Genomic DNA, 72,089 nt, shown 5'->3' on the forward strand with positions numbered 1-72,089 from the left:
GTCTGCATGCGCTTTGGAGCTGCATGTAGGCAGTCTACAGAAGTGGATGCAGATGTAATGGCTACACAAACACAGCTGAATGTCAAAATTTTACATGCGTGCAAGAGCAGGCGCATGGATCTGAATGTACATTGTCTAAGTTTGGATCTGTGCACGCGCTCTGGTCATGCATCAACTTCTATAGACTGCCTGCGTGAAGCTCCAAGGTGGATGCAGATGCAGCCGCTTAGTATGCAGAATCGGAGTCAGCACCTGTCTGAATGAACCGTTTGGCTTACAGACATTTTAGGTATTGGATTTATTCTGTAAAGCGTTGTTTTTTTTATGTGATATACTGAACATAACACAGGGTCGATGATTCAACATTGTAAAAAAAAATAAAAAATCTGTAGCACATACTTTTTAAATTCAGTTCCATCTAGGGTAGAAAGGGATAAAACACCTATTACATTTATGTTATTTTTATTACAGTGTATGTGGCTGTTGGAGGTATCCTGACTCATTTTCTGCTTACTGACAATGTTGTTTCAAGGTCACAAAGTGAGGGAAACATCCCCACAAGGGGGGGGGGGGGGGAATCTAACCCTTCCGTATCCTATCCAAAACCTAAAAATCACTAGTTTCCCAATAAGTATATCTGAAGCCAAAATCTTTTTTTTTTTTTTTTTTTCTTGAATGTGTGAAAGGATTAAAACCCCTGCCAGGTTTTAATTGCTATCTGTGACCCCCTCCGGGTAGGTTTGTCTTCTCTATTTGTTCTGGTGACCACTGTTGTTTGGACAGAAAGTGATGGGAAAGTTTTGAGTTGTCACTGGAACAGGAATAGAGGGATATATTCCAATAGGTACACTTGTTTTGGTGACAACTGTCTAAAGATGGACTGAAATTTGACTCATCTGATTAAAAATGTGCAATGCGATCACATACTTGTGCACAAACTGTACGGCATAGGAAGAATTTTCATGGCAAGGAATATAAAACCTCCACATTGAAGAATTGACCACTAGTGCCCTCTACTGATTTACAAATTTCTTATTTACCTAAACTACTAAAAGAGAATTATTATACACATTTGCAGGCTTAGATCAATTTTTCCCAACCTTTGTTTTCAGTGAAGGCACCTTTTAAAATTCTGCACAACCTTGAGGCACACCATTCTAAAAAGTAAACACTAAGCTAATAGTTTTACATATCGCATCAGCATCCACACACCCAACGTTAGAGGTCATTTATTCTTACAAAGCCAATACACTTTTTCACACTGGTGCTGACTAGTATTCCAGTGCTTCTCTTCTCCCTCACTCAGCTAGAGTGACCCCAGTGTTAAGGGGGCAGGGGAGATGCAAACAACGATGCTGTGCTGGCACTCAACATCTCCCCCATCAACCAATGAGGTAATTGGTTGTTAGGATGTTGGCGGCTGGCCCACATGATGCCCAAGTTTGTAATGTTGCCCAATGAAATCCTGTGGCTTTTTGTAACAAAAAGGCAGACTTGATTCCCTACAGGCTTCAACACAATTTTTGTTCAATTTTTAGGTATTTTGCAAAGGTACTTTAGGGTTGCCATGGCACCCTGGTTGAAAAAGACTGGCTTAGATGTATAAATAAAGTATGCACTGTACTATTATAAATACTATGTGTATATATACAGTATCTCACAAAAGTGAGTACACCCCTTCACATTTTTGTAAATATTTTATTCTATCTTTTCATGTGACAACACTGAAGAAATGACACTTTGCTACAATGTAAAGTAGTGAGTGTACAGCTTGTATAACAGTGTACATTTGCTGTCCCCTCAAAATAACTCAACACACAGCCAATAATGACTAAACTTCTAGCAACAAAAGTGAGTACACCCCTAAGTCAAAATGTCCAAATTGGGCCCAATTAGACATTTTTCCTCCGCTGTGTCATGTGACTCGTTATTTTTACAAGGTCTCAGGTGTGAATGGGCAGCAGGTGTGTTAAAGTTGGTGTTATTGCTCCCACTCTCCCATACTGGTCAATGGAAGTTCAACATGGCACCTCATGGCAAAGAACTCTCTGAGGATCTGAAAAAAAGAGTTGTTGCTCTAATCAGCACGGTGGCCAAGACCATACAGCAGTTTAACAGGACAGGTTCCACTCAGAACCAGCCTCGCCATGGTCAAAGTTGAGTGAACGTGCTCAGCGTCATATCCAGAGGTTATCTTTGGGAAATAAACATATGAGTGCTGCCAGCATTGCTGCAGAGGTTGAAGAGGTGGGGGGTCAGCCTGTCAGTGCTCAGATCATACGCCGCACATTTCATAAAATTGGTCTGCATAGCTGTCGTCCCAAAAGGAAGCCTCTTCTAAAGAAGATGCACAAGAAAGCCCGCAAACAGTTTGCTGAAGACAAGCAGACTAAGGACATGGATTACTGGAACCATGTCCTGTGTTCAGTTGAGACCAAGATAAACCTATTAGGTTTAGATGGTGTCAAGCATGTGTGGCGAAAACCAGGTGAGGAGTACAAAGACAAGTGTGTCTTGCCTACAGTCAAGCATGGTAGTGAGAATGTCATGGTCTGGGGCTGCATGAGTGCTGCTGGCACTGGGGAGCTACAGTTCATTGAAGGAACCATGAATGCCAATATGTACTGTGACATACTGAAGCAGAGAATGATCCCCTCCCTTTCGGAGACTTGGCTGCAGGGCAGTATTTCAACATGATAATGACCCCAAACACACCTCCAAGATGATCACTGCCTTGCTTAAACAGCTGAGGATAAAGGTGATGGACTGGCCAAGCATGTCTACAGACATAAACCCTATGAGCATCATTGTGTCATCCTCAAGCGGAAGGTGGAGGAGCGCAAGGTTTCTAACATCCACCAGCTCTGTGATGTCATCATGGAGGAGTGGAAGAGGACTCCAATGGCAACCTGTGAAGCTCTGGTGAACTCCATGCTCAAGAGGGTTAAGGCAGTGCTGGAAAAAAATGGTGGCCACACAAAATATTGACACTTTGGGGCAGACTTGGACATTTCCACTTAGGCGTGTTCTCACCTTTACCAGCGGTTTAGACATTATAGGCTGTGTGTTGAGTTATTTTGAGGGGACAGAAAATTAACACTGTTATACAAGCTGTACACTTACTACTTTACATTGTAGCAAAGTGTCATTTCTTCAGTGTTGAACGCACGATGAACTGGAATACTACCTCTATTGCCTCCTTGCCTAGAAGTATTAGCATGTGAGCAATGCACACGTGCACGAATATGAGCATAAGCCAGCAGTGGTCTTCTGGTGCTGGGAATCTGGTTTACCTTACAGCAGATGAAGATATGTAAAATACAAGGCAAATTAATTCCTGTTTATGGAGCCTGACTAGATTACAGAAAAAAAAGTTAGGAGGGTTCAAATGGGTTTTAAGTTTAATACTGTTTCAGTAGCAGTCAGCTGTGCACACTCCTAGCAACAAAGACAATTCATAGAGAAAGAAAAGGAGCTGTAGAAGAAGTGCGATAACATAGCGTTTAGACTGCAAATTCAGAACAAGCATTGTTAACATGCTAAAAGGGGCACTATATTGCATTTTTTCTTAAAAAAATAAATAAAAAACGTACTAAAACTTTTACAATATATTTTGCCAAAAGATAAAAAAAAGTCGACATTTTTAGATTTTTTAAACTTTAATACACAAATTTAACACTGTCAAAAGAAATACAACAGGCATTAATGATGGGAAAATTTTACATAAAATAAAAATCCCATAATTATATAGTACTGACATATTACATATGTGTAAATGGAACAATTCATGCCAATCCACGCCACCAAAGAAACTAGCACCTACCACACACTATACAGCCCCTTTCGTGACACCTTATTTTACTCAAACAGCATTGTTTGAGTTGAGAAGATATGGGAGTTCCTGAAGGAAAGTCATACAATCACTTTCTCAGAAACACTGGGGGAGATTTACTGAACCTGGAGCATGCAAAATTTGGCGCAGTTCTGCATTGAAGCCAATCAGCTTCCAGATTTTATTGTCAAAGCTTAATTGAACAAGATGAAGTTAGAAGCTGACTGGCTACCATGCACAACAGATTCTGATTGCTCCAGTTTGAGTAAATCTCCCCCACTGTCTTTAGTCTAAAGGCCCGTACACATGAGTGGAAATTCGGCCGGGAATTTTCGCCCGACGACCGATCTGCCGATTTTTGGCTTGTTAGTATGATGCTTCCGACAACCGACTCCGACTTTTCAGACGAAAAAATCCTGGTGTGCTGGCTATAAAATGTTTGTCGACCGTCAAAACACGTCCAATTTTCGTCTCATTAGTACAGATTTCGATGGGGAAAAATCTTATGAGCAAGACTAGGCATGCTCAGAGATGAAAAAACACATAGAAAGCAATCCAACACATGACATCACTTCTGAAGTAGAATTCAGTCGTACGGGAAAATTTGTGTGCAGTCTAGAGCACATTCCAACCAACAGACACCACTCTGGACAAAAGACGGACAACCGGTCGGCGGAAATTCGTTGCGTGTGTACGAGGCTTAAGCAATATTTAATTAAAGAGAAACTAGATGCCAAAATCAATCAGTGAATTGCTGATGCTGTTTAGGAAAAGATGTCTTCAGTTTTCCTTTCGGTTACATATAAAGTTCTATGTGGTCAGATTCAGCAGGTGTCATACACTGTTTCTGGGACAACTCAGTTTTTTTTTTGTTAAATGATTTTGCATCAGACAATCTCCCTCTTATACCCCAATGTGTGTTTCTGGCCTCCAGTGGACTTGAGCTGGGCATACACTAGTAGATTTTTGTATGAATGTTCGCCTGAAAAATTTTGTCTGTACATTCAGTAATGCAATTAGAGACCTGACAAATGTAATTCAAAAATACTTCAAAATTGTGTTTTTAACATTTGATTTAGGAATAAATGGAATTTATCAAACAAAAAACACATTTCCTTTTTGAAATTCTTCCCTCAAGAAAAAATGTATATCCTGCTTCTTCAAATTATTTTGACACTATGGTCAAAAATCAACGTCTGTTTAACCCAGTTAACCATTAATAAATTGAATGAACATTCCAAAAATGAAAACTTTCTAATTGAATTCTACTGTTGTATGGCCAGCTTAAGTAAGAGAATCTGGAACGATGAAATGATGAATACTGCACTTCCCATAGGATGCAGTCAAAATGTATCTACAATAAAATCCAGCACAGATGTTACAGGCAAGTAGCAGGAGACGAAAGGATCACGTGTTTCACACGACTATGCGTGCTTTATCAAAACCATATAAGTACAACCACTAGAGCAATGAATATATACAAGATTCACACCTAATGATCATCCAATTGCCAGTGATTGTCTACAGGTGTATTAACTCAGTTATTGAATTCCCCCTTTCCTCTATTCATAGTCTTTTTAAAACTGAAAAATCGAAGACATCTGAAAAGAAGAAAGAGTAACATAAAAAGCTACAGCAAAATCTCAATAGGAGCTTCCACACCACAAGTATTTATGGCAAATATTAACATTCAATATAAAAATAATAATAATCAAATTTAAATACATAAAGGCATAAGACTTTACCCATGGAATACATATACAAGTAAATAAATTCATATCATAAATCACATCATATAACGCTATCCAAACAGCAAAATGCACAAATATATGTAGCAAGGTTTCCAGGCCTGTGGCCTGATGTGGGTCTGCCATTGTTACGGGTTACGTCTCCAGCCCATGTGAGCTGCGGCCCTGAGTGTGAGAACTGAGACATTGACAACTCCGGCATCTTTGGTTGTTTTATTGTAGTTAAGGGAGAAGGGAATGAGTGGGATACTCCTTTGGCTCAACTATATACAATTCTGGGACTGTTGTAGAAAAATGCCCTTTGGCGCTGTCTTGACGCCAGCCGATGCTAGCCAACGCTGACTGACACTTGAAACCACTGTAACTTTGAAAGCTGTGCTGGAACTCCCACTTAAGTCCAGAAGATCCAGGACTGTAGCATATGGGACTTCTGATACTGCTTGCACTCAAAAGTCACTGACTACCCCCGCCTGCCTTGCTCTGGCTTGAGGTAACTTGATGTGAATTCCAATATGGCTGCAACTCTCAACTGATGCACTTACACTGTGCATCAACTCTTCAGGGCCCAAACTACAGGCTCCCCTTTCGTGCTTCAGGGTCCTCAACCTAGGTACCCCCTCTATCACTTCAGGGTCCTCTAACTAGGTACCCCCTTTACTGCTAACTGACACTTGGATCCTAGAACGTTCTCCGGAGTGGTCCTCACTACCTCTAGGTAGACCCCCAGGGGCAATCCTCAGTACTCACGACCTGTGTAGGCTTTCCTGGGACTGGACCCCCCTCTCGCTCTCCGTTGGTTCTCGGCACACCAGATCCCGTTCAGCTCAACTCAGCACTCTCTGGATTCTCAGGCAGCACCCGAGACATCCACCTCCTCTGACAGGAGGAGAGACAGCCATCCTCTCCCTCCTGGGACTCTGCTTCCCGCCAAAGACAATGAGTCATGCTGACCCCTTTAAACTTATACCCACTCCCAGAATCCATTGCGGCAGAATCTGCCTTCTGGGGTAGTTACAAGCCTGAATGTATCCCTGATTGGGTTTCCTCCACTGCCCTATGAGAAGCCTCTCACAGAGCCAGTGAGGAGACTCCCCCTTCAGCAGACACACCTGGAAACCATGACACCCTACTAAAAAGAAATCATGGCCCTGCTGTTAGGCAGACAAAGCCCACTATACATTTACCTAGCACCTACCTGTAGGGTGCTACATATAGAAATATAGAGATGTAAATAATAGGGATGTAAGTTTATGATTAGGTTACAGTTCTGGTGTTTCTAGTGTCATTAGGTTCTATTCATGGATAATATAGATGGTATTTTTTTTTTACATCCCTATCATTTTTTACATCCCAATTATTTACATCTCTATATTTCTATATTTGTGCATTTTGCTGTTTGGATAGGGTTATGTCATGTGATTTATGATATGATATTATTTACTTGTATATGTATTCCATGGATAGAAGTCTTATGCATTTATATATTTAAATGTGATTATTATTATTTTTATATTGGATATCAATATTTGGGATAAATACTTGTGGTATAGAAGCTCCTATTGAGATTTTGCTGTAGCTTTTTATCTTACTCTTTCTTCTTTTCAGATGTCTTTGGTTTTTTCATTTTAAAAAGACTATGGATAGAGGAAGAGGGGAATTCAATCACTGAGTTTATACATCTGTAATTAATCACTGACAATTGGATGATCATTAGGTGTGAATCTTGTATATATTCATTGCTCTAGTGTATTTATATGGTTTTGACAAAGCACGCATAGTCGCGTGAAATGCGTGATCCTTTCATCCCCTGCTACTTGCCTGTAACATCTGTGCTGCATTTTATTGTCAATAAATTTTGATTGCATCCTATGGGAAGTGCGGCCATTTCTCATTTCATCGTTCCAGATTTTCTGCACCAGTGACAGGGCGTTCACTCCATTCTAGGAGCCTGTTCATTTTTGGCCCAGTGGAGCAGTGATACTGAAGTTTAAGAGAATGGTGCTGGAAACACCCTGTTCTGCATTTTCAAAAGGTCAACCAGGTGAAGAGGATAAATTCTCGGATAAAAATTAGAAACATTCAGCAATAGAACATTCAGGAATAGGCTGCGTATTTAAGGTCCTTTTAAAGGAATGTAAATAATAGACATTTCTGTTTTTATATTTAAGTCCAATGTATTTTTAGTGTTAGTGTAATTTTCTTGAACACTAACTGCCAGTGTAGCATTGTACAGGGACTCCCAAACCTTGTGGTTTCCATTAGAACTTCAAAGAATGATTTTCATTTAAACATTTAAGTCCTGCAACTGTTTCCTAGCAGACAATTTCTCACTTGCAGCATTGGCAGTTCTCCAACTGGGGCACTAATATATTCTTCCTCCCGAAGCAAGCGAAGAAACAGCCTCCCTGTATCTTCTGGCCAACGGAAAATGTGGGTGTTTCTAAGCCAGTTAGGTACATGTTCCTGAAAAGGCAAGTACGAGAATGCAGACATTAAACACAATCAAAATTCTTAAGAATCAGACTGCATGGAACAAAGCCGATTGAAAAGGCCTTGCCCAACTATGGCTACACATGGCCCTATAATGAATCACTGGAAGGCTAAAAAAAAAGGGTTGGCTGATGATCTTATACATCCTCACTAATGGGAAACATACGAATTTCCAAACTTCCCACTTCAATCAGGCAGAAAAAATGAAGTTAGCCCACACACAGAGCAGCAGCATTGGCCCAGAGACACATGGAAATTTGTATTCTTAGCATACTTGAGAATCAGTACAGGAGATGACTAACTAACTACAGGAGATATACAGTAATTGGTTAAGAATTAGCTCACTTATAATATAGCTAAGGCAGCCCATAGATCAGTTTTCTTTACCTTCACCACAGGTAGAAGGTAAGAAAATCACTTGACTCCCCTATTAACACAGTCAGTGTTAATGGGGGAATGCCCCCTGCAGAGCTTTTGTGTTTAGCTCATGGGGTGGGTGCGGGAAGCCTTCCTGTCTGGCAGAGCACAATTATTACTGCCTGTAGCTATAGTCACTAGCAGCAATCGTATGTAAAAAATCTGACATGCTGGTTCTACCCAAGTCGATTGATGTATTAACTTGGGTACAATCAGTCTGCCCATACATGGGTCCAATCTTGGCCAGTCCCTGCTGAACCGGATGAATTTTGATCCATGTATGGCTGGCTTAAGACAACCTTAAGTTTAGTCTGTTTATATATTTGTTTTTTACAGCATGAGGCACAAGTGGGCACGATTGTGTACAGTGTGTATGTGTCATCTAGATTTCTCACATACACATGGTGTGTGGCGTAAACAATTTGGCACATTTTTTAAAATAAAATACTGTTTTAACCTTTTTACCATTTTTTTTTTCTAAATCAAATGCTGTTTTAACCTTTTTATCATTTTTGTTTTCATTTCAGTGTTGCCTATATTGTCCATCCTCTTTCATGTGCTTTGAGCCTGGGGGACGGGGTACATATCCCTTTTAGAGTGGTCTCTGCCCTGTTTCTAGCCAGTCTGGGCTGGACTTCCTCTCTATGGCTAGGGTATATAAGATGGTGCATAATAAGAACTGCCCATTAAGATCTACATTAGGTGGTGAGAAATAAACAATGTGAATCTCTTCAAAGAGCCCCAGTTTGGGCATGGTTCAGAAATGTCAGTGTGATGGACTATGAAAGTAACCTATGCAAATTCTTAGTCAGAGGAATTCATAAAGAGTGCCTAGGACACTCTTTCGAATTATGACGTGGCTCCTTTTGTCAAATGTCGGTACTGTTGACAACTCATCTACCTGTTGTAAACAGGTAAATCAATCTGGGGCATTTACCACGTGTGGCATTTTATAAATTATTTTAAAGGTAAAACCTGTTTGGCTGCTATTATCAACAACTCTTTTGTCCCCCCCCCCCCTTTTTTTTTTCTACATGTATTAAAAAAAAACAATTATAGGAGAAACCTTGAGGCTGCCATTGCTGACTTTGCCTTCTGAAAATGCTCATTCGCTATTTGTTTTCACCATCAAGAACAGGAATGCATAAAAAGATTTCTGACTCTTGCCTGATCTTCTCAATTTCAAAACACTTGTGGGTTATTGACTCGAATGGTATTGAAACCAAAGGCTAACTGCAACAGATATATTGGGTGGGAATTAAATGTTAGGTCCTTTACTCATTTAAGCCTTTATGGTACCTATAGACATGAGATGACTGTCACCCAATCAAACTGATAATGGTTGTTTTAAAAAACAATCTTATGTGTATGGGCCACACCAAACTTTTCCAGAAACCCTCAGCTGACAGATCTCTGAGAAACAGTTTACTGTGATGGATTTTTCCTAGGGACGGCTATTGTTCTCTACAGCGTAGAGGGCACTATCATGTATGTTTATATAACCGTCATTTTTTGGAACAATTGTGCAATTGTGCAATTTCATATATCTGGTACCTTTAGTATGAAGGAACAAAACTGGGTACATCACAGAAGATCCTGACTTGCTTGTGGGGTATTGTTGGCACAGACACTAAAATCTAGTTATGCACGCACAATTTAGTTACGCACACACAGTTCTTTAATTGTGCAAAACTGTCCTATTTGTTGCCTGCCATGTACAACTTACCTTTGTTGCATTTGGAAAAAGAACAGGGATGAACCTAAAATTCATACTTCCTTGTTTAATGAATTCCATCTGCATCTGGAATAACATAAGTAAAATTCTGTTTTGGTGTACATTTTATATAACTTTATTACCAAACACATGCAACAAAATTAAATTACAACCAAAAAATCAGCTTGCTCATACGCAGCTGTCAAAGCTCCATGGCACACACTGTAATCAACTACATTCATCCAGACAGACATCAACTCTTTTGTGGCCAGAGCCCATTTTTCACATACATGTTACATACATGTTAAAACACAACTTTTGAATGAAATACACTTAAAACCCCTAAACATTACATATTTTCTGAAAGCAGAGGACCCATAGAATAAAAATATTGTTGTTGCATTTTTTTTTTTTTTTTTGTTGCTCAATATTAGAATAACTGTTTATCAAATCTGTTTACAGTAAAAATTACATTCAAATTTATTTTAGGGCACACAAATACTGTACAATAAAATCCCCACATTTTCAAATCTGTTTACAGTAAAAATTATAGTTAATATTAGTTTAGGGCACACCAATACAATAAAATCCCCACATTTTTTGCTTAATAAAAAATATGATGCCCCTAATTTTCCATAGGTAACGCTTTAAAACCCTATTAAAGCTATACTCGATCAGTTGTTTTCTTAGTCGCATCAGCTGAGACCTGGCAGCTCTGAACCCAGAAGTACTCAGAGCTGAGGGCTTGTGGGTTCATTGATCACATAGAGAAATAGAGGTTTCTTGGTTTTCCTCCGCTCTTCATCCTGACATCAGCGAATAATGTCCTGGGCTCACAGAGGGAAAAGATGAGCATAGAACACATGTTGAAAAGGGATTGTCGGGGGGACCACACAGTTTCTGGGCTACAGAAGTGACTGGGCGGCTTTAAAGGTACCTAAAACTCTTTTATTTGAAAGCCGAAAGATGGCTCTGTAAAAGCTGAAAGGGATTGTAAAGGCAGAAGTTTTTTTTTATTTTAATGCATTCTATGCATTAAGATATAAAAAAACCTTCTGTGTGCAGCAGCCTCCCTAATACCTGAGCCTGTCTTTATCCAGCCACGTTGCAGTAGTGTCATTGGCTGAGACGGAAGCGTGGCGCAATTGGCTTTGGCTGCTGTCAATCAAAATCATTCAGCAAATCAGGAGTGAGAGGGGGCGGGTCTGAATGGACACAGGGAGCTGTGACTTGGCTTTATATATAATCTGATAAGATGGCTGTGGGTAAGGTCACGCGGGAGGGAAGGAGCCACGCATGACGTTACCCGCGGCCATTTTATCGGATTATATCTGTATACACAGATCGCTCGTTTGTGCATTTGTGACAAGTGCCAGAATTGTAAGTGGTTTTACATTTATTCAATAAATGATTATTTAACAGGGAGCATTAGATTCTTTCTATTTGCTTAGATAGATGACTTCTGCCCAGCCTCCGCCACGCGGCAGCGGACCCTGGTGGTCTTTTTGGCAGACATCCAGCGCTGACATTCTGGTCTTCCCTTACATGACAAGTCTGTTTTTATTCTACTCAATGTGAGTTGTCCCTTGTAATTTTATTTACCAATCAACTGTTTATGCTGTCTGCACTTAGAGGCGTTTTTTCTTCTTTTTCTGCCTGACTACATAGAGCCTGCTTCTGCTCCTGCGATAAGCTTGCCCTAGTGCTTGGACCCCCCATCCATAGGATCTCCTTATAGACTGATGGAATACACCACCATTTATTATGGACTATTGATTGTTATGGACCTTTGATTTTACCAGAGACTGGTAATAGGTAAGGTCCAAGTTACCCTGTGGCGTGTATTTCCTTTGCTCTAGTATCAAAAGTTTTTAAACATGGCTTCTTTGTATGGGGGCATTCTGTAAACTGTTGGAATACAGCTCTCCCAGAAATTGAATTTCCTGGTTGTCAGTGCTGTTACAAGAATTTTTCCTCTTGATACAGCACTTGGACGGATCATGTGTCTATAGCAGGAGGACCCTCCTACTCAGCACTGAGGAAGTAGGCAGTGACTATAGGATGTGAGCTGAATCCATGTGGGAGTTTTATTATAAATAGCAGCAGGTATGATTGTTCAATTAGGTTCACCAAAATTCTTAAAATGTATATAACTGATCAGAGTTAGATTGTTTACTTTTTTTTTTTTTTTGCATTTTTGGTTTTCTTTAGCAAAATTGGTGTTACATTACAAGTAACAGAAGAACAGGTAGGTTGTACTCACCATTCTGTGGATGTACCGTGTGTGTAGACCATGGTCATCTCTCTCCTGACCATAATACTCTTCTACATCTTTCTTGTACTGTGGGCTTATCGCGATGATTATCATGACACCTATCTATCCAGGCCAGAAACATAAAACAGATGCTTTCTGTCAAATTTAAGGCACTAAATCAAGTTGCAATTATTTTTGGCATTAGGGAATTATGGCACATGTAAATCTTGGCACACGTAGCTGCCCGATATTTTTTTTACATTACTTACATCACTGAGATAACGTTCCATCCACCTAATGATGTCCATTCCCCGAAGTGATCCTTCAAATATGTCAATCTAAAAAAACAAAGAAAAAACAAGCATGTGTAAGAATTTTGTAGTGCATTTGATGTTATGAAACCCAGGGCCAGATTAACGTAGGGGCTATTGGAGCTGCAGCTCCAGGCCCCTACCTTTATATAGGCCCCGGGTTGGCCATATTCACTGTTACCGCTCTTCTGTCACTTGTAAACACAGAAGTCTGGCTTCTATGCTCGCTTCCCCAGGCAGCTCCCTCAGAACCTCCCCACACAGCACGAAGGCCGGACAAGGAGGGACAGTTGCCGATGCATGGATGTGTTTATGGGCTTCAGAGACAGCATCCCATGTTGAATTAGGCATGCATGGCTGCACCCTTCCTCCTCTGGGTGCATGCCAAGGCACGGCCCTTAAGGCCCTTCAAAATCCTCAGGACCAAGCCCATGATGCTCTTAATCCGGCCCTGATGAAACCCCTGTAGGTTTGTGATTTAATTTTAATATTTACAATATTTTACATGATTGTGCCAGTAACTGTGAAATAAGCACTATTTTGTAGTGGGTTATGTTGATGTCACAATATAAACATTGAAGGCACCAAATGTGATGTATTCATGTCCAGCCAGTCCATTTATGACCTTCCTTGACTAAAATTGCATTGGATATAAGAAGATTTATACTTCAGTGCCAATCAACATTAGGTTGGCAGTGAACAAATGAAATAGCTGGAATGGAGTAGCGCCATTTTTGCATCCATCAGTGAATAAAGTTATCTTACAAACAGTTCTATTGCCATTAGTATCATTTCAATATCTAAACCAAGTAATACATAGTAAATGACATTCTAACAGGAAAAACGACAGCAGATCGCCCATTGTCATGGGCACTATGGCTTACGCATATACACTGCTCAAAAAAATTAAAGGAACGTTTTGAAAACACATCAGATTTCAATGGGGAAAAATATCTTGCTGGATATCTATACTGATCTGAACTGGGTATTGTGTTAGGAAGGAAAGGATGCCACACCATTTGATGCAAATGAAAATCTTTAACCTACAAAGGGCTGAATTTAAATACACCCCGAAAATGAAAGTGAAAAAATGATGCAGCAGGCTAGTCTGTTTGGCAGAAATTTCATTCTAGTAACTCAAAATGGTACTTAGTAAATTTGTATGGCCCCCACATGCTTGTATGCACGCCTGCAACATTGGGGCATGCTCCTAATGAGACAAGAGGTGGTGCCCTGGGGTATTCCCTCCCAGATCTGGACCAGGGCATCACTGAGCTTCTGAACAGACTGAGGTGCAACCTGGGGGCATCAGATGGACCGAAACATAATGTCCCAGAGGAGTTCTATTGGATTTAGGTCAGGCGAGTGTGGGGGCCATTTAATGGTATCAATTCCTTCATTCTCCAGGAACTGGTTGCATACTCTTGCCACATGAGGCTGGGCATTAATGTGCACCAGGAGGAACCCAAAACCCACTGCACCAATGGGGGAACCCAGGACTCACTGCAACCAGGGTCTGACAATGGGTTCAAGGATTTCATCCCGATACCTAATGGCAGTCAGGGTGCCATTGTCCAGCCTGATGACATCTGTGCGTCCCTCCATGGATATGCCTCCCCAGACCATCACTGACCCACCACCAAACCAGTCAGGCTAAACGATGTTACTGGCAGCATAACATTCTCCATGGCTTCTCCAGAGCCTTTCACATTTGTTACATGTTCTCAGGGTGAACCTGCTCTCATCTGTGAAAAGCACAGGGCGTCAGTGGCAGACCTGCCAATTCTGGCGTTCAATGATAAATGCCAATCAAGGTCCACGGTGCCGGGGAGTGCGCACAGGGCCCACTAGTGGATGTCGGGCCCTTAGGCTACCCTCAAGAAGTCTGTTTCTAAATGTTTGGTCAGAGACATTCACACCAGTGGCCTGCTGGAGGTCATTTTGTAGGGTTCTGGCAATGCTCCTCCTGTTCCTTCTTGCACAAAGGAAAAGATACCTGTCCTTCTGATGGGTTAAGGACCTTCTATGGCCCTGTCCAGCTCTCCTAGAGTAACTGTCTGTCTCCTGGAATCTCCTTCATGCTCTTGAGACTGTGCTAGGAGACACAGAAAACTTTCTGGCAATATAAAGTATTGATGTGCCTTCCTGGAGGAGTTGGACTGCCTGTGCAACCTCTATAGGGTCCAGGTATTGCCTCATGCTACCAGTAGCGACACTGACCCTAGCCAAATGCAAAACTAGTGAAAAACGGGGTTGTTTTTCAAGGTGATTTCTCAACAAAATAAAGCATGGAGACATTGATGGATGGGGGAGTGTGCTTGGAATATTAAAAAGGAATTAAATAGTGTTTTTGGTTTGTGGTGCTCAGATGCAGAGAAGATCCACTTTAATATTCTTGATTGCATCTCAGCACTCAATGCTGAAGTTATAAAACAGCTCAGAATTTCTTGTATGTTTGTGATATAATGTGCAGGTGAACAATCTCTTTCTTCTTCTGCCCTGGCTACATGTTTCTCTTTCATATTTGGCCCTTCAATGTTTATGACCAAATCAGACATCAATACAGCTGCCCTAGGGTCCACCACGTTTAATCATTGTGCTAGTGAGCACCACCTCCTATTATTCACGTCAGATGGCTGTGCCAATGTTGGTGTTTTTCTTATATTCAATATTACAAGAAAAGTCTGCAATAGACCCACCCATATGTGAGACTAAAGGCAAGTAAGCAGCCACTGACTGTCCCTGTGAGTTGTTAAACAACTTTTACGCTGCACTCACACCTGAGCACACCTGTTGCATTTTTTTGCTGTGGTTTCTGGTGCGTTTGTCACAAAACATAGAGCAGCCCATTAACTGTAATGTAAGCCTTTGAGCTGCAGAAGAATTTGCTGGCAACCATGTTTACCTACTGGTGCTGTCTACCCTCTTAAACTTTGTATTTTTTCCCTTTGTGTATGTGCATGGCTTGATTTTGGTCCAGAGCTGTTTTCACCTTCAGCTGTGTCTATGCCATATTGCCACTATATGTCCACAGTAGCACATAAGAGTTGAACAAATCTGCAAGACTGATTAAGGACCGGCCAGAGAAGGATCACTTTGATGCAGCTGGCTAGCTTGAATATGTATTGCAATATATGGTAACTAAAAATCCCCATTTTACAAGCAATAGTTTGCTATAGGTAGAGGTTAACAATTTGGTAACACCTGCTTAGTATTTATTGTGTTGTACATATGAAGCTATTTAGGACCTGAACATTCATACCTCCATTTCTACTGCATGTTGAAGGTTGGTGACTATAAAGGGCAGGGATGCCTTAGGTTGCTATATTACTGGCTACAAGTGTATACTTACTGTGCTCTCATACTATGCTGATACCAACCTGCATGTCTTTTAGCAAAGGAAAGTGCTAAAAGACATGCAGGGATTCTCCCAACAAATGGGAGTCCCTCTGTCAAAACACCAGCACTAACTCATCTGTTAAATGTGCCCTTCTGTAAGTGGCTGTGTGTATTCTCACAGAAGCATGCTGGACAGGTGAGTTGTCTCAGCACTGCTGGTTTCCGGTCTGAAAGCTGATTATTGTGCAGGGGTATTCCTCTTATGGACTGGCTGCAGGAGAACGTCGTCACCTTGTGATCTGTTCAGCCATGCCTATTCTGGCTGAACATTTACAACATACAAATTCATTTTATAACATCCGTATTATAATGTAGCACCCCCTAGCATTGCTAGAGTAGGATGTTCTTGTGTTAGTGTGGGTAAATTTTCAGGCTTGGCTGGCAGCCAAGCCTGTGTGTTTTTCTGGGTCGGGTGAGTGACTCAGGTAGGCTGGATCACTGAGCAGCAGCTTCTCTGGCTACTCCTCCCTGCTTGCTGGAAACTTGGAGAATGTTCCAGAAGCAGTTAGGAGGAGTCTAGGAGGGGCTAGCTGGAGTATTCTGAGGGCCCTGACCAATCCCATAGAGAAAGGTTGGCAGGGGACAGGCCCCCTCAAATACTAAAGGTTAGCCCAGCTGGAGCAGTGGGAGTTTGGGTGGAAAATGGAGATAGAGTTTTAGGCTGTCGGGGACCTTTGAGTGTAACCCCCTAGTCTGGGGGGAAGTGCCCTCTCTTTATAGGAGGCACAGGAGCAAGGAGAGGACAGCAGGAGAACACTGCTGGGGAAATCTCCAGGAAGGAAGATAGCCACATGGGCTGGTATATGTTGCAGTCAGAAGACTGAGAGGCATGCCTGAAGGGACTGGATGCAAGCAGTCTGGGTTGGATGCAGATTCAGTCTGGGAGGACTGTGGAGAAGAACCCAGGAGGGCTAGTGTAAGGGGCAGCTGCAGCCAGGCAGACTGGCAGAGCCTGTAGAGTTGGTACTGGGAGCAGTAGCCACAGAAAAGGACAGCTAGCACCAAAGACCTTTGTTTTTACTGCACTACTAAAGAGGCCCACGGTCCCTGCCTGCAAAGGGCATTCACAAGGATCTAACTGAGTGTGTGTTGGATCAAACAAACAATGCTAATTGGTCCTGGGAGGTGTAGTTCTACAATCAAGTCTGTTCTGGAGGTAGAAGAAGAGAAGTGTGTATAAGCCAGATGTATATAGGTTGTGTACCTGAAAAGTTTGTTGCTGATCAAATGAACATCCCATACTCCATACAAGGTTGATTCCCCTAAATAAAAAAACAAACAAAGCTGCAAGGACTGCTCCTTGTCTCAGAAGTGATTGAGAAATGTATGTGCCTGGCTGTGCAGGGTGGGAGATAACCAACATTCACCAGCGGCCGCTACGGGGGTAGCGCCACAATAGTAATACAAACAATAGTTATTTTTGTCAATCCAATATAAGCTTGCTTTCCGTTCATGTGAGTTCTGCCTGTCTGCTAGCCATCTCTTTTCGCAACTTCCTGAATTCCCTGCATGCTTTGCAGCCACTCCTCTGCTGTTAACTTTTTGTTTCTAAGGACTACATATCCCACGGTACCTTGTTGCCTGTAAGCAGTGATTCCTCTGCTGCCTCTGTTTCTTGAAACTCCTCCTCTCATTACCTTTTTAGTTCCAAAGGCAGGCTCTGTAAAAATCTGCGATACAGCAGTGCCTACTCACAGGGCATAGTAAATATGTCACATAATTTAAAGTAAGTAAATGTGTGGGGATCTTCACAAAGTATGTTTATAAACTTCAAGATTAGGAGTAGACTACAAATAATTGTAATTTAATGTAGAAATGATCATATGATTTTAGATTTTGACCACAGATATAATCTAATGCTGGTTTAAAGTGGTTCTAAAGGCTCAAGATTGTTTACCTCCATGCATTCTATGCATGAAGGTTAAAAAAAAACCTTTGTGTAGCAGCCCTTCCCCCTAATTGAGCCCCATCGCAATCCAGCAATGTGCCCAAGAGCCTCAGACTTTCCCTCCTCGTTGACTGAGACAGCTGTCAATCACAGCCAATGAGGAGAGAGAGGTGCCAAGCTGCGGCTCTGTATGTGAATGGAGATGAAGAGCAGCGGCTTGAGAGCAAGCCTGCTTGAGTGCCCCAATTGCAAGCTGCTTGCTCTGGGGGTTCTCAGCAGGAGGGAGGGGCCAGGGATGCCATCAGGGGACCCAGGAGGAGGAGGATCAAGGCTGCTCTGTGCAAAATCACTGCACAGAGCAGGTAAGTATAACATGTTTGTTATTTAAAAAAAAAAAAAAGCCTTTAACCACTTCAGCTCCGGAAGGTTTTACCCCTTTTAATGGCCATTTTTTGCGATTTGGCACTGTGATGCTGTGCCCAAATACAATTGATGTACTTTTTAACCCACAAATAGAGCTTTCTTTTAGTGGTATTTGATCACTTCTGCGGTTTTTAGATTTTGCGCTATAAACAAAAAAAAAAAATGCCAATTTTGAAAAAAAACACAATATTTTTTACTTTCTGCTAAAAAAACATTCCCTATAAAAAAATTAAAAAATCTAATTTGTTTTATCAGTTTAGGCCAATGTATTCTGCTACATATTTTTGGTAAACAAAATCACAAAAAGGGTATAATAATTGGTTTGCGCATAAGTTATAGCATTTCCAAACTATGGGATAGATTTTTGGACTTTTTTTTTTTTATTAGTAATGGTGGTGATCAGCCATTTTTAGCGGGACTGCGACATTGCGGTGGACAAATCTGACACTGACACTTTTCGGGGACCAGTGACACCAATACAGTGATCAGTGCTAAATAATATGCACTGTTACTGTATAAATGACACTGGCAGGGAAGAGGTTAATACTGGGGGTAATCAAGGGGTTAAATGTGAGCCTAATTGTGTTTACTAACTGTGGGGGGGCTCTGTGACAGGCACACAGAGCTCGGTGTTTCAGCTTAGCTGAGACACACAATCTCACTGTGCCGGTCTGACAGAAGAGCCGCCTGCTTTGTTTACATAGGCAGGCGGCTCTCCTGTCAGTTTCCCCAAAGATCGCGAGAGGCCGCCGCTGATCGAGCCCGCTCCTCCCACGGTCTGGCTCCCACTGTGTCTAATCACGTAGATCTAAGTATTCCTAAACCCACAATAAAAAAATCAGTCTGTATATGCAGTAAAACATGCTCGTTATACTGTAACTGTAGAACCTAAGGGGTCAATCCTGCGCATTGTGTAAAAAGGCTGTTTGATCCTGTCTTCTCTGATCCTCCCCTTCTTTTACTGTCCCAAATTCATCTACTGATAGAACAGAACCTCGGAGGCACTCTACACATGCTCAGTTTGGTGTGTATGAATGAAGAGTTTTTTTTTTTTTTTGGGAAGGTGCATGTGATCAGCAAAGGGCCAATCAGCACTGTCCAAACAGAAGGTCAGGGGTCACGCAACCTCATAGGAAAGTCAGAGGAGAATGAAAACTCTTCCTACAAGCTTTAATCAGTGCTCGGCCAGAAACTGATAGAAGTCACAAGACTTCTATATACTGTTGATGAGAAAAGCAGTTAGCAGTTTTTATTTACTAAAATAATTGCATTTCCATGTACTGTGGGGGACCAGATATATTGAATGCAGGGTACTGGGTTTAGTAACACTTTATATCACTTTAAGCCTGGGTGCACTGGATTCCTGTAAGTGCAATTTGAACATTTTTGTTATTTTATTTAATAGTATGATCTGCCCTATGTGTTGCACTCGTGTTTTGCTTTGACTAAGCCCCCGTTCACACTAAGGCGACCTGTGAGGCGGCCTGGTCGCCTCACAGGTCGCCGTAGGTCGCCTCCCATAGGGAAGCTGCGGACCCGTTCTAATAGGAGCGACACAAGTCGCTCCGACTTAGAAAAAGGGTCCGGAGCTTCTTTGGGGCGACCAGGAGGCGACCGCCATAGACTTCAATGTTATGAAGTCCGTGGCGGCCGCTCCGAGGTCACGGTGCGAAGTAGCGTCGCTTGCATGTGAACGGGGCCTAATTGTGTAACATCATAATATATTACATTGTTTCACACTGTTTAAAACTTTTCACAGATATATCATAGATGTTATTTGACAATAAAGTGCTTCTTACTGTCGCCTTGAATCCATTAGCACAGAGAAGATTTGCTAGCTGTATAACTTGGGGTGCAGCATCCAAAGAATATGTTATGAAAACTCGCCCTGCAAGATAGGTGAAATAGTAGGTCAACAATAATGCAATCAGTACAGAGGAAACCAAAATGTAAAACCAGACAAGGAGGCGGAGAATCAGCAAGAATCACTATCATGGTAGGAAAAGTAGAAAGTCTCCTTTGTATGTACAGGTAGGTATGTACACAATCACTTAGTGAGCAGTATACAGCACTTTAAGTGTATTTCCACAAATTGGGATAACACCTACTACTGTCATTTTTTTTACGTAATTTTTACATGTCCCCATTCACATATCATAACTTAAAAAAAAAAATTGCAATTTTTTTAGATGCTCTTTTTTTGGACTCTCAAGCAAGAACGACAATTCCACCAGTTTGTCTTTGTTTATGAGGGGGCTGGGCAGCTGTGTTTGCCATAATTAACTATTATTATTTATCAATTGTAACTAAATTTGAACAAAGTCTGTCTTAACAAAATGTTAAAGTTATTTTTTTTTTGTTTAAAAATAAAAAACCTGTTAATGCTTACCTGCTCTGTGCAGTGGTTTTACGCAGCGCAGCCCAGGTCCTCCTCACCGGCGCTTCTAGCCCCTCCCTTCTGCAGAGTGCCCCCACAGCAGCTTGCTATGGGGGCACCCGAGCCGAGCCACTCCTCTGTTTGTCCATTTAGACATGGAGCCAAGGCTCGGCCCTGCCCCCTATCTCTACCCATTGGTTTACTGACTTACAGAAACGGGGCCAATGATGCCCGCTTCTGTCTCAGCCAATGAGGAGGGAGAGTCCCCAGTCTTTGTGGCTCTAGTGCAACATCACTGGATTGAGATGGGGCTCAGGTAAGTATTAGGGGGGCTGCTGCACACAGAAGGTTTTTTTTTTCTTAATGCATAGAATGCATTAAAGTGAATGTAAACCCTCTCCTATACCCAGTGAAGTGAATAGCCTTAGATGATATTTACATTTTACGTTTTACATGTATATCTTTCCCTTTCTACACTCTTTAGAAAGTGCACATCGCGTTAAAAATCTTTCTTACTGTTTCAGCCACACATAGGGGTAGGTGTGGAGTCTGAACATACTCTGTGTGAGAGCTGATTGGAGGAAAGGCACACCCCCCCCCTCCACATAAGCAGAGGAATTAAGTAACTTGCAGAGCTGCAGTGTGAATAGACCAGCTCTCTGCTTATCTACCTCTAAGTTCCCTCCCCATCACAAATTTTCAGCTGCTTTTATCTCGTGTGTATCGGAGAGCTTGTCAGAAGTTATCATGCTGATAACAGAGGAACGGAGCAGCAGAAAGACACAGCACTTAGGGCTTTGGCAAGAGTGATGAAAACACTACAGATATATGTGTATAGGTCCGATTTCATGAATGCGGTTTACAACCATTTTACGATTTAAAAAAAACTTCTGCCTTCAAAACCACTTTAAAGGTGTAGAGCAGGGGTAGTGAATTAAAATTCAAGGAAGTCCATCACTAAAATTTTTTTCTGGCCATGGTCCAATCAAGAAGTCTGTGCCATGAAAGATTGTAGGCATCTTCTTTCCTTTTTTTGGTGCAAGCGGTACTCTCTGGAGCTTTTCTTACTGTTTTTTCCACACGCTCTGGTAATACTCTGTAAATGTCCCCAATAGTGTTCTCCCTTACATCAGGTGCCCCTACCAGAGTAATTCATTACACTGGGTGCCCCCATCAATAAATCAGTTGCCACCATCAGAGTACCCCCTTATATCAGAAGTCCCCATCAGAGTGCCCCCTTACATCAGGTATTCCCATCAGAGTGCCCACTTACATCAGGTTTCTTCATCAGAAGGCCCCCTCACATATGGTGTCTTTCATCAGTGTGCCCCTTAAATCATTTGTCCCCTTCAGAGTGCCCCCTTACATAAAGTGCCATCATCAGAGTGCCACTTTACATCAGGTGTGCCCATCAGAGTGTTGCTTTACATCAGGTATCCCCATCAAAGTGCCCCTTTACATCAGTTGCCCCCATGAGAATGCCCCCTTACAATAGGTGTCTCCGTCAGAGTTCCCCGTTACATCAGGTGTCCCCATCACAGTGCCACCTTACATCAGGTGTTCCCATCAGAGTGCCTCCTTACATCAGGAGTCCCCATCACATCAGATTTCCCCATCAGAGTGCCCCCTTAACATAATATGTGCCTATCCGCATGCCCTCACTATTATATGTGCCCATCAGTGTGCCCCTTAACATTAAATAGGGGCACTCTTATGGGTACATTTATGTTAAGGGCCATGCTGATGGGCACATTTTGTTGTGCCCATTAGAGTGTCCCTTAACATAAAATGTGACCATTAGAGTGCCCCTTAACAAAATTTGGCCATCAGTGTGCCCCTTAACATAAAATTTGCCCATCAGACTGCCTTGGCTCTTAAATAAAATTTGCCAATTAGCGTGACCCTTAACATAAAATAAGAGGCATGCTTATGGGCATATTTTATGTTAAGGGGCACACTGATGGGCACAACATAATGTGCCAATCAGCGTGCCCCTTAACAAAATATTGCCATCAGTGTGCCCCTTACAAAATTTGTCCATCAGCAATCCCCTTAACAAAAAATGTGCCCAACATACCTTGAGGGCAGGAGTCTGCACATGTGGCAAGCTGCAGGGTGCGGAAGCTGCAAGGTGTCATATCTCACAAGAAGGGAGAGGCGAGCAGCAGAGGGGCGGGACATGCATGTGACATCAGCCCCCAACTCGCGGCCCGGCTGGGAGTAAGAGAAGGGAGCGAGAGCTGTGGTCAGCGGCAGGGGGTGGGGCGCACAAGTAACGCAACGGTGTCCCAGCAACAAATGACTGCTAAGCTGCGACAACACACTGGTGGCCTGTTGGTCTGGACAGGAGCGTCGCTTGGTCTATGTTTGGTCCGCAGGCCGTCATTTAATGACAGCTGGTGTAGATGCTAGACTTCTTCTATTGTATGATATTGAGGACAGACTTAGGACAGACTCACTTTACATTGTTATAAAACCTTGCAGTTAGCCATGACAACTCCTGAGAAACTTCTAAAAGGTAATAAGTATTTAAAAAAACAAAAAAAATAGGCATGCTGTGTAAATGGGAACACATAATAAATATGTAGTGGGGTTTTCCTAAATGTAACTGCAAAAGTGAAAATACAATTTAAGAATAAGTCACTGGAACCATGGGACAGTAACTTTAGGTTGATGGCAAGTTACAGCAATGCAATGGTTTGTTTAAAACAGTATTAATCCCAAAACCAAAAATGTAATATCTAGCTGCTCACCAATCATTAGATGTGGTGGCTGCTTTAGTTTTCTTTTTTTGTTAGATTTTTTTCCCTCTTGTTTTCTTCAGGTGGTCTGGCCAATACCACACCTCCCGGAATTAGGGTGCCCCTATTCTGGATGAAGGAGCACAGGGGGCACCTTTGGACAGCAGCATTGTCAGTCTGGGGGAAGGGGAGTGTTAGATGTATTAGCAGATTTATATACTCTAACAAATTGAAGCCATACTCCAGATAACAGAAAATATTTTCCCTGCCTTGATAAAGAAGCCACGCAGCCTTGAAACAACAAATTCTTACTAGAACAATAAATGACCTCTTTTCTAGTTGAATAATTTTGCCATATCCCAGCCCATTCCCATACCATTTCTAGGGCACTGTTGGTGCAAAAGCACCTTCTTTTTTTAATAAATAGGATTATGTAAAAATGTTTGTTACATACAGTAACTAAAGCAGTAAGTATAAAGATAAAGCACTTACTTTGATCTAATGATAAGTTACTTGTTTTAAATCCTGTTCCCGGTTCTGGAGGTGGACCAAAAGGTGGCATGCCCACTTGAGGTCTTTGGTTAAAGGCACGCCTATCAATACCCTGAACGTTGTTTGGAGTTGGTATTGCAAATTCTTGATTTTGACCACTAAAAAAAAAAATGTTATAAAGTTCACTGTATCAGAAAGTTTAAGGCAAATATAAATAAAATCTGGTAAAGTAAATCAAGAGTCGTTGCAAACAGCAATTGCGGGGGTAGAAAAGCAGGTAACATGGTCACTGCAAATTCTGTTTTGTACATAATGATGCACTTAGAAATGTCTTTACATACATTCTTGAAGTGGTTGTAAACCTCAGACATGAAATATGAACAAAGCCTTTCCCTCTATAGTATGTGTGTGTCTCATTTAACCACTTGCAGACTGCCAACCATACATTTACTGAGGCAGGGTGGCTGCTCTGTTCCAGATCACATACCTAGTACGTGATCTGACACTTCTGGGTTTGGGACACGTGCTGCTGGCGATCACACACACAGCAGGAGCCCAGCGCCTGTTACTGTGGACTCGATGTCCACCGGCACCCACTGATTAACCACTTACCCCCTGGTCAGGAAGGGGGTAAAATCTTCCGGGGCTTATTTTGCGATTCGGCACTGCGTGACTTTAACGGACAATTGCGCGGTCGTGCGACGCTGTACCTAAACAAATTTGACGTCCTTTTTTTCCCACAAACAGAGCTTTCTTTTGGTGGTATTTGATCACCTGTGCGATTTTTTGATCATGCGCTATAAACAAAAAAAGAGCGTCAATTTTGCAAAAATAACGATATTTTTCACATTTTTTTATATGAAATTCCCCAAAAAAATGTAAAAATCGAAATTTTTTAACATTTTCGGCCAATTTGTTTTATGCTACATATGTTTGGTAAAAAAAAAATCGCAAAAAGCGTATTTTGATTGGTTTGCGCGTTTACTAACAAAGGGAAAGATTTTTGTCATTTTAGTTGTTTTTTTTTTATTGTTCAATAGTTTTTATTGAATTGTTTTTTTTTTTTAGTGCGTAATGGCGGCGATCTGCGATTTTGTTTGCGGGACTGCGACATTGCGGCGGACAGATCGGACCCTTGACTGACATTTTTGACACTTTTGGGGTTACCAGTGACATTTCTACAGTAATCAGTGCTATACATATGCACTGTTACTGTAAAATTACACTGGCAGTGAAGGGGTTAACTTTTTTGAGAGGGAGTGGCTGTGTGTGTCCCTAGGGGCGTGATTCTAACTGTGATTGGCTGTGGCTTGGGCTGTAGGAACAATGATCAACGGTCCTACATAGTAGAACCGTGTGATCATTGTTTCTACACAGGGGAGAATGACAGGCGGCTTGTTTACACTAGCCGCCTGACTTTCTCCCTCTGCAGTGGCGATCGCAGAGTGACCGGCGGACATCGGGTCCGCCAGTCACATGCGCGGGGTGGGTCCGTGACCACGCGGGAGCGGGAGCGTGCCTCCGGGTGCGCGCGCTCGCTCCCTAGACCCTCACAGGCTAGCGACGTAGATCTACGTCACTTTGCCTGTGAGGGACTGACTGCCGACGTAAATCGTCGTTAGGCAGTCGGCAAGTGGTTAAACAGGACACAGGCAGAACAACAAGCTGCCAATGTAAACAAGGCAGATTGTCGTTCTGTCACCGGGGAAGGCTTTGATCCTGTGTTTCTGCAAAGCAGGGACACAAATCTTCGCTTTCCCCTAGTCAAAGCACCTCCCCCACAACAAGCACTAGCTAGGCGCACTGTTAACCCTTTCATCACCCCTGATGTTAACCCCTTCCTAGCCAGTTTAATTAGTACAATTACAGTGCATATTTTTTTAGCACTGATCACTGTATCAGTGTCACTGGTCACCATAAGCATGAAAAGTGTCAGTTAGGTGTCCAATGTGTCCACCGCGATCTTGCAGTCCCACTATAAGTCGCTGATCGCGGCCATTACTAGTAAAAAATAAAAATAACAAAAAATATCCCATAGTTTGTACACACTATAATTTTAGCACAAACCAATAAATATACACTTTTTGGGATTTTTTTTAAACCAAAAATATGTTGCAAAATACATATTAGTCTAAACTGATGAAGAAATTAGATTTTTTACATTTTTTTATTGGGTGTGTTTTATAGCAGAAAGTAAAAAATATTGTTTTTTTTTTTGTTTAAAGCGCAAAAAATAAAAACCAAAGAGGAGATCAAATACCACCAAAAGAAAGCTCTGTTTGTGGGAAAAAATGCAAATATTTTGCTTGGTACAGTGTTGCACAACCACGTAATTTATAATAATTTATAGTAAAAAAAATGGCCTGATCATGAACGGGGTAAAATCTCTTGGAGTTTAAGTGGTTAAGAGCATTAAATGTTGTTTGAGCCTCTGCTATCAGCATGACTCACTTCTGACAAGTTTTCCTGACACCAAGAGAAAAAAAAGTGACAGGGGAGAAACCTCCAGGTGATTGACACCCTCAGCTCTGTTTCTGAGAGCTGTGTGAGTGTGATGCAGCTCTGTAGTATAATTTCAGTTCTCTGCCCCCTTCTTTCTAAAATCTTAGACAAGCCATCCAAGTTCTTGATTTTGAACAGATGTAGAGAAGAGAAGACTGCAGATAAACAGGTACAGCTTATACAGAATGCTGCGTTTTATCTCTGTCTATGTCTGAGGCCAGTCATTTAACTGGGCATATGTAAGGATAGTTACAACCACTTAAAGTTGATCTGCATCCTGGCCAATAAAGTTACATATTTTTTTGCCAATCATGCTGTAAAAATGGCTTACAACTTCCCCGTCTGGGATGGGGGGAGGGGGGCAGAAGGAGGATGGTACTGGGGTTTTGGGGGGGGGGGGGTATGGTAGATTCGGCTGCTTCTCCTGATCTTTAATAACAGGAATGACTGCAGCATCACTTCTGTCAGAAGAAGGGGCCAAGAGCTGCTGGAGAGAGAATTCTGCTCTCTCCTCCCTCCAATAGCAGCCTGCAATGGGCAAAAGAGAACCGGAAATGAGACTGAGAACACGCCTCAGTCTCAGTGCTGTGCTCCTAGGGAGTGAGGGCAGACTACCCCTCTTCTTTTCTCTCCATGTCATGTGACATATCACATGACCTGGATGGGAAGAAGGAGAGGCTGCCTCCATTCCAAGTGGGCGCCAAAGCTTAGACTGAGGTGTGAGCTGTGAGTACATAAAGGGTGGGAGAAACAACCTCTCCTCCTCAGAATCCACAAAAGCCCCTTAGCTTTGTTTAAACGTGCAGTTGCGCATCCATCTGCGGCAGATTGCTTTTCAGAAGGCATTTGACAGGCAATGAGGAGGTGTTATGTCACCTCCTCACTGCCTGCTTTAACCCCTAAAACCCTGCACCACAACCACGTGCAATGCAACGCACACAGTTACAACGCAGGCCTATTTACTTGAATAAGTCGAATTTAGTGGGTGGTACTGCCTACCAAATGTCACCAAATGCAACAGGGGGATCATTTTTGCCACACATGTGTATCCCCCGTACAGCTGCCTTTGTACCTTAGAGGGTGGCAAAAATGCAGTATGACAATGTGTTTTTACCAACCCCCACCTGCAGCTGCAACAATAATTTAAAGGCATGTCGCATTTGGTGGGTGGTACCACCCCTGAACACGACCCATTCAAATAAATCTGGAAACGCTGGAACATTTCTTCCCCACTACACTGACGCAGCGCCATTTTTCCTCTTAGCAACACCACTGAGACAAGGGTAATTTCTCGAACCAATGACCACATTAATGCAGGGGCATTTTTCTTTTCTTTCAGTGACACCATCAATGCAGAGACATTTCTTTTGAGTAATAATTTGTTAAATTATAAAATAATAATAATAGTACAAATGGTTACTAGCTATGTTATACATACCACCAGTTTGGTTGCAGCTGTGGTTGGCACACAAGAGGGTTTTGCACAGGAAAGCGGATACATGGTCCACACTGCTGCAGTCGCCCATCTGAAACAGTAACGTGATAAAATGACATACTTGTGCTTTTACCAAACACAACAGTGAGAATAGAAAGCCATTCATGATAATAACAAGGAGAGAAGGAGCTGCTGGCTACATGCTATGCATTTCTTCCCATTTACACTTTGATATATTAGATTCAATCAAGAAGACTGCAATTTCACTGGGAGAGTCTGGATTTTTCAGTTGTCACTGTACCTCTAGGACCTATTCACACTTTTGTGTTTTAAAAATACTAGCAAATATCACGGGGCCCCGCACAGACTACCTGGCAGCCCCCCCCCCCCTGAATTTATCAAGACAATATTTTTACAAAAAATACACTAAAATCGTTATCAGCGGACACAAACATAACAGAGAACCTGTGCGAATTAGCCTTTTTTTAATTGTGTTTTGTACATTAAAAAAAAAATATACCCTTTTTTTTTTTTTAAATGTTAAAAATGTTTACAATATTTTTATTTTACAATTTTTATTAAATTTTTACAGGACAGGGAAGCTAGCAGCGCTGTGGTGGTGGGGGCACAGTGAAAAGGGGGCACACGGGAAGGGAGGGGGGGGCAGCAGGCAGCACAGCAGGCAGAACAGGGAGGGGGTTCGGCATCAGAGAAGCAATTACAGGAATGATGCCCTGCGTCTGTGTCTCTCCCTGCAGCAGGTGAAAGTTGGCAGGAGTGGAAGAAACTAGCTTTCATCTGCTGCAGAGAGCTGCACAGGGCTGTAATTGCCCCTCTCAATGACGGCACTATTCCCCGTGCTGTCCAGGCCCCCCCCCCTTGTGCCCAGGCTACCTACAGGAGGACTGGTGGTCTCCCCCTATCAGCGGTCCTGGCAATACTGCCCCTTTTGTATCATCCACGAGGAAACGTCTTTTCACGTTTTCTGGGAGTGCTCATTTGCACAGAGCCTGTTGAGGGCCTTGGAACCTGAACTTAGAGACTTTGTTCCACAGACTGCCATCACACATTTTGCTGTGCTGAATGGACTTTTTCATGGTACTTTTACACAGGAGGACATTGACAACGCCTGGCGGGTGTTGTGTGGCTTTAAGGACGCTTTATGGTGCGCCAGAAAGCGCCTTATCCACCAGCGGGAGAGGATGTCCATTGAGGACTGTCGCAGACTGGTTCACAGTCTGCTCAGAGACTATAACCTGATGCATCTCATGGAGGAAGAGGAGGTCTGAAGATTTCCCCTTCCCCCACTCTCCCTTGTGTGTCTTTGTCCATTCAATAAAGCTTCGGGCCTGTGATTTCATTCCCCTCCCCTTACCCCTCTCTCCCACCCCCCCATCACACCTGTTGCTTTTTTGAAATGTTATAGTATTGATACAGTTTGAGTAATGCACGTATATACAATGTTTTTAGTTTCATGCTTCAGGGGTATTGCGGCGTCATGCATGATGTGATGGCACGGGGTAGCATTACTCCGCACAACACATCAGGCATCATACCGCAGAATGTATGTATTTGATTGAATGTATTTATTTGTATGACCGGAAATGTATTGTAATGTAGTGTATTTATGCGCTGCGTCGCAGTACAGGGGAGAATGTACCCCGACAAAGTATTGTTTTTTGTATATCTTTTATGCAAATAAAGATTACATTTTCAACCAAAAATACTGCCCAATCAGACAATTGTAGTGCCAGTTGGCAGCTCCTTCAAGCCAACCTGCCGAACATTTCATTCCGGTGGTTGCACTGCTCATTGCTTCCTTTCCTGCTTAGATGGGTAGCACAAGGAGAAAAGAAAGCCAAGGAGGATATTTATTGGCTACCGCTGCAGTCAGGGACTGAACCCCTCCCTAGCAAACAATTGGGACTCCACCCACCAAACTTGGATTTGGAGAGTGGCCAGGATTCATGGAGAGTGTCAGTGTTTGCCCAGAAGTGCTTCTGTAATCCCAGGAGTGTGCTGTGCCTGGATGTGGTAATAACAAAATGTGATACTGTGTGCTGCTAGTCACTGGGCTAGTTTTACAGTGTTGCTCTGAAGAGACCAAGAGGTGTAGGCTGGACAGGTAGGCCAAAAGTCTAGTGGGATACCTTGCATCTAATCCCACTTAGGAGTTGGGCCTATCTTCGATGTACGCTATCTTGAGTGTGGGAGCAATCATCGCCATAGTGAATTTCATCTAGGCGGATTTCACCAAAGTGCCGTTATGATGGGAGGCCTATTGGTCATCTTGTTGTGTTATTCAGCAATTACTCCTAACATTGTGCTTTAAGAAAGAGTTCTGCAAAAGGGCACCTTGAACACTCAAGCCGGCCATACTTGGATCAAAATTCAGCCAGTTCAGCAAGGACCAGCCGAATTTCCATCCATGTATGGGCAGGCTGGTTGTACAGAAGTCAATCTACTGATCAACTTCTGTAGAGACAGCCTGATGAAAAATTTCTGCATGATCAGCACTGCTGGCTCTAGCAGGAGGGATTCCCCTATCCACTTCGAATCTCTCTGTAGATTACAAATCTCTCCACTATGAGTGAGAGGTAGCCTTATATTCATTCAAAAACTGTAGATGATGGTGAAACATAAGGGAAAAAGAGAGGCAGCATGGTAGCTGAACATTATCTTGCTGCTAAAATGAGCTTTTACAGGGCTCTGAAGGTGGACCCCCTTCCTCCTACTTCCCTTTCTTCCACATGGTGGTTCTTGGGTTCTCCTGTTTCTGCGAAGTGCCCAGGACCACAGTAAGCTACTTAGACTTGGAAAGCAGAAGGATATTTGGGAACATCTATTCCATGACCCTCCCTGAGACCAATGAACATGGAAATAATGTGTATTATGTCATTTCTGGGTTTAGAGTTGTCATTATCTATCTACTGTAGCTGGGATAGCAATGATTCAAGCATGATCTGGTTACCTCTAACCCATAATTTGTACTAAAAAATGTAATATTTTATTGTGTTTGTTTGCACTAAAATTCATATTACTGTATTTTTAATCCTAAAAATATGCGTTTGATAAATAGCTGTGCAAATAATATGCAACATAAAAAAATGCAACTGCCACTGTTTTATTTTCAAGGGTCTCTGCTTTCATAACATATATAATTGTTTTGGGGGGTTTAAAGTTATTTAAATTGCCCTGCTAGATAAGTATTAACCTTTAAAAAGCTGTTCTTATCTTTTTGGTATCAACATGGGTGCCTAGAAAATCCTACACTGTAATGTACCAGCATTAACTTCTGTTTCATGAATATGTCCAGTGATAGAATATGCAGGCCCTACTGATGGCGTTCTTAATTGTCTGTAGTAAATCAAATTGCCTAATGTAAATTTTAACCATTAAAAAAAAAAAGGAAAAAAAACTCCACGGCCTCTTCCATAAACTCTACACATCCTTCACCTAAAACCTGCGTTTACATCCTCTTTTATAACCATCTGAGTACGTATTAGATTTAGGTACATGAAGAAGAAGCAGTCTGCAGCAGTATGGTTACCAGTAAGCCTTTCTGCTACATTTACTGTCTAATACCCTAAAAAGTGAACAAACTGTCACTGAAGACAGTGGCTCTCTGATTGCTATGGCGAATCTCACTAGCTACTAGAGATCCTTATACAGAAGGAAGTCACAACTGTACATACTCTAGCTTAAGCTCCCAATGGGTCCGTTTTGGGCGCAAAACCATGACAACGGTTTTTGATGGAACATAATATAAGTGAACAAGCCTAATTCATAATTATTTTTAGTGATGATGAAAAATACTAGAAGCAGAAATAAGTTCCATTAATTTTAGCTGTCTTTGGTTGACCATGGTGAATGAATTATAGAAGGCATTGGAGGGGGAATATACTTAAGTTTTCCTCAACACAGCAATAAGACTTACCTTGGTGCATTTGCCTTAACAAAGAATGATTCATTTGCTCTTCAGGAGTGAGAAATGACCTAAGCGTTCGTGGTCCATCTATGGATTCTGTGTCCGATATTTCTGGAATGCTGGTTGCATAGCCAGTGTCATCGCTATTAAGGTATGGAAGCTGGCGCTGGGGAATATCACTGGGAGATGGACTTGACCCCCCTTCAGCCTCTCTGAAGCTGAGCGCTGAAATGTGTCTGGAGTGTTGTGGACCCATACCGTGATACATAGACTCATCATCCTCCTCTGGTATACTCCTGATCATCTTAAATCTGTGTGCAAAAAAATAGGAAGACAGTGTAGTTAGGTAGTGTATAACCAAGACTCAGGCCAGATTGAAATGCATTGTGGTCTTAAAGCAGATCTATTTTTAATTCTTAAAGTGGAGTTCCACCCATTTTAGTAACTTTAGATGTATGTAATCCCCTTTAAAATGACTTTTACCAATGGAAACTTTTTTTTTTTTTGCTAGTAAATACCTTATTTTCTTGTTTATTCATCCTCTCCTCACTTCCAGGTCCGATCGGCGATTACGTCATTTGGCAATTCGCAGGGGGTGCTGGGATGTATTCCATGGCATGAAATCTTGCATTATCACACAGGAGCTGAGCTGTACTGTATGTATTGAGGCCGTGCTTTGCCCCGCCTCCGCCCCGCCTCCTCTCAGTGAGCTGTACTGTATGTAGTGTATTGAGGCCGTGCTCCGCCCCGCCTCCTCTCAGTGAGTGAGGACTGAAAGCATTATATCCTCACTGAGCTTACTGAGAGGAAGCGGGGCAGAGTACGGCCTCAATACAATACATACAGTACAGCTCACTGAGAGGAGGCGGGGCGCAGGCTGGGCTCAATACATACAGTACAGCTCAGCTCCTCTGTGATAATGCGAGATTTCATGCCATGAAATACATCCCAGCACCCCCTGCAAATCATCGAAGGACGTAATCGCCGATTGGACCTGGAAGTGAGGAGAGGGTGAATAAACATGAAAATAAGGTATTAACTAGCAAAAAAAAAAAAAGTTTCCATTGGTAAAAGTCATTTTAAAGGGGATTACATACATCTAAAGTTACTAAAATGGGTGGAACTCCACTTTAGTAAGGTAATGCTACATGAGTCATCTGTCCTTACACAAGATTGTCATGACTGGAAATGCTAGGAGGTTGTTTTTAAAGAGCTTTCTCAACAAAATAAAGCATGGAGGCATGGATAGATGGCTGAGTTTGCTTTGAACTTAAAAAATGATTTAAATAGCATTTTCAGTTTGTGGTGCTCAGATACAGTTATGTTCCGCTTAAACACCGTAAACTGATTTTAATGGTGCCCTGCCCATGTGCACCTTTCGCTTTTTCAAACATATCATAGAAGCTGCAATTGTTCTGTTTTTATTTTAATAGTGGACCCATTGTTGTGACCTACGTACCTTTATGGACAGGATGTTCTGATAAATCTCATGAATCACATGTTTCTGCTGGAGTTGGCTTGGCATGCTAACAGAAACAGGTAAGTTGTGGTATTATCTGTGTGTAGGATACACCTTTTGGAATTGTGTGCAATTGAGTGGCAAGTTTTCAGATCAGCAGGATCAAGGTGGGTTGGTCTTTTTAGATCCAGCAGTTTTCTCGATGTATGTTTTGGACCAACTATATTTACACAGCTAATATACTATTCTTGTTTTCGGTAACTTACTTAAATGAGTGCACACATTTATTATATGTATAATTGCTTGAACACCAATAGAACTAGTGATGAGTGAATCTGTCCAAGTTGGGCAGTTCAGAAAATCCTGCTAGATGTTTGGAAGATTCAAATCTTGTGGTATCCTTGCACTGAAGTCTATGGGTGGGTGAATCTTAAAAGAAAACTGGTCATTTGTAGATAATGTAAAAAAAAGGCACAGGAAACCATGTACTGCCATGGGGGATCCATGTCAATGTAAAAAAAACTTAGTGGCGAGAGGGTCTTGTTACTCTGAGGGTGATATGGAAAATAAACATATCCTGTCAATGACAGGTTTGGGGAATGTCTTAAAGATGTATTTGGTGTTATGGAAACGTATTATTTTTTCATCTGCTTACAGAAAGCATCAGCTCCTCGATCCATTATTACTTGAATCCTATCCATAAAAAAAAGCCTTTTTTAGATAGTTTTGGAAGTCAAATGTGTATTCATCAAGTGGTATGAAGCCTACTTTGGCAAAAGTAGCATCCTCAACAAACCTAAATGTGGGCCCACAAAATGGTGCTGCTAAAGCCCTCAAGTATAGCTTGGTAAAAATGACTAGTACAAGGGAATGTTCAAGATGGCCAAAGAAGCAGATGCATAACATAGGAGCTCTTTTGCCTACTTGTAATTAGTCCTGATGCTCACACCTCTGCAATTAACCCTTAGTCCAAAAGGCTATTCCTGAACCCTCTGGACAACTGGGGGTATGGCAAGAGGTAAGTGCTTTCTCAGCAACAGCCATTTGAGAACCCCTGACCGACCCAACACAGTGGCAGGAGAAGACACACTCTCTACTTTTATATGGTGAAGCAAACAGACCCACTGGAACATGACATTGAAGCTCACCCAGACCTGCAAAGCATGATTCACTGTTGTGTCTTGTCAGTCCACCCTCACAGCCAAAATCAACCACCTTCAATTGGATATCAGACTTATTCATAAAGGTGTTGACAAGATTAAGGTAGGCTTACCATCGTGGAAAGCAGCATCAGCAGCATGGAATATACAATGACGCATATTCACACCAAAACACTTCTCCAGACCAAAGTAAAAATCCTTGAATAGATAGTTGATGACTTCAAGAATCAGAGAAACAACCTCCTTATACTGGGTCTCCCAGTAGGTATGGAGGACCATGACCTTGCTGCATGTGTAAATTTTGCTACTTGGTCTACTTGCTGATGCCACCTTCTCCAACTTCTTTGCATTAGAGAGGACACACTACACACCTCATACCCACCGAGTTCAATATTTACTTCCAAAGTGACGTCTGGTGATGTAAAAACTCAATTCAAACAGCAATTATGTGTCAGCTGCCTCCCATTGAATATTCTCCAGAATTGACCTTACCTGCATTAGCTTGTCTGTTCTCGCTTACGCAGAGTTGTATAAAGTACTCGAAACCCATACTTGAGTAAAAGTACAAGAGCTCGATCAAAAAGTGACTTGAGTAGAAGTACTAAAGTATTCAACATTTTTTGTACTTAAGTATTGCAAGTAGTTTTTTTTTTAAATTTTGCTACTTAAGTACTGAAAGTAAAAGTACCAGTAGTTTTGGAAAAAAAATTGCTACTCAAGTACTGAAAGTAAAAGTACAAGTACTGTGTTATGTAGTTATTAAAGAAAGAAGTCAAAAGTTTGAACATCATATTGTTTTTTATTATTTCAAATGCAGCTTTTATTTATACATACAGCAGCTTTTATTTTCATATGCGCTGATAAATAAATATATATATATATATATACACAGTACTAAGTCTGCCACTTGTTCTTTTATAAAAGCTTTCCTTTCATCCAGATTAAGCTGATCCCCTGAGTGTTTGGGGAGATTGATCAATGAGGATTTATCCCAGGGAGAACATTGACTGAGGCTCTCTCTCTAGCCCACTCGTAACACTTATACCCAAGTTATTGCATCCCTAGATATGGAAAAGGCATTTATTCAATGGAATGGTAGCACTTTTTGGCAACATTAATAAACTTGGATTTGTTCACAAGTGTATCTCCTGAGTCAAACTCCTTTACTCTGGCCCAACCACCAAAGGGAACACAAACAATGTCTTCTTGTCCCCCTTTTACCTTTCAGTGGGGTACAAGACAAGCAGCCCCCTCTCTGCCTTGGCTATAGAATTCCTAGTGGCCTTGATACAAAACTCTGCTAAATTTAAAGGTCTAAAGATGGGCTCCCTAAAATAAAAATATCATTATACACGGAAAATACTTTTCTCTAGCTCAACAATACCCATTTAGTTCTCCTGGCTGCTCTGGAGACCTTTGATGTATTTGTAAGTATTTCAGGAATCAGGATTATTTGGAATAGGTCCACCTTATTTCCATTGGACTCCAGCACCAAAGAATTGGCCTTGCATACCTCCCTTTAATGGGTGCAACACTTCTGTGCACCTCATTTACAATAGATCTTGCCAACTACCATGAACTTAAAATATAACTAAAATCAAAACTTTTTTTTTTCAGTTTTGGATAGAGGGGAGAGGGATTAGAACACCTGTTAGTTTTTATTGCTGTCTGTGTCCCCGTTAGGGAGAATAACCCTCTCTAGTAGTCATGTGTACCATTATCATTGAAAGTGAAAGTAACCTCTCTGACCTGACCACCATGACTTCTATGGAATTTTTGTGTCGCAAACACGACAAATTGCGGGGCTATATTTCAATGATTTACAATATGTTGACGGACTCTCCTCTGAAACTCCCATACATGGAGCGTTGGGAGGCAGACGTCCAGGAAACCATTGATTTGGCAGACTGGCATGCCATGGCTCAGGAGGCCTCCAGATCCCTAATTAACACCTCAATCATAGAAGCTAATTATAAGGTACTGCTGCGTTGGTACATGGTGCCGACCAGGATAGCATCCTTTGTGCCCGGGGCGTCTCCTCAGTGTTTCCGAGGCTGTGGCCAGGTTGGTTCTATGTTCCACATTTGGTGGCAATGCCCCAAAGTGAGACGTTTCTGGATCAGAGTGTATAACTCTATATACTCTCTTACACAGATAAACCTGACTAAGTCACCGCAGCAGGCCCTACTGGGCAGAAAGGTGGACACGGCAACCAGGGCGCAAAGGAAACTTATAACATTTATTTTTACAGCGGCCAAAATTACGATTGCTAGATCTTGGAGGTCTCCTGTCCTGCGGTTTGAGCAACTTAGACACAAACTATCCTGGATAATGCTGAATGAGAGGCTGTCGGCTCAACTGGATGATAAGATGCACATATTCGACAAAGTGTGGGAACCCTGGCTCAATTATCTTACTGGGAACGAATAAGTAGTCCGCTTGGGTCTGGAGGTGGGGGTCCGGTGGGTGGGGTTGGGTCCATTTCTTCCTCTTTCTCTCGCCTTTTCTTTCCATTTCTTCTTTCTTCTCCATTTCCTTTATCCGCTATATTTGTCTCTCAGCAGCCTTTTTCTTTTATTTTATTTTTTTGCTGAGGATTTCTCGGTGGTCATCGGCTGTGGTTTAATCTTCTAGGTTGGTTTCAGCCCAGCTATCTAGCAGTAGCCTATATGTTTATCAATTAGCGAAGGCTGATATTGTTTGTTGGAGTTCTGACGCATTGCGGGGGGACGTCTCTATATCTCCACGTGTGTGGGAGTCCTTGAGCCCTCACTTCGCAAGGTCTCCCTCCTGGGAAATAAGTTTCCTACTGTATTTTTATGCTTGTCTATCCCGGACTGTACTACCTGACCACTGGGACTGTTATACGGTTTCGTACCGTTTTTCAATTATTGCTGTTTTGTTATAACACACGTTTGTATGCTGAAAACTTTCAATAAAAATCATTGAAAAGAAAGTGAAAGTAAAAGAAAATCCCAAATTTTATGCTGTCCTCATTAAAGAAATAGAGGGGGGATCTTCCAATGGGGACACTAGTTCTGTTGACCTAGGGGTCCCCAAGAAATTCCCTTAATTAGCAGGGATTTCCTCTCACTTCCTGTTTTGGCTATGGGACAGGAAGTGAAGGTAGATCTCCCTATTGGGACAAAGAGGGCAAAAATAAATCTTACAGAGGTTATAACCCTCCCTTACCCTAACAAAAATGTTTTGCCTATAGTTCTACTTTAACCTTTTCCCAATAATTGTTTAAGATATGATTAAATGCACTCTATGGGCCTTAATTCCAATATCTGAAATTGGCAGAATAAAATTTATTAAAATAATAATCCCGCTGAAATTCACCTATATATTCTTAAACCCCCCCCTATTTGGGTACCCAAATCAACTTTCACCAGACTCAGTGTAATTATATCCTCTTTCATCTGGGCAAAAAAAACCTTCCTTGTGCTCACCACTTTACAACTTCCAAAGTCCAGGCTAACCCTAGTCCATAAAACCTCACAACCCCATTCCAGTCTCCCCACTTCTATGACCAGCTCCCCTAGGGCTAGTTGTCAGTCACTAAAGCAGCTCTCCTCCCCAACTCCCAATTCCCCTTACCCCCTTCTGGGACAATCCTACCCTCCCCCATGTTAACACAATGCCAGACCCTCAGATATAGATTAGAACAGAGATAGCTACATTACAACACCTCCTCCCTGTGGCACTCTCCTCTACATTGATATATCCAAAATTGTTATCAAAGTATTTTTAGTTAAAGTACAAAACAAGAGAGCTCTTGCGAAAATCATTAAACAATGTACAAAAGTGGGTAACAATTAGAAGGTGTAGGTTGCATAAATCGTTTATGTTGGGCCATATGTTTGCAAAAAGAATATTTCAAACTACACTAAATAATATGATAAACCCAAATACCCATAAAGAATAGAACCTGTTAGTCTCTCATTGCCTATACACCCTAGCTAGTAAGCAAAAAGCATACTGGGCCTAGAGAGTCCATTTCATCTGGGTATATCCAAGTTTGGGCACGGAGTCCTCCAAGTTAGCTCATGTCTATCATAGTGGAAAATAGAGACCAAACGGGTCCAGTCAAATCAACGCCTCCCTCTCCACCCCTAAAAAAGGTTTTCTATTCCTGCGCCTCTCCCAGAAAATCTATACCTTTATGCCATGGGTAGGAACACAGGGGCTAAACGTTGAACAATCGTCCTGTCCTCTCTCCGGGTAAGAAAAATAAATTTTGAAAGGATCATCAGGTCTTCCCGAAACATATGTGAGCCAGGGCCCCTAAGGCTGCTTGAATAGTTCAATTTTATCATGTAAAAGTGCAGAAAGATTCTTGGGAATCATAATCCAAGATAACTTGGCTTAGAGTAAACCAAACAAAATCTCCATGACCTTGCTATAGTTATGCAAGCTGCTATAAAAAAAATGCTATTAACCATCTCCTATGCTAGGGAGTTTCCCTTACTGGATAGCCCAGTAAAGAATGCTGGGGAGACTTGAGATTCCTCCCAGTCAAGAAATATAAAATATTATAGACGCACATGCAGAATCTGCGCACTGTTGATCGGGACCACCAGATATGATTAAACATGGCCTCTTGGCCACAGCCTCTAAAGCAAAGAGAGGAAGCTAAAGGTGTACTAATGGGTAATTGCGTGGCCTAAAATAAAACCAATATACCACCAAAATAAATAAAAACTGCAAAATACTTTCAGTATAGGTTATTGAACTCTTACCAGAATGCAAAACCACCCGAGGTGGAAAAAAATATAGTTTGTTTAGAAAATTATTATTTTTTTCTTTTTTTAGATAATGAGAAGGCAAACAAGGATGCACATCCCAGCCTGCAATTTTCAGGTGATCCATGAACATCATCAGATAACATAGGAGGAAAAAGTTGTACCTTGAACTTTACCATTCAATAAAATTGCCCTTTTAGCCATAGCATAGAAACAACAACATAACAAATTAACAGTCATCAGAAAGATCAGTCTCTACCATAGACTTTCCAATGTATCCCGAATGAGTTTGATAACCAGCCTCAATAAAAAAAAGAAAATATGAAGAAAAGATAGAAAAAAAAAAGAAAGAAAAAGAAAAACTGGGAAATGGTCTGATGTTGTCTATTACATCTACTTCCATCCCTAAATCAAGCAAAAAAGAGAAAAATGGCCCAGATGGGACTTTAAATGAAGTGGATGCATGAGTCGCTGATGCATAAAAGTAGATTTTAATGAGTAAAAAACATGTAAGCAAAAACATGCATTGACCAACAGATCTTTTTTTCTTTTGAAAAAGAAAAATAAGAACAGAGTTATAGGCCTGGACTAGAAAAGAGCAGACACTCGTTCCACCTCATATAAAGAACCATCAAGGTTAAAAAGAAACATGCATATATTTGGCCCAAGGTTCCACGGTCAATTCAAATTTAGTACCGTATGCACACAAACAATGTTTTCATGCAACATAATCCAAGTACATTTTTTCTTTGCCTGTGCGAGAGAAACGGAGAGGGCTGCTTCGAGGCTTAAGCAATAGTCATTTTGGCCCTCAATAAGATAAAGAAAACCAAACGTTCTTCACCAGGGCATTGAGCAAAGCTATATGGTTCTTCTGGATGTGACTCCTTGCCATAATGGTGAAATTGGGCATGGTAGAAGAGCACGTTTGGGTTCAGTACACCCACTGCGAGGCGGAGATGCAGAGGGGCTCTTAAGCAATGATTCCCAATTGTAGCACAAGACGTTCCCTCTTTGCAAAGGAGGAAAAGGCATACGTTCTATTCTGAAACTAAGAGGATGCCAAAACGCTGCTGCTCCTGGACATGTTGGCAGTGGGGTTTTCTTCTGCCTCTAAACTATTCTAAACGCCTCTGTGTATATGTATACATAGGCTAGTATGCAGGCGCGTATAGAAACAAAAAAGAAAAAAACAGACACCCCTAGGAGCGGTGTAAAAACATCCAGTGTGCATGAGGCCTTATAATAAGGGTGCCATCTTATCCAAAAGCCCCCTCTCAAGGGTGAACCTTCACAAAAATACACTAGAATCATGAATCTTGAAGCCAACAAATTTGCCTTGAGCCCATGGTAGCGGCAAACCCAAACCTCATCCTTGATGTGCAATCATTGCCATAATATTCCCCCATGACTTGATACATACAGTATAATATAATACGTAATCTAAAATGGATGGATTTGGCCCCAGCACATTTAACATTTTTAGGCCTTTTAACAGAATATTAGAACGGGGGCTACTATAAGCCCCTCTTTCTTATGGGATGGTGGAAGGGTGAGATTATTTAGTTGGCCTAAGTTCAGCCATTTTAGGAAGGTATTTTAGTTAATCTAAGTTGGTCAGCTCAAGGTTAATACAGTAAAATGACCTTCTGACCTGTGTCATGTTTTCCTGCCCTTTCCCGCTCTGGGATTCCCGCCATAGGTAGTAGTTGGGCAGTTTAATTGGTGTAGCTGGGCAGCTTCAGGTCTCCCTTGTGGCTTCAGCGAATGAGCCCCTTTCACGCACACTTTCTCCCACCTATGAGATTGGATCTACCTCAGGAACAGGGCTATTTAAACCAGCTCCCGAGCCCACAAAGCTCAATCTCCTCAAGAATCTTTCCTACCTGCGTTCCCCTCCCTCCCTCGCCTTTGGTTTGTCGCGGCTTAAAATATTAAACTGGTTGGGTCACCTCTGCCATGCAGAGGGGAACGTTTTTAGTTATATATTTTTAAGGTATGTTTGGATGTTTACGAATTCTGTGGTTATTCTTGTTAAATACAACCCGAGTTGTTCATGACTGGTGATATATTTAAAAAAAAATATTATTGATGTTCTATTAATTCTGTTTACCAGGTAATAAACAAGCCGCGGCCTTTTTTATCCAAAAGTGAGTGCCTTATTTTATTTTAATTATTTACTTAAGCTAAGTACTTAGATGGAATGTTTTTTCCTGGTAGTGTTGCGGGGTTTATAATTAGGATATGTAAATTAAATACAAGATATATTCATCTCCTTCCTGCCATTCCATAAAACTAGCATGTAACACTATTTTTTTGGTTACTTTTCTTCTACAAGAATACAAATGCAGCTGTATCTAAATAAATGAAATGACACGGACTATAGTAATTACTGAATACTGTATTTTTTTTCTAGACTTTTCTGTGAAGTGATACATTTCATACTGCAGTTTGCTAGTATCAGAATTTTTGTGAAAGTACTGTGATCATACCTAAAGGATAAGTGTGCTTTTATTTAAATTGCTAGGGATGATTTCCTGTATTCATCTTGGACATTACAGGGGGCATGAGATACGAAGATGTCATGTACAGCCATGACCTGTTAGCAAACTGGTGTGTCTGCTCAGCTCTTGTTACTGCAGAAAAAAAAGATACTTAACTATATTTACAGATTTGGGGGCTTGATTTAAATAACCATATTAACCACTTGACCTCAGGAAGATTTACCCCCCTTCATGACCAGGCCATTTTTGCGATACTGCTCTGCATTACTTTAACTGGCAATTGCACCATTGTGCGACACTGTACCCAAATAAAATGTATGTTCTTTTTTTTCCCCACACATAGAGCTTTCTTTTGGTGGTATTTGATCACCTCTGTGTTTTTTATTTTTTGCGCTATCAACAAAAAAAGACAGACAATTTTGAAAAAAAAAAAAGAAAATTATATATATATATATATATATATATATATATATATATATTACTTTCTGCTATAAAACCGCTATCCAATAAACATTTAAAAAAAATCTAACTTCTTCATTAATTTAGGGCAATATGTATGGAAATGGCACTCAGGATGCCCTAATAATTTAATTTAAAAAACCCCCTAAGCAAATAAACCTTAAATAAATAAGACCACACAGGAAATTGGTTTGGACAAAGGCCGCGGCTGTTTTTTATTATTGGCTTAATAAATATATAAATACTCAGATACTTTATTTTATTCAACTTCACTTTTAAAGATAAAAAACATCCAGCAGCCCAGCCAGACGGCTCGGGCTGACACTATGACATCAACATTTTAAATTAACATTTTCCACCACACACAAATAAATACTTTTTTTTTTTTTTAAAAAAAACAACAACAGTCCACCCCAGCACCTTGGCTAAGGCGACAGCAACAAGCCAATAATTAAAATAACTGGCCGCGACAAATAAGGGAGGGGGGGAGGGGGAGACAGCAGTAGAATGGTCCTGAGGAGATGAAGTGACCAGGAGACCCTCGGTCACCACTTAAATAGCCCCCCGCAGAGCCAGCTAGAACTGGATTTCAGTCAAGAGCAGGGGAATTCAGGCGGGAGTTCGGGGGGGCGCGCTAATCTGCCTAGCGATACCTTAGATAAGGGCGGGAAAGCAGCAATAATTTAAATTCTGCCCAGATACCTGAAGCCTAAGAGCGGGAAACCTTGACCCAAGGATTAGCCCAGGTCAAAAGTTCATTCTACTAAAGCTGGCTGAATTAACTAGGCCTAAATAAACCTATTGAACTAACCTTGTTACCACCTAAATTTTTTGAATAACTAAACCCCTTCTGCCATTCCATTTAGAAGATGAGGGTTATATGAAACCCCATCTTCTTTATATGGAAATGGCACTCAGGATGCCCTAATAATTTAATTTAAAAAACCCCCTAAGCAAATAAACCTGAAATAAATAAGACCACACAGGAAATTGGTTTGGACAAAGGCCGCGGCTGTTTTTTTATTATTGGCTTAATAAATATATAAATACTCAGATACTTTATTTTATTCAACTTCACTTTTAAAGATAAAAAACATCCAGCAGCCCAGCCAGACGGCTCGGGCTGACACTATGACATCAACATTTTAAAATAACATTTTCCACCAGACAGGCAACACCTTTGTGCCTGTCACCACCAACCCACCTCGCGGCCTGCTCAATACAGCTCCCTAAGTTATTGTTTAGAATGTCCAAACCAATTTCCGATAAATGAACCCCATCCTTCCAATAGAGGCCCTCTAAACCACCCTCTAACTCCATGTGCCTATAACAAACAATCCCTATATCTCTCAACAGTTTTGCTAAATCCCTATTTAATCGCTTCCTCATCCTTTCAAGCGGTTTCAAATCCCGGCATTTAACAAAATACCAGTCTCGGAACCACTTCTGAAAAAACCAAACGGGCGCTAGGGAGTTTACTTTGTATGATCGCTAGATCGTTCCTAATCGCATAGAGCAAATCGAGGGTTTTTAATTTTCCTAAATCATTTCCCCCTAAGTGGACAACTAAGATGTCAGGAAGGGGAAAACTTAACATTAGCTTGGAAACTGCTGGAACTAGCTCCGACCAAACCATACCCCTATTACTGAACCACATAACCTTGTAACTGCCTCTGTCCAATCCCAAATTGTCCGAATACACTCTCTTCTTAGCTCGGAGATGGGCCCAGTGAATATATGAATGGCCGATAATCCAGATAGTAATTTTTTTACCTGAAATTAAACAACATCATTAGGACGTATATAGGACTTGTAACAATTAGAAGTCCATCTACCAATCCTCTTAACATCTTCCACTCCCAATCCCCACCTAGCTGCTTCTGTCGCAGCACCAATGCGAAATGAATGTGTAGACAGACTTTCAGCACTTACATTCAAGAACTTCAAGCACATTTTAAACACAGCAGTGAATTGGTAACGAGAAACCGGTTTTCCGGACCTGTGAACAAATAAAATTTCCTCCCCTACTGGCCTAATTAAAAGGAATTCTTTTAACAGAGCAACTGGACAAACAGGCGCTCCCCTGAACTCATGTAGAACTATTTGCTTACCCAACCCCAGCTGATCTGTTTTAGAACGGGCCAAAAATATTGTTACGCTGGATACATAAATATTTAAATCCTGAACTCTCAATCCTGTATAACCCAACCTCCTGTCCGGAATAAGCTCTGAAATTCTAAGGGCACCAAAAAACATTGTCGAGAACACTGCCCGGAACAACTGTGCTTCATAACCAGAGAAGCACACATTGTCCAGGGCCCCGCAAATCCTATTCAATAACTCCAATGAAATAGGCTTTCTGTCATCTAATCTAAAATTTCTCTTCCTATAGCCCTTCATGGCCTGGTGGACCGAAAAAAATGACAAACAGGCCGGATGATTTTTTAGCTTCCCGAAAAAAGATACTCCCGCCAGAATTTTGCTCACATGTGACCAAGAAAATTTTTGCTTGAAAAGCATATTTAAAAATGATAACACCAACACTTCGGAGAATGAATCCTCCGACAGCCCCAACGAACCAAGGTGTTGAAGCCATAAACCCCAAGCTGATCGATATCTAGCCATCGTGGACGGGGCCAAAGACTGATCAATGTTATCATAAATAAATCCTAAATCAATGTCCACAACCGATCGGGGCAATGATGTCCAGCAGTGTCTGCCTCCGGTAGCAGATGAAAGAAACGTTCCATCTGGAAACGAGACAGACAGTCTGCTAAAACGTTGCTTTTTCCAGGAACAAAGGAGGCTTTGAGCCAGATGTTAAATTGCAAGCATTTTGCTACCAAATAACGCAACATAATCGTGACTGGAGGCGATTTAGAGGAGAGACAATTAATGGCGAAGAGTACGCCCTTGTTGTCAGTCCTAATGCAAATCCTTTTGTTCCTAAATTGATGACCCCATAACTCTACTGCCACTATTATCGGGAACAATTCTAATAAAACAATGTTGCGAATGAGGCCGGATGCCTTCCAGCTGTCGCACCATGGTGCTGCGCACCAATGCGTGCGCCAGATCGCGGCAAAGCCCTTTGAACCAGCTGCATCTGTAAAGAGCAGAAAGTCTTCATCCAGAATGAACTGCTCCTGCCAGATTGTGGATCCATTAAAATAAAGCAAAAATTGAAGCCAAGCTAAAAGATCCTCCTTCATCTCACCGGTGATTCTAACATGAGACGAAGGGGATTTCAGACCTGCAGTAGCAGCGTAAATCCTTCTAGAAAATTTTTTTCCCATTGGCATCACCCTTGAGGCAAAAGCCAATAAACCTAGTAAAGCTTGCAGTTTATTTAAACAAACCTTCTTTTGTCTGATCATCCATAACAGGGAGACTCGCAGCTTCTCAATTTTTTCTTCCGGCAGTCTGAATTCCATCTTTTCCGAATCTATCGTGATGCCTAAGAAAACTATACATTGGGATGGAAAAACAGTCTTTTCCTCAGCTAGGGGCACCCCGAATTTCATACAAATCTGCATAAAGACCTCCAGCAGATAGGCACAAGTGTTAGAAAAAACAGGACCTATAAATAAAAAATCGTCCAGATAGTGGACTAAAAGATGTGAACCCGTAATTTGAGAAACCACTCATTCTAAAAAAGAGGAAAAAGTTTCAAAATAAAAGCAGGATAAAGAACAGCCCATTGGCAGGCACTTATCAAAATAAAATTTGTCCCTAAAGTAAAAACCTAAAGAATTAAAGGAATTAGGGTGGATAGGTAGCAGGCGAAAGGCTGACTTTATGTCGGCTTTCGCCAACAAAGCACCTTGTCCTGCAGACCTAAGTTTGACCAAAGCATCCTCGAAAGTTGCGTAGTGAACAGATGCCATGCTGTCATCTATCTCGTCATTGAGGGAGTCATGCAAAGGGTAGGATAGGTGATGGATCAACCTATATGTATTTGGCTCCTTTTTCTGAACAATTCCCAAAGGTGAAATCCTGAAATGTTGGAAAGGTGGTTCAGAAAACGGACCCGCAAACCTACCCTCCCTGAGTTCCATAAAAAATTTTTCCAATGTTTTGTAAACCATCAACCGATCTAAGATTGTTGTGGACAGTGCAACCCTTGCCTTTAAAAGGCGGTAAAGAAAAACCAAAGGTAAAGCCGTCAATTAATAGGCGTGCTTTCTCCTGGTCTGGGTACCTGACTAACCAGGGGAACATTTCTGGGAGCCTCACTGGGGTGGTAGCTTTTTTGAACAGCTTGCTGATTGCTGGACAGCTTTTTAAAGCATTTAAAAACCGGATGTGGCCCAGCGCAGAAAGCGCATTCGTGTCTAAACTTACACGATCCAGGCCACCTACACTGCGATTTGTTAAAATTGAAGCAGATGCCTTTTTTAAAGGTCTGCCCGCCTGTAGATTGTGGGTTAACAGGCTGTTTCGGGAGAAAGGACCGTTGTGGCAAGAAAAGATCAAGCCACAAACCTACGTCCTTTACTCCCCATATTAGGGAAGGCTGAACTGCTAGTTTTTGTCTAAAGGCAACGTCATAGTGGAACCATGACGTTCCCCCCAAAGTTTTTGTAAGCTTCCAGCACGATGTCAATGTGCTGGAACAAACCTACACTTTTCTTTGGAGCCTTTTCACACAAAACACTGGAAAATATAAGGAAAGCCTGTAACCAATTGTTAAATGTTTTTGTTATAGGGCGTCTCCTCTCTTCTTCTTCTTTTTTCTCAGGTTTGGACACAAATTCTTTGGCAGAGGGCAACAATGACAGCATGTCGATATAAACTCCCTGCCAAATCTTTTCTTTCATGGATTCGGACAAATGATATCCTAGAGGGGATATCTCACACACTAAAGGCTCCCTCAAACTTGTCTCGGGCAAATTTTGAGACTGAGCTATCTCAAAAGCAGAGTTATCCAAAGAGGGGTTGCTAACTGATAAATCCCCACAAGGTGGCGCCAAAGAGGGATTGCTAACTGATAAAGGATTGCCAACTGATAAACCACCACAAGGTGGCGCAACCCAGACATTAGCAGGGGACGGTGCCATAGTTTTTAAATGCCCGGACACATTCCTAAATTCCTGCAAAATGTCAGACATCATTGAAAACATTCCTGCCATTTCTCGAGAAGAGGACTCACCCCTCAATGGCAGAGCTGGAATACCGGCGTTAGGGACGTCTGCCGACGCTACCCTGGTGGTGTTAGTGGCGGCCTCGGTGCGACCTGTGACCCCTGGATCCTCCGCTCCCGTCCTGCGTCCCGACGAGCTCCGGCTCCTCGATGTCCTCCCGGGGGCGTCCGCATCCTTTCTCCCGGACGACCTCTTCTTCGGCGACCGCCTCCGCGAAGAACCGGAACCGCCACCTGTAGAGGGAGAAAAAGACTTCCGGGGCATCCTCGTTCTCTTTGCTGCCCCGGCCTCCGTACCGGATATTACGGGGGCCACGACACTGCGCATGTCCGGTGACCTCTCTTCTCCTTCCGATGCCGCCGCCGAGTGTGACCGTTCCTCCGTGGGTCTCCTCTCCGCGCCCGCAGTTCCGCCGTCGATGGCTACTGGGACCCGACCTCCGTCTTCTTCCACCGCGGCCGGACCGGATCCTGGCTCTTCCGACAAAGGTAGCTGTAGACAACGCCTGACCCAGGCTTCTCCACCCGCTTCACCGGCTCGCTCTAGTAGCTGTCTGACAAGGCTCATGACGGCAGGGGTCCGGGGAGACAGCAGTAGAATGGTCCTGAGGAGATGAAGTGACCAGGAGACCCTCGGTCACCACTTAAATAGCCCCCCGCAGAGCCAGCTAGAACTGGATTTCAGTCAAGAGCAGGGGAATTCAGGCGGGAGTTCGGGGGGCACGCGCTAATCTGCCTAGCGATACCTTAGATAAGGGCGGGAAAGCAGCAATAATTTAAATTCTGCCCAGATACCTGAAGCCTAAGAGCGGGAAACCTTGACCCAAGGATTAGCCCAGGTCAAAAGTTCATTCTACTGAAGCTGGCTGAATTAACTAGGCCTAAATAAACCTATTGAACTAACCTTGTTACCACCTAAATTTTTTGAATAACTAAACCCCTTCTGCCATTCCATATAGAAGATGAGGGTTATATGAAACCCCATCTTCTTTATATTCTGCTACATGTTATTAGTAAAAAAAAAAAAAAATCCTAATAAGCATATATTGATTGGTTTGTTAAAAATGTATAGTGTTTACAAACTATGGGATATTTTTATTTTTATTTATTTTTATTTATTTATTTATTTATTTATTTTTTACTAGTAATGGTGGCGATCAGCGACTTATAGCGGAACTGTGATATTGCGGTGGACATTCTGACACTGACACTTTTTTGGGAATCAGTGACACTAATTCAGTGATCAGGGCTAAAAATATGTGCTTAGACTTTACTAATGACACTGGGAAGGGGTTAAACTGGGAGAAAACTCAATTTCTGACTTGTACCTCTAGGTGAGCCTACAATAAGGCTTACGTATAGGCATTGTAAATATCTCCTAAACATGCACTATTTAGGAGAAATTTACTGTATATGCAGCTGATGACATCCCTGGCACATGTGCTCTGTAGAAACGGCCACCTGGGCCATTTCTTCACAATCCTGTGCCATAAACGGCGGCTACTCCACGCATGCGCGGGAGTTACGTCATTGCAGCGAATCGCTGGCGGGTTTCGTTTCCAGGTAAACATAACATTATGTGCTAGTATGAGATGCATACTAGCACATTATGACATTACCTTTCAGGTCAGAAAAAATGTGGGAGGTGCTTTTACTAGTGGTAGACATGAATCCTAGTCCCTGCTTTGCAGAGACACAGGATCCATGTCTTCCCTCCTGTCAGAACGACAATCTGCCTTGTTTACATAGGCAGATTGCAGTTCTATCTCCCTGACTGATGATCGGCGGGTGCTGGAGGACATGGAGTCTGCGGTACCCACCGCTTGGCTCTCGCTCTCGCTCTTTTTGTGAGTACCATTTCTTTTTAATAAACAGCATTGGGATTAAATGGTATTACACTATCTAAACTCTTTTATTCCTACATATTCCGGGTATATGTGATTACAGTATATGCACCATCTGCCGGCATCGTGGTCTTTAACTGGATATCCATATGAGTACCATCCCTCTTATTAGAAATGCCTGCTACCCCTGTTGGGGTTTTCTTATCTGTTGAGTGCGGTCCTGGGAGTGAGGGGAGCACGAGTGTTTTCTCACGATCACCAGTCGCCTTCGAAGAACACCAAGATTTTTCATGATTTTTTAATCTATTTTATTTTTTCTTATATTGACTGTTTTTTTGATTGAGTTTACACTGAAGTCACTTTTTTTTCACCTATCACTTCAATCAATTTTGTTGCTGCTATATTTATGGTCTATTGTTGCATATTTGCACAAGTTAGCAATTGACTGTGATATAGCACTGTGGTACTTTATATACTATTTTTCAATAATATATGCACATTTGTCTAGGTGTACTAACAATTGTTTTGTTTATTTCATATTTATTATTTTTTGTTGTATACATATTCAAACATTTGGTATTTTTGTAATATTAGCAAGCACCACATACCTCCCCTTTGTTCTAACAGCGGAAGTGAGGCGGTGGCGGCGCACATGCGTGCCCTCTACCCAGTATTTATACGTGATCTGGCCAGTGCTGGGACAAGGTCATCCAATGCCCAGGGCAAGGATGCCAAACTTCGCCCCCCCTTCCCTTATGGTTAGGGTCAAGGTGCCCCCCCATCCCTGCAATAAACCATTGCGCCCAGGGCAACCGACCCTCCTGCCCACCCCTTGTCCCGGCCCTGGATCTGACACAGAGGTGCTGCCCTGTAGCAGTAAAACTGCTATAGGGCAGACCTTAAATGGTAATGTTTTAATGAAATTTAAAAAAACCTTGTTTTATGCAATGTTTGTAATATCATCTGTCCCTGGGGGCAGCCATATTGGATCATTACATTTGCGGACTTTGCTTCCTACTACACAATGGTTCTGTTTTACTCTGGGCTTACTAGGTGCAGGAACTCATCGCCACCCACTGCATGCATTTATCAGCATTAAAGCGGAGTTCCAGTCCCCCAATTCAATTTCCTTTTATAAATGCTCCCCCGTTATTCTTTAATACTTCTGTTGTAACATTTGGATACTGTCAGTAATGTTGTTTTTTTAAATCATTAAGACCCCGTTCAGACTGCGGCGACACGACTTGGTGGGGCGACCTGTGAAGTTGCGGTGCACAGTGCACCGCGACCTCGGCGCGACTTGCACGGACTTCATATCATTGAAGTCAATGCAAGTCGCCTCCAGGTCGCCCCAAAGTAGTACAGGACCCTTTTTCTAAGTCGGAGCGACTTGTGTCACTCCTATTAGAACGGGTCCTGTACTATTCAATGGCGAGCAACCCACCGCGACTTGTCAGGCGACCAAGTCGTCTGACAAGTCGCGCTAGTGTGAATGGACCCTAAAAACTAACCTGATTTTGGAAGCTGGCAGGGTCCATTGCTGTCGTGGGCATCTGAAGCCTGTTTGTCTTTATTTCTGGGATTTAATGCAGCTGACTACCCATCATAGACCTCCCAGTCTCGCACCTGCACGGTCATGCCACTGTGTGCCGCTGTTTCTTCCTTCCTAAATCCCCCCCGAAATCATGTGAGGTTTCAGTATTAGGCGATTCCCATGGACTCCTGGGATAGATGACGCCGACATCCCAGGAGTCCATAGGAATCGCCTTGTGATGACATCGCCTAGGCGGCCAGACCAGAAGTGCCGCATTAAGACATCTAAAATAAGGTATTTAGAAAACAAAAATAATAATAATTAGCCGTTTGTAAATGCAATGCGGATAGGCATGTAGATGCTAGTAAATTGTAAAAATGAGTGGAACTCTGCTTAAGAAATGTCCTGTAAATGCATGTATGTCATTGTAAATTGAGACCCTATACAAATTTGTAAACAAATTCGATCAAAATTTGCTTATTGCTGCTGTTTACATTATATTTTGTAACATCTGCACTCACAGCTTGTGAGGAAAAAGTTCTGACCTGCCTTGTTCCCTTGCTGAAGGATAGTTAGTAAATATGATGTCCAACAGGATAAAGAATTGCCTGAAATGTACGCCGCAAACCTCGTATTTCCAATCTATCCGAGAGCATATGAACTCAGCATACAAATAGGATGTGATACTTTCACTCTGGACATGCACTTTCAAACACAAATCAACTATTTACATGGAAAATATTTGACTTTAAGGTACTAACCTGGGTAAGAATAATCTCTGAATTTAACAAAGTGTTGAAATCTGTGCTGAATCTGCGTATTTCAGGACTCAGAGGTGAGCGTACAACCAGGAAGAGGAACTGGTTTTCAATATCACGCACATTTTATGCAAATTCTCTCCTCCCTATGACGTAAGACGTAGCTAGGATTACAGGCTGAAGAGCCAGATGAGCAAGTATATAGTGAATGGGTAAACTGAAATAGGCCATGTGCATAGTGACCAGAGACAAATAACATTTGGAGCAGTTAGTGCACTTCAAAAGACGACCCTGTCGGATGGTTAAAAAGCATTAAAACAGAGCCATACAGAAAAAGAAGATACTAACTATTACTAAAGGCAACACTTATTTTTTTAGTTTGAATGGTGTAGAGAAGGATTAGAACACCTGTCAGGTTTTTATTCCTGTCTGTGTCACAATTAGGGAGAGTCACTCTATTTGTCCTGCATAGGCCTCTTGTACACTGCAGCTTGAAAAAGCTCAATACAGCTAAAATACAGCCCATTACTTGTAATATGCCTGTGCACACAGGCACGTAAACAAGCGCTGTGCATCCTTCTGTAAAAAAATAAATAAATAGAAAACTCTGCTTTTATTGCCAGTAAATTATGCCTCATACGCAAATGACAATTCCATATTGTGCAGAACTTATTATACAGAACAAGAACGCAGGAATAAGTTTTCGCGTGAAAAATGCGCATAAATACGCGCAAATACATAACAAAAAGTCTGAAAAAGTACATGCTCAAACAGGAGTATCATGTGCAAGACGCCTTATTGTTATCACAAGAAGTGAAACAGAATCTCAAATTCAGGGTTGCTCCAGAACAGAAATAGAGGGAAATCTAGTGGGGATACTAGTTCTGATGACATCTGCGATTTCTGTGCTTTGGGGAGATTTTCTCTCGCTTCCTGTTTTGGGTATGAGACAGGAAGTGAAGGCAAATCTCCCGAATAGGATAGAGATGACAACCTCCCCTTTCTCTGTCCAAAATAAAAAAAAAAGTTTTGCCTTTAGCTCTACTTTAATGTGTTTGTTACCCCAACCTTCCATATTTCTGATGTGCCTGCTGTACCATATACTGGTATGGAGAAGTACCCTGTTCTCTTTCTTTCTTAAAAGTATTGGGACGCCTGCCTTTACACACACATGAACTTTAATGGCATCCCAGTCTTACTGCGTAGGGTTCAATATTGAGTTGGCCCACCCTTTGTAGCTATAACAGCTTTAACTGTTCTGGGAAGACTGTTCACAAGGTTTAGGAGTGTGTCTATGGGAATGTTTGACCATTCTTCCAAAAGCGCATTTGTAAGGTCAGGCACTGATGTTGGAGAGAAGGCCTGGCTTGCAGTCTGCGCTCTAGTTCACCCCAAAGGTGTTCTATCGGGTTGAGGCCAGGACTCTGTGCAGACCAGTCAAGTTCCTTCACCCAAAACTCGCTCATCCATGTCTTTATGGACCTTGTTTGTGTACTGGTGCTCAGTCATGTTGGAACAGAAAGGGGATCTCCCCAAACTGTTCCCACAAAGTTAGGAGCATGAAATTGTCCAAAATGTCTTGGTATGCCTTCACTGGAACTAAGGGGCTAAGCCCAACCCCTAAAAAAAAAAAGCCTCAGACCGTAATCTACCCTGACTGACAAGCCACAGGCTTGTGAATCCACAGTGACAATGCTGATGGCTACATTCTGCTTTTTTAACCATGCACTTTGTCATGTTTGTCAAGCATTTTGGTGCCTGAAAAAATGCGTGTCTGCTTGGGTTGCCAATAATACTGATGTAATAGGAGATGTAGCGCTATGGCTATGGCTATGCGGGATTCGGTGACAGCGCCATCTTGTGGTAAAGAGACAAAACCACAAGATGGCGCTGTCACCGAATCCCGCATAGCCGTACCAACAGTATAACACAAAAGTCAGGGCATATTATAATGTCCTCTAAAACCACCTGTTGTTATTATGACCCTCACTTGAGTTCAGTTTGAACATTATGATATATTTATCTGGATATAGTGAAGCTCTATTGTTGATGATGTGGCCTAGTAATGACAGTGACATCCCCTTCCGGCCTGTGGAACGCATTGAGTTGCGGTTCCTGTTTCCGGTTTACATAATTATCCAATCCAATTCCCTTCGCCTGTATAAAGCAACGTCCTCCCGCCGTTAGACCACGCCCCTGACGACATCAATATGTGTGACAAAACGCGTTGGGTGGACCCCATAGGTTGATGGTTGGACGCATGCGCATTTGGGGAGGACGGCGGCCATCTTTTTGGTTGGAAACAGAATCACGCCGGTGACACTACACACAGATACGCTGCTGCCACTCTGCTAAAATGTAAGCTGCTCTCTTACTTCATAATAAACGATTGTGAAAATACTGCACTATGAGAGGCACCTTTGTTTGCATCTTGTGAGATCATTAAGGCAGACCAGTGGCTCGTGATGAAATGTAGGAAGTGAAGAAATTGGTGCTTCAGACCGTTGTTTTACAGCTACCTACCATCTGCTTCATATGACCTTTTGGTCTATTGATCTGGTAAGGGTATTTTGAAGACCTTCTTTGGTGGCGGATCTATTGCACCCCTTGTTGCATTTTTAGGACTGTCAGTGTGGATTAATACTGTCACATGGATATTTATTACCTCATTTGGACTTTATTGGTTTATCCTTCTGATTAGCGCTACATCTCCTATTACATTTCTATTTTAGATTATTTCAGAATCGTTTGTGTAGCTGCTTATGCAAACAAATTTATGATTTATTAGAATTTTATATATGGTGTACAGCGCAGCAATCTTTTATATTATTCTATTTGTCAATAATACTGAATGCCACAGTGAGTGACATGCGTTTTCCACTCATGCCGTGATCACATGCAAAAATGTCTGCTTTTACATGCATTTACAAAATGCTCAAGTGTAAATGCAGCCAAAGAGTGAATTCCTGGATCTGTACACTTGCAGCGGCCATTTTGAGGTGCTCCCAAATCAACAATAAGGCAGCATTCACACCTTCGTGTTGTGCTACATGCTTTTTTTCTTTTTTGGCATGTTTTCTTGTGCACCAGCATAGAGCAGTCCGTTTAAATGTGTTTTATTCAAATCACAATGCATTTGTGGTCATAAAGTGCCACCTAGTGGCAAATATGGGTTACTGGAATTTGTTTCATATGTATATTTGAGAAACTACGAGTCTGAAGTTGGTTTCTTATTCGTCCAGTTTCTTATTCACTGAAGTTGGTTTCTTATTCGGCAGTTTGTTATACATTACTATGACAGATAAACCAACTTCAGCCTCGTTGAGAAACTTCATGATGACTTACCCTGCAAAAAGAATGTCTGACATAAACCATTAGAATTACATATAAGCAAATAGCATATGACATCTATCCAAGCACAGGAGACTGAACACCAGGTCTCAGGAGTCGGTGTATATATCAGAGTACCACATCTTCCTGGCCCAGTTTGGTGCAACAAGAATCAATGGAATGCCCTTCATCTCAATCCTGTGAAGCAGACGAGGGAGAAGGTGTAGAGAAGAAAAGACATAGATCAGGTTGAATTGATCCCATGTAGTCACCAGATCATCCACTGTGAAGGCCCAAGAACTGGCAACAAACCCATTCAGTTTGTTGTTAATTCTGGACACCAAAAGATCCATGTCCAGTGCCCCACTTTTGACAAAGGGCTTGAAATACCTCCAGGTGGAGAGCCTATATCCCTGGACCAGACACCGATGATTAAGAAAGTCCGCGTGACAATCTTCAATGCCTGGGATGTGGACAGCAGACAGAATGTGCACTTACTGTATGTCCAAGTGAGAATCAGGTCCACTTTCATTTGAGGATACAACTTCTGGTGCCTCTCTGATGGTTGATGTAAACCACTGTTGTGGCATTGTCCAAATAGATTCTAGTCGGGTGACCTTGCAGCTGAGAGGTCCAGTGCTAAAGGGATAAGCACATTGCTGAGTTCCAGAATGTTCATGGGAACATGAGTTTCCTCCAACAATCAAGTCTCTGCACCAAAAAACATCTCTCCCAGCCCAATAGGCTGGCATCCATCATGAGAATTTTCCACATCTTTGGAGGAAAAGGTTTCTCTGACTCCAGTGGTTGGAAATTGACTAAACCAGGGTAAGTCTGCCCTTACAGGTTAGACACATGGGGCGGTTCAAGGGCTGGGTCTGTTTTTCACATGCTGCCAGAATGTTGAGTTTCAATGGTCTGGAGTGAAACTGGCCATATGGCACTGCCTCAAAGGAGACTACTATCAGGCCTGAATTGAGGCCCAACCTTTGGTCAGAAGGGCTTGGGCATGCGAACAGAGGGACAGAAGTTGTCCCGTGGCAGTAAGTTCTTAGAGTTGGTTCCAGTGACAACTTCTGAAGGTTGACATTCCAACTGAATCTCGGCCCTATGAGCTGGACCTTGGCTAACAGAGATAGGGAGTACTAGTCCTTTAACAACAGATTGTGCAGGTAAGTACCTTGTTGAAGACTCAGGGAGCAGTGACAAATTGGTAATGTTAGACACCCACTGCAAAGCACAGATAGTGTTTGTGAGGAGGAAAAATGAGAATGTGCAAGTATGGATCCCTTATGTCTACAGGGGCCAGAAGATTCCCAGGGAGGAGGGAGGCAGTTACCAACATGCAGAACTTTTGAACTTACAGAAACAACTTGAGAGTTTTAGGCTACGTTCACATCTTGGCGTTGCTATTACAGGCGTTTTTTCAGGCGTTTTTATGGGCATTTTTGCAGGCGTTTTTACAGGCGTTTTTTGTGCAGGCGTTTTTAGATTGAATAGAGACCAATGGAAAACGCCTGTAATCTGCCCAAAAAGAAGCTCATGTACTTTTTTGAGCGTTGGGCGTTTTGCTCACAGCGTCAAAACGCTCAGATGTGAACAGGGGCCATTGAAATGAATAGGATTTTTCTTGTTGGGCGTTTTGAGAGCTGATCCTAGAGCAGAAAAAACCCCCAAAACGCCAACATGTGAACGGAGCCTTAAGATTCAGGATGGATCAAGTGCCTCAATTTGCCTTGGGGAACTGTGAATAGGTTCAAATAGGAACTGTAAAAATTATTCCTCATTTAAAACTGGGATATTGACCCCCTAAAGGGGAGTTTCTGAAGAGTAGCAAGAAGATTCCCCCCTCTTTGGGGAAAGGACTCAAATACAAATACATTTAGCAGGGAGGAGGCAGAGTGGGAATCTCTAGTTTGTTGCATCTGTAAGTGACATTCTGGACCCAACATCTAACATTTATTGGGACCAAAAGGCTTGTACCTGAACCTATGGCTAGCATAATATTAGCATGCATAAAGAAAGGGATGTATTCCAGAGATAAGACTATAATCCTTCCACTTTATAAAACTCTGGTCTGACCTCATCTGGAGTATTCTGTCCAGTTCTGGTCACCAGTCCTCAGAAGGGATGTGTTGGAGCTGGAGAGAGTCCAGAGAAGGGCAACTAAACTAATGAGGGGATTGGAGGACCTTGGTTATGAGGAGCGTCTGCAATCGCTTGATTTATTCTCCTTGGAGAAGAGACGCCTGAGGGGGGACATGATAGCAATTTTTAAATATGTCAATGGGGATCTAGGCTTAGAAAAAAAGCTGTTCAGTCGAAGGGATTGCATGAGGACTCGGGGGCATACAATGCGATTAGAGGAGAAGCGTTTTAACCTCAGGCAATGTGGGGGGTTCTTTACTGTTAGGGCTACAAGATTATGGAATTCTCTACCACAAGAGGTGGTTTCTGCAGGTAGTATGGTGGCTTTCAAAAGACTACTAGACGTACATCTCAAGGATCAGAACATTCAGGGGTATGCGAGATGATTACAGCCACACACACCTACACAGGTTGAACTGGATGGACTATTGTCTTTATTCAACCTCACCTACTATGTAACTATGGTCTGCCATGTGGGGTGCTAAATGTCCCCCAAACAGGTACTGCCAACCTTCACTGTTTTGTTTCTGTAGAACAAGAGAAAGCAAATTATGCATGCATGTGCAGTGGAGATACAGAAATTGGATCTTCACAGCCACAGTAGCAGCCCATTTGACAGACTTGCGCCAGAAAATGCTGAAAAATTGAGCCAATTTTAAAATCCGGCTCCATGGATGTGACACTTCAATTGAAAGTGGTGCAGCCTGCTCTTTGCTATGATGATGCTGCATCAGAGCACCAGCACACTCTGTCAGATAAGGGTGCAAGCCCTAGGCAACCTACCATGGCAGATGTCTTTCCATTTTGGGCAGGATGATAGAGCCCCAATCCTGGTGTTGCTCTCCATGATGAGCATATCCCAAAGGTTTTTTCAGGGATAGAACTGCACCACAGGCAGGCCACTGTCCTGGACCTGTATAGCACCCTGCAGCGAACTCATCATGTGCCAAGATAAGCACCCAGACATGAACCAGTGCCTGGAATTACTTTTAAGACCAGCCCCACATCTTTCTCCAGACAGGGTCTGGGTACTGTCCCCCAAGGATCAGCCCAGAAGTCAACCAATCTGGAAAGCTGCTGGGGGAGAGCCACAGTGACATAGGTACAGCCAAAGAACTGAAAAAAAAGTACATTTTTAGTTCTTTGGCTGTACCTAAGTGAATTTACAATTTTTTAGGGTCTTGTAATAGAGGATGTGGTATCAGTAAAACCTTAGAACAAGAGACTCAGCTATTGAGATCTTGTCCCATTCCGCTACTTTTTGTGCTTGGTACAGCCAAACCTCAGCATAAGTGAGGTAAGCTTCTCTCAGTGGAGAGAAGATGAAAAGCTGAGGCTTGCGTGGAATCAGAGGGATTATATAGGGGAGGTTCTTGCAGCTTTTATTTTTTTACCAGTGTCAAGTTACCTGGAGGTAGCTGCATATACTCATGGTTAAGACTAAGATCCTGTGTCCTGTAGTGTATGATTAACCGGTTAAGGACCGCCGGCTGCAGTCATAATGCGGCAGACAGCCCCTCCTGCGCGAACCGAGGTAGGTATACATCGAAGTAAAGTTCATATTCCCATTGCACACCTTCCTGGATATAGGCACATATATATTGGGTGCTGAAGCGATCACCAGCTGGACACTGGATCTATCACATGTACATACATATTCGCCAGCACACCATGGATCTTGCAAAAGCAGTCCAAAAGCTTTATTGCAAAAAGGATCAGAAACAGTGCAACGTTTCGGAGCCACGCAGGACCCCTTCGTCAGGCATGTGGGCATGTAGGTATACATCGGTCATGCGCGGGCAGCGGGGACTCCGATGCACGGGGCAGGCAGCTCTGATTGCCGCCTGGCACCCACGATTGTTCCCCGATGAGAGAGAAGGACGGGCGGCTGTCGTAAACACAGCTGACCGTTCTTCTCTCTGGAATGATCACAGAGCTGCTGTGATCCTTCTATGTATAGAAAATAGTTTGTTTAATGCAACTTGGCCCAACTGAACTAGTTAAAGTTACAGTAAATCTGAAGATTGGCTTTAACCACTTAAGCCCCGGAGGATTTGACTGCTCAAAGACCAGGGCCTATTTTGCGATTCGGCACTGCGTGACTTTAACAGACAATTGCGCGGTCGTGCGACGCTGTACCCAAACAAAATTGACGTCCTTTTTTTCCCACAAACAGGGCTTTCTTTTGGTGGTATTTGATCACCTGTGCGATTTTTATTTTTTGCGCTATAAACAAAAAAAGAGTGTCAATTTTGAAAAAATAACAATATTCTTCACATTTTTTATATGAAATTCAAGTTAATCAAAATTTTTTAACACTTTAGACCAACTTGTTTTCTGCTACATATTTTTGGTAAAAAAATCGCAATAAACGTATTTTGTTTGGTTTGCGCAAAAGTTATGGCGTTTACTAACTACGGGAAAGATTTATGTCATTTTTTTTAAAACTAGTAATGGCGGTGATCTGCGATTTTTTTTGCGGGACTGCGACATTGCGGCGGACAGATCGGACCCCTAACGTTTTTGACACTTTTTTTTTACTATTAATGGCGGCGATCTGCAATTTTTAGCAGGACTGCGACACTGGGACGGATGGATCGGACCCCTAACTGACATTTTTTACACTTTTTGGGGTACCAGTGACATTACTACAGTAATCAGTGCTATAAATATGCACTGTTACTGTAAAAATGACACTGGCAGGGAAGGGGTTAACTTTACTGGTGATCAAGGGGTTAAGTGTGTCCCTAGGGGCGTGATTCTAACTGTCAGGGGGCGTGGCTTGTAGGAAGTAATCACCGAGACATGTGATCCTTTATAGCAGGATCACATAGCCTCTGTGAATACTTCAGTGAGAATGACAGACGGCTGTGTTTATATCAGTCGTCTGTCCTTCAACGGGAGATCGTGAGTGGCCAGCAGTGATCGGAGCCATGGGTCACACGCGCTGGCTCCCCAGCTGACGAGCGGGGGTGGGAGCGTGCCTCCGGCGGCGCGTGATCAACCTCTAGCTCCTCCCAGGCGATCGCTGTACATGTACGACGCTTTGCCTGGGAGCGCCAGACTGCCGCCGTGCAACTTCGACGGGCGGTCGGCAAGTAGTTAACATGAGCACTTGGATGTGTGGTTTGTTATTTTTTGCACAGGGATGGAGGGTGCAGGTTATTGAGGGCCTGTCCTGATGTCGGGAGGGGCGTTCTGTGTCTTTTGCTTCTCCTTATCTGGAGAGCCCCTAACCACCACCATCAGCATCACATATGGGTGTTGACTAGGACAGTCGGCATGCAAATGCAGCCTGTCTAAGAATGGCCACTGTCAGATGGGCACCCACCCATCATAATGTTTTAATGCTTACATACAGTATCTCAGAAAAGTGAGTACACCCCTCACATTTTTGTAAATATTTTATTATATCTTTTCATGTGACAACACTGAAGAAATGAGGCTTTGCTACAATGTAAAGTAGTGAGTGTACGGCTTGTATAACAGTGTAAATGTTTATATTTTGTGTGGCCACCATTATTTTTCAGCACTGCCTTAACCCTCTTGGGCATGGAGTTCACCAGAGCTTCACAGGCTGCCACTGGGGTCCTCTTCCACTCCTTCATGATGACATAACAGGGCTGGTGGCCTCCCCCTTCCATTTGAGGATGCCCCACAGATGCTCAATAGAGTTTAGGTTTGGAGACATGCTTGGCCAGTCCATCACCTTTACCCTCAGCTTCTTTAGCAAGGCAGTGGTCATCTTGGAGGTGTGTTTGGGGTCGTTATCATGTTGAAATACTGCCCTGCGGCCCAGTCTCTGAAGGGAGGGGATCATGCCCTGCTTCAGTATGTCACAGTACATGTTGGCATTCATGGTTCCCTCAATGAGGAACTCATGCAGCCCCAGACCATGACACTCCCACCACCATGCTTGACTGTAGGCAAAACACACTTGTCTTTGTACTCTTCACCTGGTTGCCGCCACACACGCTTGACACCATCTGAACCAAATAAGTTTATTTTGGTCTCTTCTGCATCATCTTTAGAAGAGGCTTCCTTCTGGGATGACAGCCATGCAGACCAATTTGATGCAGTGTGCAGCGTATGGTCTGAGCACTGACAGGCTGACCCCCCACCCCTTCAACATCTGCAGCAATGCTGGCAGAACTCTATTTTCCAAAGACAACCTCTGGATATGACGCTGAGCATGTGCACTCAAATTCTTTGGTCGACCATGGCGAGGCCTGTTCTTAGTGGAACCTCTCCTGTTAAACTGCTGTATAGTCTTGGCCAACCTGCTGCAGCTCAGTTTCAGGGTCTTAGAAATCTTCTTAAAGCCTAGGCCATCTTTATGTAGAGCAACAATTCTTTTTTTCAGATCCTCAGAGAGTTCTTTGCCATGAGGTGCCATGTTGAACTTCCAGTGACCAGTATGAGAGAGTGAGAGCGATAACACCAAATCTAACACACCTGCGACATTGTAACACTAACGAGTCACATGACACTGGGGAGGGAAAATTACTAATTGGGCCCAACTAGGACATTTTTACTTAGGGTGTACTCACTTTTGTTGCCAGCGGTTTAGACATTAATGGCTGTGTGTTGAGTTTTTTTGAAGGGACAGCAAATTTACACTGTTATACAAGCTGTACACTCTCTACTTTACATTGTAGCAAAGTGTCATTTCTTCAGTGTTGTCACATGAAAAGATATAATAAAATATTTACAAAAATGTGAGGGGTATACTCACTTTTGTGAGATACTGTGCCTTCATCCCACTGCTTGTATCAGGGCTGAGGATCCTTGAGCAGGGTACTAAGGCAGCAAGCTGTGATATTTTCATGAAGCTTTACCAGCACCTGCCGACCCCTCCCACCAGTCATGATCTGTCTGCGTTGCATAGAGAGAAAGCCAGTGACAACATCACTGGGTCTAAAATAAATTAAAACAAGTTATCTTATGGTGCTTTTCCACTGCATGGAACCGAGCGGTTTTGCTCGCTTTTGTGCTTTTCCACTGCTGGTACCGCATGGTACGGTGTAGGAACAGTTCGGTATGGTACGGTACGGCGGCGCTTTTCCACTGCATGGAACTGAATGGTACGGCTCTCTAATACAGTACCACCTCGATTGTGGTTCCAAGAGGTACCATACCGGTACCATATCTGACAATCCTTTGCATGCAGTCACTACTAGCCACTGATTGGTCAGAGAATCGTTGTTATCCCACCCACTTAACTTTAGTACTACTTTAGTGGAAAAGCAAACCATACCAAACCGTACCGAACCGTCCCAACACTGTACCATGCGGTACCAGCAGTGGAAAAGCAAACCGGGCCAAGCAGGGCCGAGTAGAGCCGAGCCGGTGCTTGCAGTGGAAAAGTGCCAATATAGACCCAGTGATGACATCAGTGTGTTTAGGATAAGATATATAATGGAAAGGGAAACATTTTTAAATGTCATAAGCATAATGATGGGGGGGAGTCAGGGAAATATATGGGGGTGGTGGGGGAGAGATAAGAAGAAGGTGGAAGAGCCATCTAGGCCTGAACCTGGCTAGAGTCACTACGAGAAGTACTCAGAGGGTGAAGCTTCTAGGTCCCACAAAAAGCAAGTGTCAGTGTGAATGTAGTCCTCAGTTGTCTTTCGTTGCAACCCTAAATCTTCCTGCAAAGGGTAATCCACTGCCTAAACATTATAAGCCCACCAGCAGAAAAAGCAAAAAGCTGTATATTTTGAACAAGTATAAAGAAGACATTGATATCAACATATAGTAGCAAAGCCAGATAAAGCATGCGCCCTATGTGATTTTTTTTATAGTAGAAAAGTAATTCACCCTTCCCAAAGAATAACCCAGATGGAGCTCAGAGTGCTCAAGGTAATTCCACTATTTGTTCTGTAAAATAACCATTTATTAATTTGCATATGAAAAAAACAAGCCAACAAAGTGAGATTTCTTTAATTATTTCCCTACCTCATTTGCTGATACTACTTTAGTAATATTATACATTATTCTCCAGAAGTCTTAACAACCAAGTTTCTGGACAAGGAAACCAAAACAAAAAAAAAAAAAAATGATGTAAAATGTTCAGATTTAATTACTAAATTAATAAAGTTAAACAGTTTTCCATGAAAAAATGCAAAGAAATGATAACAGGAAATTAGTTAAGACTTTAACTTGATAACATGATGTAAAAACCAATTGGAAAGGACATTTATTAACAGAATTAATCTAAAAATGGTAGAAAGAAACACTGGTTTTGTGCATTCCCCATGAAATGTATAGTGCATAGTAATTCCATTGGAGAACTCCTAAAGACAAGTAGAAATATGTTTCAGTATCAGCATTCAAAAGACGCATTTTACATTGGTAAATACATAGAAAAAGATGAAGTATATGCTTACGTACTCCGGGGTGACCTAGTTTACACAGGCTGTGTATTCCACATGAAAAGTATAGATAGTTTACATGTTTATCAAAAAGAAACATAAAATCTAGTAGGTAGCAATTGTGATGTTGATGAGTCTTCCAGAAGTCACATTCAACTTTTGAGTCCAATGTATGCAGAAACTGATTCATACATCTTATTGTGGAAATAGTACATGTATAAGTCATTATAAGAAAGAACAAAACAATGACAAGTGCTTCTGTTATGTAGATCTGTATCCACCTTTAAGGGAGTTTGGACATTTATTAATATATGGCAGGTGATCCTTAGGTGTGAACCCTTACAGCATGCCATCTAAATGTCAGCTTATTTAACATATATATTGTAACTAAGATCGTCTGTCAGTCAATGAAAGTGCAATCAAAAGGTTCAGTGAGAAAAAAAACAATGTTAACTTTAACTTTTTTTAACAGAATTTTTAAATTTGTGGGTTTTATGCTCAAATCCAGAGGTAAACTGGAATAACTGTTTTCTGGTCAACATGTATCATTATGTACAGTCTTCATTATAGTGGTTTTCCTTACTCAAGGACCTCTAACTCGTGCCTTTTCCACACTCTTGGAGTGGGGGCACTGGTGTAAAAATTAGTGGTACCAGAGATGCCCTAATTATGCCACGTGTTCTTCTGTTAAGAGATGGAGAAACCATGAACCCTTAGCTCCACATGAGGACTGCTTTGGGGGCACTGGTGTAATAATTAGTAGTACTTTACCAGAGATGCCCTAATTATGCCACGTGTTCTTCTGTTAAGAGATGGAGAAACCATGAACCCTTAGCTCCACATGAGGACTGCTTTGGGGGCACTGGTGTAATAATTAGTAGTACTTTACCAGAGATGCCCTAATTATGCCACGTGTTCTTCTGTTAAGAGATGGGGAAACCATGAACCCTTAGCTCCACATGAGGACTGCTTTGGGGGCACTGGTGTGATAATTAGTGGTAGTTTACCAGAGATGCCCTAATTATGCCACGTGTTCTTCCGTTAAGAAATGGGGAAACCATGAACCCTTAGCTCCACATGAGGACTGCTTTGGGGGCACTGGTGTGATAAGTAGTGGTACTTTACCAGAGATGCCCTAATTATGCCACGTGTTCTTCCGTTAAGAGATGGGGAAACCATGAACCCTTAGCTCCACATGAGGACTGCTTTGGGGGCACTGGTGTAATAATTAGTGGTACTTTACCAGAGATGCCCTAATTATGCCACGTGTTCTTCTGTTAAGAGATGGGGAAACCATGAACCCTTAGCTCCACATGAGGACTGCTTTGGAAAATAGTGACTTATAAGAACATGAACCAAAAGCGAAACAAAGACGAAAAAGAAAAAAAACAGCATCTACGTTTTAAGGAGGGCACTTTTGTAAATACTTGTAGAATGAAATGAACATTGGATAAAATTGCATGGATCCTGCTTTAAAAAAATGAAAAACTCTAAATATTGGGAATTGGCACAGAGTTAATATTTACAGCAAACAGAGGTTTTGCAGTTTACATAACATCAATACAATCCATCATCCAAGTCTATGCTTGAGAATTTGTTTTCCTTTGTCCCTTGTTTTATTGTTTTTCAAAGTGGACATTCAGATTATTATAATAAGTGGCCATGAATGAGGTTCCTTGAAGTCCAGAGCTTCACACTTGTGTGCAATCCCACACTGGAAGATACAGCTCCTTGAAGAAGGCAGTCATTTTTACTGGAAGCAAATTCTAGGGCTTGAACCTGGCAATGGCTTGGTGCAGGCATAACTTTACAGGTTGTCTCCGGGCTGATACTGGGGTTCAGTGGCAGTGAAGTAGTCTTCCAGGAAACCTTGTAGGTATTCAAAAGTGGGGCGCTCCTCTGGGTCTTTTTTCCAGCAGTTAAGCATAAGCTCATGCAGGGAATTTGGACAGTCTTGAGGACATGGCATCCTATAGCCACGCTCTACTTGTTCCAACACCTCACGATTATTCATACCTGAAAATCAAATGAGCAAATATTAAATTCTATACAGCAGTTACTCAAGCAGCGCTGCGTGTCCCTGTTCTTTCTGTATTTAACGGTATTTCTTTCTGTTATACATTTTAAAATTCTTTTTTAAATAAATAATTAAAGTAGAACTAAAAACTTAACAGATTACTTTTTCTACAGCACTGGAACTAAACCAGGACTCAATAATTATTTTTTTTCAACCCCCCCCCCAATTTTTTTTTCCTTTACTTTGTTCATATGCTGAAATATTTCACATGTGTGGAGCAATCTCTGTGTACATACATGTGTGGGACCTATGAGTGTTTGCATTTACATATACGCACAAAGGGGTACATTTTTTAAAATTATTTTTAATATTTGTATTCATTTTATTAAAATTTACTTTCATTTGTTTAATTTAGTTTACCCTTTTTTTACATTTTCTTCATTTAAGTTTATTGCTATCCTAAGTCCCCATATGTGATAACATGGACAGGTGACAGGTAGTCTTTATGTAGACATCAAGGGTCTATAAGAATTTCTCCTCTGCCCTCAACTGTAGCAAATCAAGCACAGATTGTGTTTGATTAGCTGCTTCCTAGGCAACAATAATCACAAAATGGCAGCTAAGAAACCAGTAGTGCAGAAATCCTTGTTGCTTCTGGGTTTATTAGTCACAGAGGATATCAGGAAATGGATCATTCTCATTACTGTAAAAGCTTATTTTAACCACTTCAAGTTCAGGATGTTTTAAAACAGCCTAAGGACGTCAAGCGGTTAAAGTAGATGTAAATTCCAGCTGAATGGCATTTATTTTCTGGAGCATTGTGTATCATAATTGACTGCGAAAATAAATAATTTTCCCATTTTTGATCCTTTACGGCATCTTAGTGCTGCTTATCCCCCTGCTGCCTCTTTTTAGCCACTTTCTGTATACATGCAATACAGTGTGTGTATGGCACTTCTCATGGCATTTCCTGATGGGAACAACAGTGAACTATGCCTGCATTATGTGTGTGGAAACAGTCACATGTAATCTCCGCTGGAAGCTCGTGTGATAGGGAGACAACAACAGAGCACAAATGGGAGATTGAAACAGTACTGTGAACCTAACCTTCATGGCAAGGTTATTAGGTTTTTATTTTTTAAAGCAACAGATTTAAATTACTTTTGACATTACATTAACATGTTAAAGTGGCTGTAACCCTAAAAAAAACACATACAGTCTCTCCTCTCTCCCCTCCCGACTGTCTTTTCCTAGTCTGTGTGTGAAAGCCGATCTCCTCCCCACCTCTCCCCTCTCCTCCTGCGTATATTGCGATGTATTACATGACACACATACTTGTATCCTCTCCGTTTTAGCAAAATATTGAGTACAGTATCAGTTTTTTTTAATTATAATCCTAAATACCTTTTTGCACAGCTCCGCTGTGCGGTCACATGACCTCCCTCTGCTGGCCGGCTGACATCAGTGAGGAATCTCAGCCCCTCCAGTTGCTGTTCTTAGATCGAGGAAGGAGAGCAAAGGGAGATCACGTGACTGCACAGAGGAGCTGTGTAAAATTATATTTAGGATTTTTATTTAAAAGAAACACACACACACTGTACTTTATATCTTGCTAAAACAGAGGATACAAGTAATTGTGTTATGTGACTTTACAACCTCTTTAAAGCTAATATGTGATTTCAGTGCTTGGGTTTACATCTACTTTAATTTTCTAATGTCTAAGTGTCCATTCACATTGATCCGACTTGTCAGGCGACTTGTCAGCCTGACAAGTCGCGGTCCTCACGCTCCCATTGTGTGGTACAGGAGCCTTTCTAATAGGAGCGACACAAGTCGCTCCGACTTAGAAAAAGTGTCCTGTACTACTTCGGGGCGACCTGGAGGCGACTTGCATAGACATTCATGTTATGAAGTCCGTGCAAGTCGCGCTGCACACGACTTCACAGGTCGCCCCCTAAGTCGGAGCGACCTAATGTGAACGGGGGCTAAAAGATCTTGCATTTTGCCTGCTATTGTTGTTTTTTGAATAGGGCACACCCACCTGGATAAGGGACTCTTCCTTTTGTTACGAGTTCTGTCAGCAGAATGCCAAAAGACCACACATCTGATTTAATAGTGAACCTTCCATATAAAGCTGCCTCTGGAGCTGTCCATTTAATAGGGAACTTTGCACCTGTTGAAAAAGTAAAGTAACATCAATAGCAGGTTGTACATTCTGTTTTTTGGTACAGAGATAAATATACTTAAGAGAAGAAGTTATTTAATATGGGATTCCTTTATAAAACCAAAGTTGAACAAAAAAGTTGTCCAACAACAAAAAGTTGGATTCATATCCTATTCCAAATAATATCCACAAATTTTGCTGTCAATGGGGAAGAGAGATCGACTACCCTCCCTCAGCTGGCAGATATAGGTGGGATGGGTTGCACAACTCAGCTTCACTGTTTTTTTTTTTTTTTAACAGAGTTGTATGTGCTATTCTACCTGTTTTCTGTAAGAGGTAAAGGAGCTGGAATGTTGTTTTCTCTGCTTATGTACATTTTTTCAAAAACCACCACCCATTACTGCTGCACTGTCGTGTGAACAAGACACAATGGAGTTGATTTACTAAAACTGGAGAATGCAAAATCTGGTGCAGCTGTGCAAAGAAACCAATCAGCTTCCAGTTTTTTTTTCTGTCAAAGCTTAAATGAACAAGCTGAAGTTAGAAGCTGATTGACTACCATGCACAGCTGCACCAGATTTTGCACTCTCCAGTTCTAGTAAATCAACCCCATTATTACAGGTATTTTTGTAGCCATGACAATTTAAACAGCGTCTAAAATATTTTACATTCACACCACTCCCTGTACTCAAGGATCTTACAAAGCTTACATACATACTAGGGACAATTTACCTACCAGCAGTGTGAGAGGAAACCAAAATACCCGAAGGAAACCCACACAAAAACAGACGCACTTGTGCCTGACCTAAATTGTTTTTGGAGGTTTATGCATACAGGGTGAAAAAGCCCTTTATCTTTTTTTTTTTTTCAAAATGACAGGCTACAGGTAGTGACATTGCATGTAAAGCTTGGGTGCACATGGATCAAAATTAAGTTGGTTCAGCAGGGACTGACCAAATTTCCATCTGTGTGTGGCCCTCCCAAGTTTTGTTGAACGGGACTGCTGAAACTCTTTCATTTGATCAGGTGCTGCAGCCAATTGCCTGTACTGCTGATCATTGTATTCTGACAGTGGAGAAGTCCAGTGTCAGATCACAAAAGCAGAGCAGGGAGGATTTCTCCACCCACCTGATGGGGGAATTATATATATTTTTTTCTTTCTTTCAGCCCCTAGCTGAACGAAAAAAAAATATGTGTAAACCCAGCTTTAGTGTCCTGCCTGGTCAAACTGGATTAAGAAGCCACTTTTTGTGGTTGCGTTTTATTGTTTAGCAATTAAATAGTGATTTTAAAAAAATAACGCTCACATCAGTTTAGTAATTAAAGAACATGGCTCACCTTACCAATAAGAAACTAATTTTCACAAGCATGATTATACTAAAGTCCTGTCAGCTTTTTTTTTTTTATAGGTTGCAGCACATCCATGCGGTCTTTATTGCATTATTTGACCACTTATGGGATTGTGTGAAAACAAAATAATCAATAAATATGCTATTATACCTCTAGGGCAGGGATATGCAAACTGTGGCCCTGTTGCAAAACTACAAGTCCCATCATGCCTCTGCCTCTGGGTATCATGCTTGTGGCTGTCAGAGTCTTGCTATGCTTCATGGGACTTGTAGTTCTAAAACATCTGGAGGGCCACAGTTTGCATATCCCTGCTCTAGGGTTAGATCAGACATCGCTAAATGGCAGACTGTGGCCCAGACTGAGCGTAAGTTCTATCTGGAACTCTGCGGCCATGACACTTAGCAGGCTGGGTGTCCTCTCCTGGGTGTGAGATAAAGTTGGTGGTGGCGGGGATACGGAAATTAAGATGTGAAGGGGAACTGTAATGTTGGGGGGGGGGGGGGGGGTTTAATCCCACTGACCACCAACCCAAGGCAATTTTTACTCCCACTGAGCCCTGTTGCTAGGACATTTTTTCGCTACTAACAGTCCCCAAACAGTGATGGCTGGTGAACTGACCCTTTGTTTAAAGAGTTCGGGGAACCCTGGGTTAGACACTCTATCAAGCTTTTATTGCTGTGTGCCTATTAGTGAGCTTCATTCTCTCTTTTAAATGGTGACCATTTTCTGATCTGCAATTAGGGGCCAGACATGGTATTCGTAAGCTGCTGAAGGATATCATGCTTAGGGCTACACTCCTAACATTTCAGGTCTTGCAAGGTAATTTTGGCCTACCGCCCTTGATGGGCTTTAGATATCTTCAATTATGACATGCGGTTCGGGCCCAATTTCCTGCCCCACCTATGTTGGAGACTGACCTCTTGGAAGACCTTTTGGCACAGGAAGCACTCTCTAAACCCTTGGCAACAATGGCTGACTGACATACCCAACTTAGACGAAGAGACATGGGAGGTCTGCTTCGGGAGCTGCTCCAGACTGGAGATAGCATCCAGAGACAAGTTGATCAAAACCAAGTTCTTACGTAGGGTATACTATACGACCCAGAGACTGCACAGAATCTACCCCCAAGGTCTCCTATTTGTACTAGATGTCTCACATCGGAGGGTACATATTTTCATATGTTCTGAACGAGCCCGTGGGTGGCCCAGTTCTGGAAGGAGGTGTTTGACATTATCAACACCCGCCTACAGCTCTCGGTCCCCTGCACTCCGGAGCTGGTGCTCCTGGGCATCCCGGATGATGTCCGGTGGCCTAGATACACTAAGCTGCTGATATCCTTTTTTGCTATACTATGCAAATATAGAAATGATGCTCAAGTGGGCTTCCCCCTCCCCCCCCCCCCACAACGTCATCATGGGAAATCATCATTAATGGGGCCTTGTCAATGCATAAATTTACTTATATTAATAGGAATTGCCCCCAGAAGTATGAAAAAATCTGGCAACCATGGCTAGACTGTTGATTGTTCTTGGCGTTATTCTGACTCTGTTTATGGAGTGTAAAGCATATGATAACCGATCCGACATGTTTGTATAAATGTTTGAATATCTCCTGTTTAATTGGTATGTACATCTAAAAACCTTTGTTTTATATGTACCATTATTTTTTTCAAGAAAGAGCAACCCTGTTTTGTTTAAAAAAAAAAAAAAAACGGTGACCATTTTAACAGAGAAAGAAAGTGAGGTTGTCCTCAGAATAAGAAACAAGAGATAAGGAGAAATCTTCCCATGGGGAGACCTGTTCTGGGGACAATTGTCTGAGAGGGGAATACCTCAATTCCTCTGATATTCTGTAGTTCCTCTGGGATGTGGAGTACAAGGAAACTCTCCAAAGAAACACAGAGAACAAAAAATAATCTGGTATGGATTTTAATTCTTCCCTGCTCTATCCAGAGCTAAAAAAAAATAACCTTTGGCTTTACATACACTTTAATACACCATTCTGTAAGCTAGAATGTGAATTCACCTAATTGCCTCTTTGCTCAGGGCCATAAAATAATAATCACTATGTTTAAAGGCAAACAACAAATTGTTAGCTGTAGTAAAAATAATAAGTTTACAATGCTTGGACTAGAAACAAACACCATCTGTCATTGGCAAGTTGTGGGGACTGAAGTGTCAGACAGTACAAGACGAATCATGACCACATACTGAGGTTAGGTGCTGAAACGAATTGAGAAAAACCAAAGGTCAACTTTTTCTTCATTGCACAGCTATTCTGAATCTACTGTATGTTAGGCACAACAATGACTGTACCGTAATATCTGCTCACTTGAAAACACAACCTCGTCTTTATATAAGCCATGTATGTTTTATAACTGTCAACAGCACTTACGAGCAAAGAGGGCAACTAGAGTCATAAATTATATCTAAAGTGACATAGTATTTCAACAGTAGTATCGCACATAGGAAAACGTACCCCTTATCAGAGTGACGGCAACAGGGTTTTTTCTAAGTGCAATGTTTTATACTCAGTTTCTCTGATGCAAGCTTTTCCTATGTTCCTTGGATATGGATTCTTATGTAATGTACAAGACCAGACAGAAAATGGACAAGATTCACGCAATGTGCAGGACAGCTCACAGCTTTGCAGTCTGACAAGTAATCAAAGGCACTGAGCCTGACAAAGAGGCAGAACGCAGCAGGACAACTGTATGAGAATGAGACACACTTCTTCATGCATTTCATCACATCTTCATCCTTTCAAATATTCTGATTGCTCTTGACATCTTTCAAATCCCTTGTATACTTCAAAGCCTTCTAGGCATTTTATTATTGGATATATGAGCTGGTTGATTAACCTTTTTCTGTCTGTACAATGTACATACCTGTATATGGCTCATTATTTTTTTTCCCATCTTTATTATTAAATGAGCTTAAGTGTTGGTAGTATATTTATTTTAATGTCATTTTTGTCTTCTTCCAGAGCACAATTTTATTCAGTTAGTACAGAATGTATGTAATGATTTATGGACTAGATAGTGTAAAGTGGTGGGCACAAGTAACACCTTCAGGATCTGTAGTAGGTAAGCAAGGACAGCCCACTAAAGCTTAGCTGGTTGTAAATGAGCTTCTTCTACATGCAACATA

At 42.0% G+C, this 72,089-nt stretch overlaps 2 protein-coding genes across 5 annotated transcripts in view; both read right to left on the reverse strand.

Annotated features, from left to right (window-relative positions):
- Window positions 1–7,651: 7,651 nt before the first annotated feature.
- Window positions 7,652–51,691, reverse strand: TRAF3IP2 (TRAF3 interacting protein 2). The gene is made up of 9 exons (XM_082250003.1): window positions 51,561–51,691; window positions 31,961–32,262; window positions 28,027–28,114; window positions 24,087–24,244; window positions 20,276–20,364; window positions 12,725–12,793; window positions 12,465–12,578; window positions 10,214–10,288; window positions 7,652–8,043 (listed from the first exon to the last, which is right to left on the reverse strand). The coding sequence occupies exons 2-9, from the start codon at window positions 32,253–32,255 to the stop codon at window positions 7,873–7,875; spliced, it is 1,059 nt and encodes a 352-aa protein (XP_082106129.1). The 5' UTR covers window positions 32,256–32,262; window positions 51,561–51,691; the 3' UTR covers window positions 7,652–7,872.
- Window positions 51,692–64,904: 13,213 nt separating this feature from the next.
- The window catches only part of FYN (FYN proto-oncogene, Src family tyrosine kinase), a 307,032-nt gene continuing 299,847 nt past the window's right edge, over window positions 64,905–72,089 (reverse strand). For all 4 annotated transcript variants that reach the window (XM_082249084.1, XM_082249085.1, XM_082249082.1 and 1 more), the window contains 2 exons: window positions 67,468–67,599; window positions 64,905–65,425 (listed from right to left, as the gene is read on the reverse strand). In XM_082249084.1, coding sequence (XP_082105210.1) covers window positions 65,217–65,425; window positions 67,468–67,599 — 341 coding nt within the window. In that variant the 3' untranslated portion in view covers window positions 64,905–65,216. The remainder of the gene's footprint in view (window positions 65,426–67,467; window positions 67,600–72,089) is intronic.

The sequence above is a fragment of the Pelophylax lessonae genome (genome assembly GCF_965119305.1).
Source record: "Pelophylax lessonae genome assembly, chromosome: 3".
NCBI classification, from domain to species: Eukaryota; Metazoa; Chordata; class Amphibia; order Anura; family Ranidae; genus Pelophylax; species Pelophylax lessonae.

What these genes read in the sequence shown, in the direction of transcription:
- TRAF3IP2 (XM_082250003.1), bottom strand. Translation starts at nt 32,255, where the DNA reads ATGATCAGGAGTATACCAGAGGAGGATGATGAGTCTATGTATCACGGT. An exon ending in TAACTTATCATTAGATCAAA is followed by an intron (nt 20,365 to 24,086) that starts GTAAGTGCTTTA and finishes CCTATCTTGCAG; the next exon opens with GGCGAGTTTTCATAACATAT. An exon ending in TGGAACGTTATCTCAGTGAT is followed by an intron (nt 12,579 to 12,724) that starts GTAAGTAATGTA and finishes TGGCCTGGATAG; the next exon opens with ATAGGTGTCATGATAATCAT.